General features: G+C 39.0%; 2 protein-coding genes across 2 annotated transcripts; both read left to right on the top strand.

The window, feature by feature from the left end:
• The first annotated feature begins 9,999 nt into the window (after positions 1–9,999).
• Positions 10,000–44,883, top strand: LOC311304990 (transmembrane channel-like protein 6). Its single transcript, XM_084432410.1, has 23 exons — positions 10,000–10,147; positions 16,623–16,737; positions 16,826–16,948; positions 18,935–19,078; positions 19,701–19,977; positions 21,132–21,219; positions 27,108–27,359; positions 27,546–27,709; positions 27,793–27,937; positions 31,717–31,884; positions 32,281–32,429; positions 33,284–33,368; positions 33,569–33,666; positions 33,738–33,833; positions 33,919–33,994; positions 36,626–36,759; positions 37,614–37,778; positions 37,871–37,949; positions 39,197–39,289; positions 40,932–41,018; positions 41,562–41,657; positions 43,198–43,344; positions 44,652–44,883. Exons 2-23 carry the CDS (start codon positions 16,638–16,640, stop codon positions 44,703–44,705), a joined length of 2,820 nt encoding a protein of 939 aa, XP_084288536.1. The 5' UTR covers positions 10,000–10,147; positions 16,623–16,637; the 3' UTR covers positions 44,706–44,883.
• A 1,318-nt stretch (positions 44,884–46,201) lies between these two features.
• On the top strand, positions 46,202–55,801 carry cenpx (centromere protein X). The gene is made up of 5 exons (XM_084418260.1): positions 46,202–46,356; positions 46,505–46,556; positions 49,959–50,012; positions 50,097–50,185; positions 55,643–55,801. Exons 1-5 carry the CDS (start codon positions 46,321–46,323, stop codon positions 55,655–55,657), a joined length of 246 nt encoding a protein of 81 aa, XP_084274386.1. The 5' UTR covers positions 46,202–46,320; the 3' UTR covers positions 55,658–55,801.
• Positions 55,802–69,931: the final 14,130 nt, after the last annotated feature.

Here is a 69,931-nt window from a genome sequence, read left to right as displayed (position 1 = left end):
CCATCAGAACACTGTAACTGTCTGTGACGATTCTGTGTCAAGTTCTCCCAAACAGCCTGAACTCTCAAGTCAGATACCAAGTTTAACTGGTCAGTTGAACCTCAACGCTGCACCTTTTACTCCTGATGCTAGTATGCAGCAGTTGGTTGGCATGATGGACAAAGTCTTATCTCTCTGCACTGCCTCACTGTCCTCGTCCACCCCAAACTGTCCTGTCAGAACTTCAGACCCCAAGCCCAGTCTGAGCTCAGCATGTAGAGTATGTCAATCTAAAGAGCACACTACACATACTCATTGTATGCGCCAGAGGCTTTGTCGTAACTGCTTCAAACCTGGACACTTTAAGAGCAATTGTCCTAGGACGACAGGCCTTGAGCTGCCGCCTTCAGCCATTCAGTTAAACTAAATAGCCCATGTGCGGAGGGGGATAACATGGGCAGTGGCGTATTTCCCCTAAAAGATGAGTCAGACCCACATGAGATTTTTGTAAATAGTTGCAAGTTGTTGCCACCCGACAAAACTGTGTTGTATGTGAGATCTCAGAAAATTGATGGAGCTAGTGAACTCTTTTATGCTCCTGTGACTGTCGGTGGCCAGTCCGTGCTGAACGGTATGTTAGATTCTGGCAGTATGGCTTGCACACTGAGTATGGAAAGTGAATCCAAGTTGCGTGCCGATGGAGTTCTCCCTCAACCCTCAGTGATTCCTGGTAATGTGGTCCTGGTGGGCTGCGGTGGTCTGACTACTCAGCCTAAGTGTACATATGACCTGGAAATCGAAGTCTACGGGTTCAAGTTTGTCGTGCCAACCTTAGTAGTGCCTGGACAGAAGGATGAGTTCATTATCGGCAGTAATGTAATCAAATGTGTGCTTCAGAAGATGAAAGCCGAAAAGAGATACTGGGAACTAATTTCCTGCCAAAACAGCAACTCTGAGTGTGAAGAATTTCTTGAGCTCTTGAGCGGTGTTTCTCGTTGGTCTGGTCCCCAACAGCCCGCTAAGCTCGGCACTGTTAGGCTTTGTCAGGCCGTTACCTTGCTTCCCAGGTGTGAGCACCTTGTCTGGGGAAAACTACCAGCTAACACTAATGTCTCCCCAGGAAGCTCCGTCGTCGTCGAGCCCACTACGTCACGTTCAGCGCCACGTCATGTTCTTGTTGGACGTGTAGTGACTCCTATGTGGGGTGATCGATGGGTGCCGATGAAGATCTTAAATCCCACCCAGTCTCCAATTACTCTTCGACGTAACGCTAAGCTGGCTGATGTGTCTCCTTGTTTAGCAGTGGAGGATGTTACAGTGTCACAAGATGTGTGCAAACCTCAAGTTTCTGATGCAGCTTTCCCCAAGTCTATTCCACCTGTTGACCCTGTGCGGTCACTGCATGAGTATGGTTTGGAGGACATTGATATCGAAAAGTGTGAGGTCTCAAAGTCATGGAAGGAGCAGTTGACGAGTCTTATCGTGTCCTATCAAGATGTTTTCTCCAGAGACAGACTCGATTGTGGAGAGGTGAAAGACTTTGTCCACCGAATTCATCTGAGCGATGAGCGTCCGTTTCGCCTGCCATATCGCCGAACCCCTCCTGCCCACTACCAGAAGTTGAGAGAGGTACTTTCTGAAATGGAAGAGAAAGGCATCATTAGCAAATCCGTCAGCGAGTATGCATCTCATTTGGTAATGGTATGGAAGAAGGATGGATCCCTCAGAGTCTGTACGGACTTTCGCTGGCTTAATGCAAAGACCATTAAGGATGCTCATCCTTTGCCTCATCAGGCAGACTGCCTGGCTGCTCTAGGAGGCAATCTTTTCTTCAGCTCTGTCGATTTGACGTCAGGATTTTACAACGTCCCGCTCCATGTTTCTGATCGTCATTACACAGCATTCACAACACCAATGGGCTTGTACGAATACAACCGTCTTCCCCAAGGCCTGTGTAACAGCCCAGCATCCTTTATGCGCATGATGCTCAGTGTGTTTGGAGATCTAAATTTTTCTAGCCTCCTTTGCTATCTAGATGATTTGTCGGTTTTCGAAACGCTTGGAAGTAGTGTTTTCACGGTTGAGAGCTAGTAATTTGAAGTTGGCTCCGAAAAAGTGTCACTTTCTCAGGCGCTCCATCAAATTTCTGGGCCATGTGATCAGCGGATCTGGAGTTTACGTGGATGAAGAAAAGGTAGCAGTCATTTCAGCCTTTCAAAAGAATGACCTGATGAAGGAAGATAATGTCACACCTTCGCCAAAGAAACTAAGATCATTTCTGGGCATAGTTTTATATTACCAGAGCTTCATCCCTGGCTGTACACGTGTCGCAAAACCATTGTTCAATTTGACGGCCGGTCAAAAACGTTTGGCGAAAGGCACAAGTAGCCGTAATCGATCTGGCACTTATCGGGAGTTGTCTCCCCAGGACTGGACTCCTGATTGTGATGTCGCCTTCGAGGAGTTAAAGAGAGCCCTTGTCGAGAGCGTGGTCCTGGCACACCCTGACTTTGAGCATCCATTTATTCTCTGCACTGATGCATCGTTGGACGGCCTAGGTGCAGTACGTTCTCAAGTTCCCAGTGGTGAGGACAAAGCACGTCCCATAGCCTTCGCCAGCAAGTCTTTGAGCCGCAGCCAAGCCAATTATCCTGCACACAGACTAGAATTCTTGGCCCTCAAGTGGGCAGTGTGCGACAAGTTCAGTCACTGGCTTAAAGGTCATGAGTTTACCGTGTGGACGGATAACAATCCCCTTACCTACATCTTGACAAAACCTAAACTGGATGCATGTGAGCAGCGCTGGGTTTCAAAACTTGCCCCGTACAACTTTAAGATCAAGTACGTTCCTGGAAGGTTGAATGTCGTGGCGGATGCACTCAGTCGTGACCCGTTCGTCTATCCAGTGAGTCAGCGACTTCTGTCCGAGCCTTACTCTGAACTGTTGAAGTATGTTCACAGTGTGGAAGATGATTCTGTACAGAAAACATTCCATCTCACGTGCCAGCCGCAGACACTTGAAACTGACCTCAATCTAAGCTCTGAGATAAACTCTTCCATGACTTCTGAGGATGTGTCGTCTATCTTGTCTGTCTGTGATGATTGGGATTCAGGAGCTGCATCCAGAGCAACATCCGTGGGTGATCATTTGACTTCTTTGATTCCCGACTGTCAAGACGTAATCCATGCCTTTCCATTGTCTGAACTGCAGTGTCAGCAGCACAAAGACGCAGTTATTTCGAGGGTGGCTTTCTATGTCAGCAGGAAGCGCAGACCTACCAGGCGTGAGCGTGCGAATGAGGATTTGCTAGTTTTGAGGATTTTGAGGCAGTGGGAAAAACTCTGTTTGCTTCATGGCATCCTGTATAGAGCTGTCAAAGATCCACTCTCTAAGCATAAAAAGTTTCAATTCGTCCTGCCTGCCTCTATGAAACAGCAAGCACTCTCTGGTGTTCATGATCTGGCCGGTCACCAAGGTCAGCCACGTACCCTGTCTTTAGCCCGCCAGAGGTTCTATTGGCCTGGGATGGAACGTGATGTGCGTGATTACGTCAAGACTTGTGTTCGTTGTGTCCTGAGTAAAACTCCAGAGCCAGCAGCAAGAGCGCCCTTGGAGAGCATCAAGACCACTGCCCCATTGGAGCTCATCTGTATTGATTTCTGGTCTGCTGAAGATAGGAACAATAAATCTGTGGATGTCTTGGTAATTACGGATCATTTCACCAAGTTAGCTCACGCTTTTCCTTGCCGAAACCAATGTGCTAAAAGTGTTGCTAAGAAACTGTGGGATGACTTCTTTTGTATCTGGGCAATTCCAGCGTTATGGACGTGACATTTGCAGTCAAAACTTGAAATATAAATTCTCAGAAAATGCATTTAATACCAATATATGTAAACGTCTGTTTATATATCCATACTCCCTTAATAAAGGAGTCCAGACATTAGAAAAATATCAGTCTACGCATGCGTTTTATATTTAATTTGAGGGAAATACACATGCGTTACGGACGTGACAAAAAAAATCTCTAACTTTTTGTTGCCAAAATATTTTTTAGTAATTCTGTGAATTACACTGCGCAAACCAAAAGTAATAGTACCCACCGAATGAAGAAGGGTTGGCTCTCCACAGAACATAAAATATTCATTTTATGTTATTTTTCGTTTTCGCATTTATGAGGAAAAAACAATGTTATGGACGTGACAGTTCTCCGTTACGGACGTGACCGCTCTGAAAGCGGCACTAAAATACTGCTTTAAAACGTTCACAGAGACCTCAAACAGGCATTTAAAACACCAAATATTAAGGATTGGCATTATAAGCAAAAATAATATTCGATGTTTGTTCGAAAATCGTAGCGCTCTCCCCCAACATCACCGGTAAGATGGCGTTCACTCAAATCCCGCTCCAACATTACATTTGAGTAGGCATTTAGTCTCATATTAATGTAAATAAAATAATTGTATTTTTTATTTCATATGTTGATTATATGAAAGGATAACAGCATGAGTAAGATCATAAGATGCGCAATATATCGATACAGTATATCAGTGGGCAGACATGATTTTGACCAATTCTTTAGTTTTTTTTTTTTTTTTTTTTTTTGAGAAAGCTTTTCTTTAATGTGAATTTCGTTTTGTATAAATTGTATCTTAATTTTAATCAATGTTTCATCAACAAATTGCTTGGATTTATTAAATAAGAAGCAAATAGGCTATAGCAGACAATATAATCAGGACACGGAGGCGCCGTCGCGTGAAGTGGAGCGCGCCTCATAAATGAACCGAAACTCCGCGTATAATGTAGGCTACTTGCCTCACATACCTGAGAAATATATCTATAGGACGTCTGAAATGTCTACTTTTAAACTACTTTTAAGTCGTGACTCAAAATGATTGCAATATCACTATTATTTTGTCAGCTTGATCGCGGGATTATGATGAATATTCATGTTTTAACCAAGAGGGAAAAACGCGACATCCCGAAGAAGTGTCCTATGGCTATAAGACACATGCTCTTCTTTAAGTTGTACTGTATCATATACTACCTTCTGATATTCATATTTCGTCCTGTAACTGGCAGAGGAAGAGAAGATCCGTTCATGTGCACTTTATCCGCCGCGCACTGAGGCGCAATATACAGAAATATACCACGCCGCAGGGTTTCCGTTGTTATGAATATGTAAAATATTGCAGTGAGACATTTTAATTGTCTATTAATAAACAAGTGTTTTCTGTGTCGGCTGCAAAGATGAAGTCTGACTCGCGATCTTCGCAGTAGTGAACGCGCCGGAGAGAAATACACATTTCATACGGATTACATCGTTTTATTTAGTTTTGAATGGTTCTGTTTAAAAGTAAGGATTTCTGTAGATAATAGATATATTTCTATTTTTTTTTTTTAGGTGTGTGAGGCGAGTAGGCTACCTTATACGTTAAATTTCGGTTCATGGATGATAGCTTAACATTAGCTCCAGTTCAGGCGCTGGCGCCTCCATGTCGTGATTATTTATTGTCTGCTATATTTACTTTTAAATTACTTTTATTTTATACTTTATCGAGAAAATTGGATAATGAAACACTGATTAAAATTAACATACAATTAATACAAAACGAAATTCGTTTTAAAGAAAGGCTTTGTGCTTTCTGTTTGAGGTCTCTGTGAAAGTTTTAAAGCAGTCTTTTAGTGCCGCTTTGAACGGTCGCGACGCGTCTGTAATGGAGAACTGTCACGTAAGATGGTAATATTATTATTATTATAAATAATAAATCGTGTAATAATCCCGCCCCCTTAATTAAGAGGCGATATTTGACCGGCATATCATCAAAATGTCCGGAAAACGAAACCTCTGCCGGTCACTTTGACCGGCACCATTTTTTTCTAGCGGAAACTCTGCCACGCCGTATTAAAGAGCGGTCTCTATTGTTTACATTTTGTTATAAAATAGACTGAATTTGAAAGTTGAGACATTTTTTCATATTAAAACTAACAAAGCACAAATATTATTGCGATTATTGGATATGCACTGAATATATGGTAAGCCTGAAACCGATTACAAGTGCATATGATTTGATGTGAAGCGTCCGTAACGGTCACGTCCGTAACGCATTATTATGGTTGTTCAGAGCAAAGTAGTGGAATGAAATGTCGATCCTAGTAAGCATGAACATAGTTTAGCTTTGCATATAAAGTTTCAAGTTATTTGCATTTATAATTGTTATATTATATAAACTTAATCTTTAAAACGTTACGGACGTGACAGAGCACTGAAGCGTCGAGACCTCTTTATTAAAGCCCTTATAAATTCAACAGGCAGTGCTGTTATGACCAAATTAGTAAATTTATTTCTCAGGCATGCCTCCAACTTTCAGCAAAATGCTTTATGTTCAAATTAAGTTTTTAAAAGGGGGGTCTTTGATACCTCTTTTGAAAGCATGAAATATGGCTGGTTGAAATTAAAATTTTAGCATTGTTGCTCACCTCATATGTGGTGGAAAAACAAGGCAATTTTCTTAAAATTTCTGATACAGCAAATTAATACAGTATATTACAGACCTAAATGGACAACTTAAAAGGGGTTTTGATCTTTAGGTAAAAACTTTAATTTTTCATGGTAAGGATGACCTTTGCGTGGAATTGCCCATCTATGGATTTCCCCAGCGTATCCATTCGGACCAGGGAGCAAATTTTGAGAGTGAGCTGATAGCAGAGCTTCTTGATATTGCCGGTGTTGACAAGTCACGGACTTCCCCGTACCACCCAATGGGGAATGGTGGAACTGAAAGGTTTAACAGAACGTTAGGTAACATGTTGAGATCGCTTCCACCCGGATCTAAGCAAAAGTGGCCACAGTTGGTACAAACAATGACATTCATGTATAACTGCACTGCCCATGAAACAACTGGGTTTGCCCCTTTTTACCTGATGTTCGGGAGGGTGCCGAGATTACCTGTTGACCTTATGTTTCAAAGCGTGCTTCGTGATGAGTCAATCTGTGATTACAATGACTATGTTCAATCTCTTGTCAGTGATCTAAAGTCTGCTATGGCGCTGGCCCAAAAGAACTCTACTGCAGAACAAAAACATCAGTCTGATCAGTACAATAAGAGAGTCAAAAAGGATTGCCCCTGTCAGTTGGTGATCATGTTCTCATTGCCAACAAAGGCTGCAGAGGTAAACGGAAGCTTGCCGATAAATGGGAACCCACCATGTATTCCGTTGTTGCCTTCAAACCTTCCCTGCACATTTACAAGATCCGTGACAAATCTGGTCATGAGAAAGTGGTACATCGGAATCTATTGTTGCCAGTTAACTTTTTTCCTTTGCCCTCAACTGATTTTTCTGTTGGTGAAAGTGCTAGTGGTGGTCCTTGTTCCACACCTTCTCAGTCTGTATGTGATGTGGTTGAATCAACCTTACCTGTCACTGATGATTTGTCACATGCAGAGTCCATGTCTGTCATTTCTCACATTGCTGTTTGTGATGATGATCGTACTGCTTCTTGGGTCTCATCCCATTCTTCTCAAACTGTTTCTGAAGCACAAAATGAGTTTTCTGTTGACCTTGACACTGTAGCTAGTGCCTTTTCTACTGTTCCTGTTCCTGACAGTTCACGTGATCCTTTGGTTGACCATAACTCTGACGATCGTTACACTACCAGGTTTGGTAGAGTACTTAGACCTGTTCGTAGGCTGATTGAGTCAATGGTTCAACTCGAAACCTTACTTGGTGTGGAGTCTGTATCTCCTGTTATTCTTGTATAGGTTTGTGCATAATATTACACGATCTCTGGTAATACATCGCAACCAAAATGTAATCTTCTCTATTTTGTGTATATTAATCCTGTTTATGTACCTGGTCTGAGTTTTTCAAAGTGTAATGGGCACTTTGTGTATGCCTACAAAATGTGTAGAAGTTTGGCCAACTTTCTCCATATTTGTATCCCTTTTGGTTGGGTAACTTCCTATGTGGTGTCTTCACTGTTTTTAAAGTGTGGACCATGTAATTCAAGTGACCAGTGTTTTATTTGTTATACTCTGAGAATTTTGTGTGAATTCTGGGGGGTGAGTGTAACAGGTACAGAAAGTGTTCTGTTAAAACATGTGTATTGATTGTTATAATTCTCACAAAATGGTTTTTCATATATCTGGTGTACCTGCCTGAATGAGCATCTTTCCCCTTTAATTGCTGTGATGTCATCATGAGCCTACATAATTTCCTGTTTTGCCGCCGCCTCTTCCTCTTGACATTGTTAATGCATGGAAGAGGTGGGTTATTTTTGGCTCCTGCTAATCCTCATTAATCTTTATTTTAATCATTGCTTTTATGTCTATATCTTCATTGCAAATTATGTGTATTATGTTATTTTACTTACCTGTGTGGTTATTTTTGTCATTTTGCCCAATTTAAGTTATATTTGTGTCTTTGGCCTATATGTGGAGATGAAAAGCACATGGTAATTAAATCTACGTCACATTTGTTTTGTAGAGCAAAATAAGGGTGATTGTACTCAGAGGCTGCTTTTATTTGTTTTACATCAGGTATGTTTTCTCTGTATTCGCTCTTGACATTGTTAATGCATGGAAGAGAGCAAAATAAGGGTGATTGTACTCAGAGGCTGCTTTTATTTGTTTTACATCAGATCTCAGAGAGTAAAACCCAGTGAAACCGCCGCCTGTTGTCCCGTGTCTGTCTTCACAACGCAGAAAAGTGATTTTATAACTGGTGTCGCGAGCCACCGGTTACACCTATGCCCTACTCTCTTAAAAGGGCAGACGGCAGAGCCCTTGAAGTGGGCACTCTGGAGGGAGCGGGGCACTTGTGTGCCATTATGTTGATGAAGGGAGCAACGAAAGACAACGCAATTTCCTCATTTTCACCTGGGATGTTCCCATGACAACGCAGCGCGTGTCCATCAGCTGAATAGCTGTTCTTACCAGAAATATAGTATTATTGCTGTTAACATAACGGTTGCAAATAAATATACATTTTATACAAGAAAGTTTTTAAAATATGCGTCATATCTGTGTGTGAGTGTCTCAACTTTTAAAACTTGCCGTCTCATATTTGGACCCTAGCTGCATTCTAACATTTTATATGAAACTTATTTTAACATAACATGACAAAATGTGTACAATGTAACTGATGTATAGATTAATGTCTTTCCCTCATGTTCTTTGTTCTGTATATAGTGTTGATATGGCAACTAGTAAATACACTAAGTTTCGTCAGCATGTGTGGAAGTATTTAAAACAAGGGTGTTACAAGTAGCCCTGCTCTCCTCTACCATGTGACTGAATCTAATGTAGGCTAAATCAACTTTTCAGATGAAGCATGAGTACAGGAAGTTGACAGTCTCTACGACGGTTTACAGTATAACAATTACATATGATGTTACATCTGATGCATCTCTGACAAAGTCTTTGATTGTTTCTCTAGTTTACCATGTGTTTACTAGTTTACTGTGTTCACAAATTGCAAATATTATCCGTTTCAGAAATTGCTAACCAGATTAATCTATATTTATATAGATATATTAAGATATAGTTGAATCAAGTGATAGTCTCTTTGCTAGCTACCTTAGTACACATATGGGTCTGTGCTATTGTTAGCTAGCTAGCTAATTTATAATATAAAGAATTATAAAATATAAGAAATATATTACATCATATATTTTTCTATGTACTGTATGTGTGTATATACTTTGAGGAAATACATCTGCAATATATTTATACACAAGCAGTACACCACATACACATCTACGTATATATTATGAAGTAAATTAGGCTGAATATAAAATGACTAGGCTACATTATGATATATTAGTAAATATATTTTCAATATATGAAAAGCGCCAATTCCTATTGCAATATATTATTGTAATATATTATTCTGTACCGTTAAATCATTTAATATATTGATCATTCATATATATATGGATGTATTTTTTTCTTTGCATGAGAGTATTGCTTGTTAAGACTCTTGTTTCTTCCTCCTTTAAGCTGACTGTGGTTTGTCACTTTGATGCAGTCTGTCAACTGTGAAGTGTTTCTGCTCACTCCCCGAATGTGAAACTACGAGCCGCTCATTTATTTTTATACGTATGTACTTTTTGCAGCGTACATTTTCTTGAGACTGCATTTGAAACTCCGTATAGCAGCAGCTGTTAAGGTGAGTATCATAACTGTTGATGCTTTACTGAGGACTGCATTTTAGAGGAGTGTTGTTGAATGAGCAGATAAAGTGGTTTGATGGACAAACTAAAATTAACTCGAGAGCAAAAAGTATGTATTCAATAATTTACTTTAGAATATGCGAACCAAATGTAATGTTTTCAGACACTTAACTGCATGTTAATTGCAATTAAATGAACATGTATCGTAGTTTAAATGTATATTAAATGCAGTTATTTGAACTTTAGAGCGCTTTTTGACCCACTTAAGTAACAAGATCTTTATACTTCTATTGTCTCTGAAACATGGTTAAAGTTACTGCTGAATGTACCTAAACTAAAACATACTTCATTTCGTTAGCCTCATAGCATAATTGCCTAAGTAATATTTTTTAAAAATGACTTAGGCAATTATGCTATGAGGCTAACGATTTGTAATGATGAAGTTGCAATTTAGTACATAGTAGCCTACATAATCAAGCACTTAACATGTGCTTTAGTTTGTTAGTCAACACATTAAAATAAGTGTACTTTAAAACACGACAAAAGATTCTTGAAACACAATGAGTTCAAATGTACTGTACTTTAAAGTAAAACTTTTAATTTGACATTATTACAAAGTGCACTATTTAAAAGTGCTTAAGTGTGTTAAGAAAGTGAAGTTTCTATATGTATAATTAAGTGGCCTTTTCTTTTGTTAATATTATATTATCTGCGAGCAGGGCCTGATATTAACTTCATTGTACACCAGCCACTGTGGCTAGTGGTTTTCCATTTAGCATTTTCACTGGCCACAATTTTGACACCAATACCACGGTGAAAAACTGCCATAAAGATAATTTTAATATGATCTCATAATAATTTGTCAGCAGGTTTATTAGGCTGCTGTCACTGTAAGACCTGACGCACAGATCCATTGTTCTGTTACACATGCATTTTCTTTCTCAACCGTTTACATTAACTTAAAACAACTGACTATGTTTACGTGAATACTCACCAAGACTGACATGTTGACAGTTTACTTGAGTTTATTATTGTCTTTTAAATGGATACTCCACTTTTTTTGGAAATAGGTTCATTTTACAACTCCCCCAGAGTTAAACAGTTGAGTTTTACCGCTTTCGAATCCATTCAGCCGATCTCCGGGTCTGGCGGTACCACTTTTAGCATAGCTTAGCATAGATCATTGAATCGGACAAGACCATTAGCATCTCTCTTAAAAAAATGACCAAAGAGTTTCGATATTTTTCCTATTTAAAACTTGACTATTCTGTAGTTACATCGTGTACTAAGACCGACGGAAAATGAAAAGTTACGATTTTCTAGACTGATATGGCTAGGAACTATACTCTCATTCCTGCGTAATAATCAAGAAACAAGTACCATGAGTCCAGCAGGCATAATGATATGACGCAGAGCCTGAAAATAGTCCCCAGCTCGGTAACTTCCAATGTGACCAGGACTAAGGTTGTCTAACCTATTAGACCTATTTTCAGGCCAAAGTGACTATAAGGAGTGACTTCGTTACACGCCACTACTGAAATCCACACGCATTTGGCGGGTGTTAAAGGATTAGTTCACTTAAAAATGAAAATTCTGTCATAATTTACTCACTCATTTTTCTACTATGGAAGTCAATAGGGTCCATCAACTGTCTGGTTACCTTCTTCTGAACATCTTCCTTTGTGTTTAGCAGAAGGAAGAAACTCATACAACTTGAGGGTGAGAAAATGATGACAGAATTTACATTTTTAAGTGAACTATTCGTTTAATGTCAAGCCTAGTCTGCAAGTACAGATTTTATTTATTTTTTAAAAACATTAATTTAAGTTTTATACACTAAGTGTGCCTTCAAAACAACGAAGATCAAGGGTAACCCTCTTTTTACCCTCTTTTTTAAGGGTAGTCAAACATAATGAATGCACAATTATTAAAAGTATATAGAGGAGCAGTTATTACCGGCATGTTATTGTTACGTAACGTGTAGTGGAAACGGGCACGAAGACGAAGGAGAACAATTAGAATGGTATTTAATGGAATAAACTTGGAATCAGGAACATCAGAACAGGAGACGCACACTCACACAACCTCACGAGAACGGATAAAGACTGAGGGAGAACACAGGGTCTAAATACACAGAGCAAACCAAAGGAACTTAATTAGATAGACACAGGTGAAGGAGATGACTAATTAGACAGACTGGGGGAAACTGGGTCACAGGACTAAACCAAAAACACCATGGGCCCTATTTTAACAATCTGATTTAACGCTATTCTCCCGGCGGGATAAGTGACTCTTGCGCCCGGCGCAAATCTAAAAGGGGTTGGTCTGAAGTAGCTTCATTATTCATAGGTGTGGTTTGGGCGTAACGTGGAATAAACCAATCAGAGCATCATCTCACATTCCCTTTAATATGGGGTTCCATTTGTGCCGAAATTATGCCGACATGCTATCTGTCTATGCTGTGTGTCGTCTTCCATGTCTATGTGTCTGTTCACTGTCTATGTCTATGTCTGTCTGTCTATGCTGTGTGTCGTCTTCCATGTCTATGTGTCTGTTGACTGTCTATGTCTATGTCTGTCTGTCTATGCTATGTGTCGTCTTCCATGTCTATGTGTCTGTTCACTGTCTATGTCTATGTCTGTCTGTCTATGCTATGTGTCGTCTTCCATGTCTATGTGTCTGTTCACTGTTTATGTGATTGCCCACATGACTCAACTTTTGTCTTTGTCCACTCAACTTACTCCTGTCATCTGTCCTTGTCGTTTGACTGTGTCCTTTTGCGTGTCAATGCTGCATGTGTCATGACTATGTGTTTTTTCATTCTGTCGTTGCTATGTGTCGTTGCTATGCATCGTTTCCCTCTGTCGTTACTATGTGTCGTCTTCCATGACTATGCTATGCGTCGTTACTATGCGTCGTTTCCCTCTGTCTTCTTCCATGTCTATGTGTCTATTAACTGTCTATGTGATTGCCCACATGACTCAACTTTTGTCTTTGTCAACTCAACTTACTCCTGTCATCTGTCCTTGTCGTTTGACTGTGTCGTCTTGCTGTGTCAATGGTGCAATTTGCGCCGGAACACGCCTCCTTTTTTGCGCTGAACCGCCCAGGGAGCGCAAGTTCATTCCCTAGTTTAGCGACGTGCTTCTGTGGAGGGAAAAGCGCGCTTTCTGCGGGTGCAAAATAGGAATGATACATGCGTCGGTGAACAAAGTCAATTGCGCTGGGTGCAAGATAGGGCCCCATGAGACATGGGAGATAGACCATACATGTAACAGTTATGATAGCTTGTGTATTTGATGTTGAATTTAACATAAATTAATTACACACACTTTTTGTTTATCCATGTGGTTTATTATGACCGCCGCTAGCGTAGCTAGCGAAAGCGGTCATATAGGGATTGTCAAAGTTTTTTTTTGTTTTTTTGTTGTCATCTACTGAATTTTCCGTCAACGATACCAGGGACACCGAAACACGGGGGAACATGAAATTTGGTGGGCATGTAGCCCCACTAGACTTTTACGGAAAAATTTCGTTTGGTCCCCGGGGGCCACTCCCCCCCCCGCGATGGGCCCCCCCAAACCCAAAAAATGCAGTTTTTCCTAAATAACTACCTGAACCGTGGCACCGAGGATGAAGACATTTTTATGGTATGTTGGTCTTAAGGGCCCACATCAACCTAGCCCATAATCACTCATTTGTGATTTGCGCCCCTTCCCATAAAAAATGAAAATGCAATATTATTCTGCTTTTATTTATATTTATTTATATCTTATTTTTATATTATTTATAAAATAAATTCATTTATGTGCACATTTAGTGACTGTACACTCATCGGCCTGTAGATGGTGCTGTTGAGCAAAGGGTTGCCGGTTTAGGATGATACTGTCACACACACACATATGGAGGGATTATCCTAAATGGCTAAATGATTAAATGCCCAATCCTAAATACCAAATTCCCAATCCTAAATCCCTAAATGCCCAATCCTAAATCCTAAATGGCTAAATGACCAAATACCCAATCCTAAATACAAAATGCCCAATCCTAAATACCAAATTCATTTTCGATTTAGACTTTTAGTTTTCGACTTAGACTTTTTGTTTAAAATTTAGACTTTTAGTTTTCGTTTAAGACTTTTAGTTTTAGACTTTTAGTTTTCATTCTGACCCAATAATCCCTCCATACACACATGCAGGAATACAAACAAACGCAAGCATGCACACACACTGACATCCACACGCACAGACACACACACACAAACACACACGCGCACACACATGTACGCATGAATACATACACACACAGACACACACACACACACACACACGCGCACACACATGTACGCATGCATACATACACGCACAGACACACACACACACACACACACACACACACACACACACACACACACACACACACACACACACACACACACACACACACACACACACACACACACACAGACACACACATACACATACACACACACACAGACAGACATGCACATACTACTACTTTTTTTAGGTATCAGCCATATACCCGATTTACCAATACCCAATGTGTTATGCTTGGGCAGTATACTAATGAGGTGGGTGGGACATGTTTCATGCCATGTTAGATCACATCCTGAGAGTCTACGCTTTCAGAAAATATATAGTTTATATAGCTGAATCAGTTTTCTCTTCATGGTACAGACCAAAATGTATTATGTGTACACTTTCTTCACCTAAATCCATAAAATCCCATTAATTTCAATGGGACATTTACTTAAGTGTTCTACTAGGTACAGTGGGAATGAGTTTAATTTTTTATTTTATTTTTGTTTAAAAAGCTGTTTGTTGTTACCAATGTAGCATGAAAAAGACTTGCTTGAACACAATAAGTTTTTGAAACTCATTTTTATAATACATTATGTAGGGAAAACCACTGTTATGAATGTGACATTTTCACATTATGGATGTTAAGTGTCTAAACTAATGACTTTTGATATAAAACTTAAATAGTAATAGCAAATAATTACAAAACTCTAAATTATCCATGATCCACAGGAATACTCCAGACAGTCTTTTAAAATATACAAATTATATACATAAACACGCAATACAGCCAAATTGCTCCACGCCATTTATTTTTGTGGAAAGCCAGTGCAGGCCTGAGCGGCTGTCATATTTTGTACCGCCATGCGGTACATCTAGTTTAAGTAAGAAAGGCTCTTCCCATCCCAATAAATCCCATGCAAAATTACACCTTAAAGGGATAGTTCACCCAAAAATGAAAATTAGCCCATGATTTAATCACCCTCAAGTCATCCTAGGTGTCTATGACATTCTTCTTTCAGACGAATACAATCAGAGTTATATTAAAAAATGTTCTGGCTCTTCCAAGCTTTATTATGGCAGTGAATGGCTGTTTCTGATTTGAAGTCCATAAAAGTGCATCTATCCATGATAAAAGTGCAACTATCCATCATAAAAGTGCATCTATCCATCATAAAAGTGCATCTATCCATCATAAAATCTTAAAAGTGCATCTATCCATGATAAAAGTGCATCTATCCATCATAAAAGTGCATCTATCCATGATAAAAGTGCATCTATACATCATAAAAGTGCATCTATCCATCATAAAATCATAAAAGTGCATCTATCCATGATAAAAGTGCATCTATTCATCATAAAAGTGCATCTATCCATGATAAAAGTGCATCTATCCTTGATAAAAGTGCATCTATCCATCATAAAATCATAAAAGTGCATCTATCCATGATAAAAGTGCATCTATTCATCATAAAAGTGCATCTATCCATGATAAAAGTGCATCTATCCATGTTAAAAGTGCATCTATACATCATAAAAGTGCATCTATCCATGATAAAAGTGCATCTATCATCATAAAAGTGCATCTATCCATAATAAAAGTGCATCTATCCATGATAAAAGTGCATCTATACATCATAAAAGTGCATCTATCCATCATAAAAGTGCATCTATCCATAATAAAAGTGCATCTATCCATGATAAAAGTGCATCTATCCATCATAAAAGTGCATCTATCCATGATAAAAGTGCATCCATCCATCATAAAATCATAAAAGTGCATCTATCCATCATAAAAGTGCATCTATCCATGATAAAAGTGCATCTATCCATCATAAAATCATAAAAGTGCATCTATCCATCATAAAAGTGCATCTATCCATGATAAAAGTGCATCTATCCATCATAAAAGTGCATCTATCCATCATAAAAGTGCATCTATCCATGATAGTCTTCTGAAGTAAAGCGTTGTGTTTGTGTAAAACAAAAAAATCCATATTTAAAACTTTATCGACTAAAATAACTAGCTTCCGGCAGACTGAAAGAAGAATGTCATACACACCTAGGATGACTTAATTTTCGTTGTGAACTATCCCTTTAATAAGGAAGTTGATTCCTGATAATGATACAGTTTCTGCTCTGATGCACACAGCTCTAGACTGTCTGGATGGCTGCATCCCTGATCACGGAGATGATTCCCGATGGATTTGAAGATGAAGACCTGATTGAGCTGGAAGCTGTTGGGAGCTCACACAGAGCAGTGAGATGTGGGCACACACCATACAGACAGGCTGGTGTAAATCCCATTAATAAAAGATCGGAGGGAAGTAATAACTTCTTGTTTTTGTCTTGTAGTTGATCTGCCTCACGGGGATCGAGAAGACCTAGAAGCACAGCATTACCATGAGCCCAAACAGAGGAATAGCTGGTCCTCTTCAACACAGAGGGTCCTGTCTTCCATGCCCAGTCGCTCTATCAGTGAGAGAATGTTTCGATGCGGTTTCCCAAGGAACTTTAATTTATATTAAACTTACTACTTAATAGTATTTGCAAACAAACCCTTGTGAATAGGCAGATTTAGATAAACTTATTAAATTCAAAGGCCCGTCGTCAATAACTTTTTATGTAATTCATATTAAATTACAATTTAAGTAGTGTAAGTACACTTCACACTCAGTTAAATGCACATGGAATGATTCTGTAAATTTCCTCTGAACGGACTTTTGGGATTTATTTTAATCAGCTTGTGATTTCTAATGCATGTGTGCGGTCAGTTTTCCCGAAGTTCACTCAGGTGTCCTAGCAGAGTAACACAGATGTAGAGAATCACATTCGCTATTCCTTTTGCTAGTCTTTTTTTTAAATAAATTTTAATTTTCCTATCAAATGCAATGCCATTTATACATTAATTTACTTGTAGTTACTTGTAACAGAGCTACTGTACGTTGAGGTTCAAAACAGGATAGTTTTCTCCACTTTATAGCAATGTGTTCATTAACTCTTGTTTCCACTGTTAAATATGGAAGCTTGTTTCCGCCACAGAATGAAAAATAAAAAAGTGTGATTGCGTGATATAACGTCGCAATTGTGTTATAAAGTCAGAATTGCGTGATATAAAGTCGCAATTGTGTTATAAAGTTAGAATTGCGTGATATAAAGTCGCAATTGCGAGTTATAAAGTCAGAATTGCGTGATATAAAGTCGCAATTGTGTTATAAAGTCAGAATTGCGTGATATAAAGTCGCAGTTGCGAGTTATAAAGTCAGAATTGCGTGATATAAAGTCGCAGTTGCGAGTTATAAAGTCAGAATTGCGTGATATAAAGTCGCAATTGTGTTATAAAGTCAGAATTGCATGATATAGTCGCAATTGTGTTATAAAGTCAGAATTGCAGTCAGAATTGCGTGATATAAAGTCGCAATTGTGTTATAAAGTTAGAATTGTGTGATATAAAGTCGCAAATGTGTTATAAAGTCAGAATTGCTTGATATAAAGTCGCAATTGCGAGTTATAAAGTCAGAATTGCGTGATATAAAGTCGCAATTGTGTTATAAAGTCAGAATTGCGTGATATAAAGTCGCAATTGCGAGTTATAAAGTCAGTATTGCGTGATATAAAGTCGCAGTTGCGAGTTATAAAGTCAGAATTGCGTGATATAAAGTCGCAATTGTGTTATAAAGTCAGAATTGCATGATATAAAGTCGCAATTGTGTTATAAAGTCAGAATTGCGTGATATAAAGTCGCAATTGCGAGTTATAAAGTCAGAATTCCGTGATATAAAGTCGCAATTGTGTTATAAAGTCAGAATTCCGTGATATAAAGTTGCAATTGTGTTATAAAGTCAGAATTGCATGATATAAAGTCGCAGTTGCGAGTTATAAAGTCAGAATTGCGTGATATAAAGTCGCAGTTGCGAGTTATAAAGTCAGAATTGCGTGATATAAAGTCGCAATTGTGTTATAAAGTCAGAATTGCGTGATATAAAGTCGCAATTGTGTTATAAAGTCAGAATTGCGTGATATAAAGTCGCAATTGCGAGTTATAAAGTCAGAATTGCGTGATATAAAGTCGCAATTGTGTTATAAAGTCAGAATTGCGTGATATAAAGTCGCAATTGCGAGTTATAAAGTCAGAATTGCGTGATATAAAGTCGCAATTGTGTTATAAAGTTAGAATTGCGTGATATAAAGTCGCAATTGTGTTATAAAGTCAGAATTGTGTGATATAAAGTCAGAATTGTGTGATATAAAGTCGCAATTGCGAGAACAAAAGGCAGAATTGCAAGTGTATTTCCCACAATTCTGACTTTATTACACACAATTGCGACTTTATATCGCGCAATTCTGAGAAATAAAGTAAAAATTGCGAGATGTTTACTCGCAATTGTGAGATAAAAGGTCACAATGTTTTATTCTGTGTCGGAAACAAGCTTCCATAGTTAAGTGTACAGTGTCTTTTCTCAGGATGGAATCAGACGGCTGTGCTCTCCCAGAACCAGAGCCGATCCAACAAAACGCGAAGACGACGAGCGCCTAACCCTGTCTCCACCACTTCCAGCGCTGCAAACCGGGATGTGTTTAGAGAGCGGGAGAACTGCGCTGATGATGGTTTGCAGCAGTAAAACACTCACAATGCCAATCGTTTCAATCAAACAGGGCTCATATCATGAGGAATCACTTTTCCTTGATCTTTTAAGATAAAATAATTTGATGTGGCGCGAAACACCGTAACTTTCCGAAGTTCCTCCACAGTGAGAAAGTTTAATGAAGCTGAACTGCAAAGACGACTCGTTCTAAACTTCTGCAATTTAATGACACTCTTATATATAAAAGTCTTAAAGGCAGTTATATCATGACAACTCTCTCAATGTTTGGCATGGTAATGTACAATATAACATGCATGAATTACCAGTAGTGGATCTAGACAGGTGGAGCTGGGGAAGGTGGAGGGTTTCTGAAAGCATGCTGCACTACTACAGCAAATGCTGACCAACTGAGCTCATTGGCTCAAATACAGCAGTTACCAATCAGCTGTGCCCTATAGAGAATGATGTGATTGCAAGCAGATTGAGTTGAGGAGCGACCAGCCTGCGCCATCTAGAGTTTCATCACAGAACTTTGTATGGCAACAAGAAAGAGAGAGGAAAATGTGCAAATGTTTAAACTTTATTCACATTAAAGTGGACCTCAGTAAACTGACACTGACTTTGTTTCTGTGTCCTGGTCCTAGTTACCCAAGATGAGGAGCTGCTGAATAAACTACAAGATTTGCCTGCTGGAGAAAGTGTACGTCTGTTGCGTGAAATGCCTCTTAGTGTCTCTAAAGCCTGTTTTATGCTTCTGCGTCGAATCGACGGCGTACCCCCGCAGACCCCTCTGCGTCGCCGCGAACCCCTCTCCAACCCCTCCGCCGTAGCTCGACGTGCACCTCCAAAAAATTGTAACTACGCGTCGAGGCGACGCAGACCGCAAGGGCTTCGATTGGTGTATGAGAGCAGAGAGCAAGACTGAACATTTGCATCCTCGTGATTCAGTGCACTTTTGTAAATAGTTCATTTTCTTAGATAATGTTTTATATTACGGTTAACTTATATTGTGTTTCAGTTTTATATTGTGTGTTTCTTGTACCTATTACTCTTATTTTTTTTTTTTTTTATTGTATACTTAAACCTTTGCCCTTTGTTCTTGGCGTGCTTTTTTACTCATTGCACATTAATAGATCAATGGTTGTTTTGAAAAAAAGTTTATTTACATTTGTTGTTCAACGTCGATTAGCTCCAGCTGCAACAACCATAGACGGGCAACAACACTCTCTCTCTTTCGCTCGCGCGGAACCAGCGCACGGAACCAAAACAAACTAGCAAAGAGATTCGCGAACCACACCCCACCTAGCGTTCTGGCGGTGAAATGCACCGCGATGCAATGCAACCCGACGCAGAACCATAAAACAGCCACGACGCCGTAGGAGTGACGACGTAGCTACGCCGTGGAGTTGACGCAGAAGCATAATGAGGCCTTAAGAAGCGTGAGATCAGGTACAGAATTCATTACAGTACTGACTTTTACATAACATTAAAGCTTCTTAAAGGGATACTTCAGGATTTAGCATTAAGCTTTGTATTAGTAGAAAACCTGTAGTATTTTCGAATTACCGTGCTTTCCACCCTCATATCCCCCTGAGACGAGAGATTTATGTATTTTTTGTCTGGAAAAAAACCTCAGATGACGCAAAAATCGTCATTTTGGGCGATCTCGAAATCCCGGGCAGACTCGTCACCACGGAGACTCACTAGTTGCCTAGCCTTGTTTTTTACTGCGCCCTCTTACTGGTAGGCGTGGCTTGGGAGTGGCCTCCTAGGGCTGCGAAGCAAGTGCATTCTGGGAGTTGTTGTCTTTCATCCACAAACCAAAAATACATTTTCTGGCTTTTCTCAGTCTAGAAAGCTCCAAATTCAAAAATAATTTCAAATTTCTTCATACATAAATGACTGTACCTTCTACATAAATGACCCATTTTAAATACACATTCATCTTTCCAGAGGTGAAGTATCCCTTTAAAAAAATGTATTTAGGAAATTATAATTAATTTTTTCTTTGTGTGAAAATTGTTCATTTCTTTGTACAAGTCTTTGTTTAACCTTATCTAAATGTGTCTTTTTAGAGCTTTGTGCTTGTCCTGGGAGCTTGAACAGCCTCTGTCTGAAAGCAGAGCCCTGTGCAGCCATCGGTTTCAAGCTTGCTTCCTGAAGGTGACTTTTTGCACCGTAACTTTCAGATTAACATTAATACGTATTTATTTATATATTTATTACATCTGGTAATTTCCGTGAATAGTGTTTAAATGAACTTGATTTGAAACTTGCTGATGACGTGTGATCGTACACGGAGGCATGGAAATACATTGCATTCGGACCGATACCGTTACTATCTCTGTGTTAACTACAAAAACATGAATTTGTGAAAACGGTGATGTCATGCACATGCGTATTACGTGTTCAGTCTACAGACGCATAGTGTTTATTTACAAAGTGACATCACCAACTACTGGCCTGGCACGAAAAATACAGTGTTTTAGTCGTTTCCACGGATCAGTGTGAACGGGGATCGTTTTTGATGACTTTGAAAAACGTTTTTAGTGCATTTCATGTAAAAGTACCATAAGGAAACTTACTAGGACATGCTAAACTGAAAGGATATACTAAAGACAAAGACAAGTAATGGTTAGTAAATATATATATATATATATATATATATATATATATATATATATATATATATAACTAATTCATTTAATATCAAATCAATACATTTTAACAACAAGGCGAAGTCACTCTTCAGTTGTTTCTCAACACATTATTTGTCTGTTTAATAAGCGAGAAAGTCATTCTACCAAGCTATTAAGATGCATCATTTACTATTTACTATTTATATATATATATATATATATATATGTATATATATATGTTACAACACAGAAGGGGCAGACACACGGATGAAGTAATGAGAGTTTATTGTAAACAACCAGATGAGTGAACGGAGTGCAGATGAAGGTGAGTAGATCTGAATACAGTCCTGATGATGATGACTTGGATGATTAAGGATGTCTTTCTTGTAGATGGAGAGCGGAGAGGGATTACCGGAACTGGAGGAGACACTGGGGAACACAGGAGACGAAGACCCACGAGGTGAACAGGGAGACTGGGAGAGGAAGCCACAGAACAGGTAAGTAGAGTGAGGAGTCCTGGAGGTAAGCATTCAGCGAAGCGTCTATATGCAAACGATACCGGACAATGAGTGAGAGTGAGAACGGGGTTTAAATGCTGAAGGAGATTGATGAATAGATGACGTGCAGGTGTGTGTGATCAGTATTCAGGAGAGGAGGTGCGTTGTGATTGGGTGAAGGTGGAGTCTGGCGTGATTGTAACATTACCCCCCCCTCCACGGCCCGCTTCTGACCTGGTTGGTATGAAGGGGCGTCAGAGCGACGAAGGTCGGCTGTCATCCTACGTCTGCGCAATGCCTGTTGCAGATGGTGGTGAGCTGAGTCCCAAACCCTCTCGCTCTCTCGGAACCAGTAGTCGACTGCAGGAACATCCGATGGTTCCCCAGTCCAGGGAAACAGTGGGGGTTGGTAACCGAGTACACACTGGAAGGGAGTGAGTCCAGTGGTAGGTTGTCGTAGAGAGTTCTGTGCGTACTCGGCCCAACCCAGGAACTGGTTCCAAGAGTCCTGGTGGCCATGACAGAAGGTACGGAGGAAACGTCCGATCTCTTGAATCTTCCGCTCTGTCTGCCCGTTCGACTGCGGATGGTAACCAGAAGAAAGGCTAATGGTCACACCTAGGAGTGAGAAGAATGCCTTCCATACCCTGGAGATGAACTGAGGTCCCCTATCAGACACAATGTCTTCTGGAATTCCATAAACTCTGAAGATGTGGTTGAACATCAGCTCGGCAGTCTGTATGGCAGTGGGGAGTCCTTTCAGGGGAATTAGACGACAAGACTTGGAAAATCTGTCGATGATTACTAGAATGCAGGTACAGTCATCTGAAACAGGTAAGTCTGTTATGAAATCAACTCCTAGGTGTGACCAGGGTCTGTTGGGAACGGGCAGAGGATGTAGCTTGCCAGAGGGAAGATGACGAGGGCTCTTCGAGATGGCGCACTCCTTGCAACCTCTCACGTACCTTCTGACATCCGCTGCCATGTTAGGCCACCAGAAGCGTTCTTTTAGCAGCGAGAGGGTCTCATTGACCCCCGGGTGGCCAGTGCCCAGGGACGTGTGAGAAGTGTGGATGAGAGGGATGCGTCGTGTCCGGGTGATGTAAATCAATCCTGGTGGGCAACCCGGCGGAGTGTTGGTGGAGACATTGGAGGAGGGCAGGGTTTCCTCAGACCAGGTGATGGGACTTACAAACAGTTTCTCAGGCAGGATATGTTCAGATTCTTCTGTACTCTCTTCAGGACTATGGAGACGGGATAAAGCATCCGCTTTGATATTCTTGGAACCAGGGATGTAAGAGATGGTAAAGTTGAACCGGGTAAAGAACAAAGCCCATCTTGCTTGTCGTGGATTTAATCTCTTGGCGTCTCTGAGATACTGTAGATTCTTATGATCCGTCAACACCACGAATGGATGTTGTGCGCCCTCCAACCAATGTCTCCACTCCTCAAGTGCCAGCTTGACAGCTAACAGCTCCCTGTTGCCGATGTCGTAATTGACCTCCGCCGGGTTGAGTTTGCGGGAGAAGAAGGCGCATGGATGAAGTCTACTTGGGTTCCCCTGCTGCTGTGACAATACCGCTCCCACTCCGGTGGTTGAGGCATCAACTTCCACGACGAAGGGCTTTTCAGGATCTGGATGAATCAGGAGGGGAGCGGAGATGAAGGCTTCCTTGAGGGACTCGAAGGCTTGAGTGGCAGTGGGTGTTCAGGACAGAGACTTGGGCTTGTTGCGTAGGAGGTGAGTTAGTGGACTGGAGATGGTACTGTAGTTCTGGATGAAACGGCGGTAGAAATTGGAGAATCCGAGGAATCGTTGGAGCTCTTTAATGGTGGTGGGTATGGGCCAGCTGCGGATGGCTTCCACCTTCCCCTCGTCCATCCGGATGCCACTGCTGTCGATGTTATATCCAAGGAACTGCACTGAGGGTTGATGGAAAGAGCACTTTTCGACCTTCAAGAAAAGCTGGAAATCCCTCAGGCGTTTCAGGACCTCCGCAACGTGGTGACGATGTTCTTCCATACTCCGGGAGTAAATCAGGCAGCTTGGAGGCTCGCTGGGGACAGAAGACATCACTGAAGTGGGCATAACAAGTAGGAATATCCACGGAACGCTTTTCCACAGGACTTTCGATGGAAGTAGAGCAAAGGTGTAATTCTTTGGAACGTGGAATTGGAAGTGCAGGAAAACAGTTCGGGAAACAGTCACTGCCCCACTTCAGGATCTCTCCTGTCCTCCAGGAGATGATGGGGTTGTGCTGCTCCAACCAAGGGCGCCCTAAGATCACATCAGCGGTGGATTCCTCCAGAACCAGTAGATGTTGTTGTTCCACGTGTAATGCTCCCACTTGAAGTTGAACGGGTCCAGCACTGACACTCACCCGTCTCCGACTGAGAGGTTTGCCAGTTACCGAGTTGATCTGGTAGATGGATTTCGTGGCAGTGGATTTGAGCTTGAGCTGACGGCAGAGGGCGCCGGAGATGAAGTTGCCAGCGGAGCCTGAGTCGAGTAGAGCGCAGACTGGAATGACAAGATCGGCAGTAATCAGTTCTTCAAAAGTGGTGAGAGGCTTCATTTTTTCAATAGAGGGAACTATTGCACTGATGGACTCAGGTCGGCGGAGGGATGGAAAAGTGAACGACTGGTCTGGGTGCTCCTGGAGACACGACTGCATACGAGTGGCGAAGCGTGTAGAGAGTTGGATGAAGTGTTCAAGCCCGATGGAATCCTCGTATGCAGCGAGATGCAACCGCACTCGAGGATTTAACCCTTGACGATATGTGGTGATCAGGGCTTGTTCATTCCACCCACTGGCAGCAGCTAATGTACGGAATTGTAGGGCATAATCACTCACAGACATATTATTCTGCTTCAACTGATACAGTTGTTCTCCTATCGATGAATCACGGGTGGGCGTTCCAAAAACTTCTCGAAAGTGAGTGAAGAAACTGGAGATCGACTGAACAACGTCACTCTTCTGTGACCAGAGTGAGTCGGCCCAACGAAGCACTTTGCCATTCATTTGTGAAATTACAAATGCTACCTTTGAGAGGTCAGTCGGGTATAAATGCGGTTGCATCTCCCAGACCAGCGAACATTGCAGAATGAATCCGTTGCAATCCTCCGCCGATCCTGAGAAGGGCGCCGGTCGGGCCATGGGACTGGCGATTACCGGTGGTGAAGAAGTGACGATGTTTACGGAAGTGGTTGCAAGTGGAGATGCTGGTGGAACTGGGGGAAGTGCCTGACGAAGATCATCCACGATGTCGACGAAGGGATCAGAAGTGCTCATGCTGGCGTGCGTTGTTATGGTCCGGTATTCTGTTACAACACAGAAGGGGCAGACACACGGATGAAGTAATGAGAGTTTATTGTAAACAACCAGATGAGTGAACGGAGTGCAGATGAAGGTGAGTAGATCTGAATACAGTCCTGATGATGATGACTTGGATGATTAAGGATGTCTTTCTTGTAGATGGAGAGCGGAGAGGGATTACCGGAACTGGAGGAGACACTGGGGAACACAGGAGACGAAGACCCACGAGGTGAACAGGGAGACTGGGAGAGGAAGCCACGGAACAGGTAAGTAGAGTGAGGAGTCCTGGAGGTAAGCATTCAGCGAAGCGTCTATATGCAAACGATACCGGACAATGAGTGAGAGTGAGAACGGGGTTTAAATGCTGAAGGAGATTGATGAATAGATGACGTGCAGGTGTGTGTGATCAGTATTCAGGAGAGGAGGTGCGTTGTGATTGGGTGAAGGTGGAGTCTGGCGTGATTGTAACAATATATATGGCAATGAAAATTACCTATGAATTGTCATTTAAGTGAAATTACTGACCTTAAATATACAAGCTTGATAAAAATTATCATTAAAGAAGAAATTTTCAGATGACATTAGAGGCTTTTGCATCTGAACTCTTCATACATACATATACATATATATATATATATGTATGTGTGTGTGTGTGTGTGTGTGTGTGTTATTAAATTATATATAACAAATTAATTTAATATCAAATCAATAAATTTTAACAACAAGGCGAAGTCACTCTTCAGTTGTTTCTCAACACATTATTTGTCTGTTTAATTAGCGAGAAAGTCATTCTACCAAGCCGTTTAGATGCATCATTTACTATATACAATTTAATCTTACAGCATTTTCCACATAAGCAGTAATGTTTGTTTTGAAATTGTGTAAAAAAATAAAATAAAAAAAAACTCACATGTCAAATGGTAAAACCCCAAAAGTCAGAATTATGCTTATGTTTGTTTTAGTTTGTGGACTTTAGTTTGTATTTCCTCAGTTCCTGTTTTCCTTTGTTAGTTTTCCCGCTCCTCTTTTGTTACCATGGTTACCGTCATTATGAGTTTGTTTGGTTCAGCTGTGTGTATATATATATATATCACTCTTCAGTTGTCTCTCAAGAAGACTGGTTTTATGTCTTCGTTGCTTTAAAGGGATAGTTCACCCAAAAATGAAAATTCTATCATCGTTTACTCACCCTCAGGTTGTTCCAAACCTGTATGAGTTTCTTTGTTCTGCTGAACACAAAGGAAGATATTTGGAAGAATGTTTGTAATCAACAGATCTCGGTCCCCATTGACTTCCATAGTTCCTACTATGGAAGTCAATGGGGACCGAGATCTGTTGATTACAAACATTCTTCCAAATATCTTCCTTTGTGTTCAGCAGAACAAAGAAACTCATACAGGTTTGGAACAACTTGAGGGTGAGTAAATGATGACAGAATTTTCATTTTTGGGTGAACTATCCCTTTAACAATGTAAGCGGGACACCAATTTGCACTCAATTTGTATATAAATCACTGTTGAAAATGACATTTTTAAAAATGTTAAATTTAGATTTCTGGATGTTAATATTGAAATCCTGCCCGCACTTCTTTTTGATAGGTTTTGTGTGGTTGCTGGTTAGGTGGACTCTCACAGAAGAAATCCATACAGCTCTGGCAGAAAGTGCTTAAAAACATCAGTGCTCGCTTTGGCACCGGGATCCTGTCCTATTTCATCTTCCTCAGAAGACTGTTACTCTACAACATCCTCTTCTTCCTCATCAACGGCCTTTTCCTGCTCCTGCCACAAATCTCAAATCCACCTCCACCTTCAGAAGATGAACACACTGACCTCTGGATGCTTACTGGCATGGTAAGGATAAGGATGTATATTTTAAAAAGCAAGTCCTTTATATTAGGGTCATTGTGTTTTGTGGATTCTCTATGGTATAGATGATTCATTGGGCAAGGGGAAAGGACATCCCATTCCCTGTGAATTTAAGTAAATGCCCTGCTTTATATTACTTACCGAATGCTATCGTTCTTTGTTCCTCAACAGGGTTTTCTCACAGACTCTGTGATGTTTTATGGCCACTATACCAACTACACAAGTGGAAATTGCCAAGCTAAAACTAAAATGTGTTCTCATTACAACATACCCCTGGCATATATTTTTACGATTGGAACGGGCATGTTTGTTACATGCGTAATGCTTGTTTACAGGTTCGTCTATTTTCCGTACTCATTGTTTTAATTAATTTTCACATCATTAGCTTGATTAAATCAGATTTTCTTTTTCCTTCCAGGATGTCAAAATCATTCGAAAAGAGTTTCTGCACATTCAAGGCTACTGGTAACCTAGCTTTAAAGGTTTTCTGCTCTTGGGATTTTAAAGTCTGCAGGAAAAGGTCTGTTAAACTGCAGGCGGTGAACATCTGCACTCAGCTGAAGGTTTGTGGAAATATGACTTCATTCATGTTAAAACTACTTTATCCTCCACAGCACTAATAATTAAATTACAGTATGTCATACACAAATGTTGCATATTAGTTCCTTAGAATAGTTAATATGTAGCCTTAAAGAGTCAGTTCACCCAAAAAAAAAAATTCTGTCATCATTTACGTCGTTCCTAACCCGTAAAACTTTTTTTAATCTCCGGAACACAGATCAATATATTTTTTATTAAATCTGAAATATATCTGTCCATTGACAGTCCACGCAACTAGAAATTTGACTCTTCAACAAGTTCAAAAAGAAATTGTGAAATTAATCCACATGAATCGAGTAGTTTAGTCTATGTTAATTTCTGAAGAGACTCGATTGCTTTATATGATTGACTTTTATTCACATATAAACATTTGTCATCACACAAATCCGATATGATAAACGTAAGCATGTTCACCTGACGTGTGAGAACCAATGAGGATCGTTCTTGTGTTACACAGCACGTTTGAGCCTCTACAAGAACCAATGAGGATCGTTCTCGTGTTACGCAGCACGTTTGAGCCTCTACAAGAACCAATGAGGATCGTTCTCGTGTTACGCAGCACGTTTGAGCCTCTACAAGAACCAATGAGGATCGTTCTCGTGTTACGCAGCACGTTTGAGCCTCTACAAGAACCAATGAGGATCGTTCTCGTGTTACGCAGCACGTTTGAGCCTCTACAAGAACCAATGAGGATCGTTCTCGTGTTACGCAGCACGTTTGAGCCTCTACAAGAACCAATGAGGATCGTTCTCGTGTTACACAGCACGTTTGAGCCTCTACAAGAACCAATGAGGATCGTTCTCGTGTTACGCAGCACGTTTGAGCCTCTACAAGAACCAGTGAGGATCGTTCTCGTGTTACGCAGCACGTTTGAGCCTCTACAAGAACCAATGAGGATCGTTCTCGTGTTACGCAGCACGTTTGAGCCTCTACAAGAACCAATGAGGATCGTTCTCGTGTTACGCAGCACGCTTGAGCCTCTACAAGAACCAGTGAGGATCGTTCTCGTGTTACGCAGCACGTTTGAGCCTCTACAAGAACCAATGAGGATCGTTCTCGTGTTACGCAGCACGTTTGAGCCTCTACAAGAACCAATGAGGATCGTTCTCGTGTTACGCAGCACGTTTGAGCCTCTACAAGAACCAGTGAGGATCGTTCTCGTGTTACGCAGCACGTTTGAGCCTCTACAAGAACCAATGAGGATCGTTCTCGTGTTACGCAGCACGCTTGAGCCTCTACAAGAACCAATGAGGATCGTTCTCGTGTTACGCAGCACGTTTGAGCCTCTACAAGAACCAATGAGGATCGTTCTCGTGTTACGCAGCACGCTTGAGCCTCTACAAGAACCAGTGAGGATCGTTCTCGTGTTACGCAGCACGCTTGAGCCTCTACAAGAACCAATGAGGATCGTTCTCGTGTTACGCAGCACGTTTGAGCCTCTACAAGAACCAATGAGGATCGTTCTCGTGTTACGCAGCACGCTTGAGCCTCTACAAGAACCAATGAGAATCGTTCTCGTGTTACGCAGCACGCTTGAGCCTCTACAAGAACCAATGAGGATCGTTCTCGTGTTACGCAGCACGCTTGAGCCTCTACAAGAACCAATGAGGATCGTTCTCGTGTTACGCAGCACGTTTGAGCCTCTACAAGAACCAATGAGGATCGTTCTCGTGTTACGCAGCACGCTTGAGCCTCTACAAGAACCAATGAGGATCGTTCTCGTGTTACGCAGCACGTTTGAGCCTCTACAAGAACCAATGAGGATCGTTCTCGTGTTACGCAGCACGCTTGAGCCTCTACAAGAACCAATGAGAATCGTTCTCGTGTTACGCAGCACGCTTGAGCCTCTACAAGAACCAATGAGGATCGTTCTCGTGTTACGCAGCACGCTTGAGCCTCTACAAGAACCAATGAGGATCGTTCTCGTGTTACGCAGCACGCTTGAGCCTCTACAAGAACCAATGAGGATCGTTCTCGTGTTACGCAGCACGCTTGAGCCTCTACAAGAACCAATGAGGATCGTTCTCGTGTTACGCAGCACGCTTGAGCCTCTACAAGAACCAGTGAGGATCGTTCTCGTGTTACGCAGCACGCTTGAGCCTCTACAAGAACCAATGAGGATCGTTCTCGTGTTACGCAGCACGTTTGAGCCTCTACAAGAACCAGTGAGGATCGTTCTCGTGTTACGCAGCACGTTTGAGCCTCTACAAGAACCAGTGAGGATCGTTCTCGTGTTACGCAGCACGTTTGAGCCTCTACAAGAACCAATGAGGATCGTTCTCGTGTTACGCAGCACGCTTGAGCCTCTACAAGAACCAATGAGGATCGTTCTCGTGTTACGCAGCACGTTTGAGCCTCTACAAGAACCAATGAGGATCGTTCTCGTGTTACGCAGCACGCTTGAGCCTCTACAAGAACCAGTGAGGATCGTTCTCGTGTTACGCAGCACGCTTGAGCCTCTACAAGAACCAATGAGGATCGTTCTCGTGTTACGCAGCACGTTTGAGCCTCTACAAGAACCAATGAGGATCGTTCTCGTGTTACGCAGCACGTTTGAGCCTCTACAAGAACCAATGAGGATCGTTCTCGTGTTACGCAGCACGCTTGAGCCTCTACAAGAACCAATGAGAATCGTTCTCGTGTTACGCAGCACGCTTGAGCCTCTACAAGAACCAATGAGGATCGTTCTCGTGTTACGCAGCACGCTTGAGCCTCTACAAGAACCAATGAGGATCGTTCTCGTGTTACGCAGCACGTTTGAGCCTCTACAAGAACCAATGAGGATCGTTCTCGTGTTACGCAGCACGCTTGAGCCTCTACAAGAACCAATGAGGATCGTTCTCGTGTTACGCAGCACGCTTGAGCCTCTACAAGAACCAATGAGGATCGTTCTCGTGTTACGCAGCACGCTTGAGCCTCTACAAGAACCAATGAGGATCGTTCTCGTGTTACGCAGCACGCTTGAGCCTCTACAAGAACCAATGAGGTTTTCAATGGAGTGTACCTTGAATGACTTGAGCTCTTAACAGTGCACTATACGGAGGGAAAGGTGGAGAATGAAGTGTACCCAAGCTTTTAGGGTTAGGTTTAATGTCTCCCTATGTCTCAGTTTGTAGATCCTGCCCCCTTTTAAAGCTTTGAGATCTCTAAACCCTTCTCAAGCCACACTGGCTCGTCAACCACTTTAACCAGCCAGAAACCACCTCAAATGTTCCAAAAACCACCAACAACCTTATGCTGGTTTTAGTGATGTGTGGTTTTAGTTTCCTATACATTTTTTTTTGTTTTTGATTAGCTAATAGTGAACTATGCATTCAGTAGTGCTATTACTTAATCAGGGTTTCTTGTTAGTAATCAGTGGTTGCTGGAATGTTAATATTGTGTTACTCATTTGTTCCGGTGTAGTTATTCATTAATGACGGGACCAGTATAAAGTGCTATTGTCATTTTTAATGTAAAATACTTCCTCCAAGCCCATTGCACAAGACTTTCTGACAAGTTTAAACACTGTAGCACAATCAACACAGTTTTTTTAAACAACTGACTTGGCATCATCAGCAAAACCACTGCTGGAAAGTCAGAAGCAGGACAACATGTTTGTCCAAACAATGGTAGACAGGGACAATTCTGTTTGGAGACACTAGTGGTGCATAATTTACATGCTTCAGCTTTAACAATGCATAATAATTAGTTGACTCTTACCATAGATTTGAGTCACTCTGCTGAATTTTTGTGTTTTTAGGAAATGCTGTCAGAGCTCAGCTGCAGAAAAAAGAAGAGGAACTTGTGCTCAACGTTGGGCTGGTTGAGTGTACACTTACTAGTATGGTCCATTTGCCTACTTTGCATTGGTGCCTGCATGACGGCTGTTTACTTTTTCTACCCTTACATTGAGCAGGGTATATCTACGGTAAGAGTCTGGTCATAGTGTCAAATAGACAAAACAGGAAGGCAACAGGAAACTTAATGCTTAAAAAAATCACTCAAATAATGGTGCAAAAGACCAGTCAATGCAAAAATAAGTCATAAAATAAAACTATTTAAATTGTATATGTAAATGTGCAGAATTGTCCCCATTCATCAAGTTATTATGTGTTATTTAGAAAACCTTAATGTCATTGAAATGCTCACAGATTTTTCCACTAAAATGCTATTTGCATTTCTGAATTCTCTTTTCTTTGCTGAACCCTGTTATGCTGTGACATTTAAAGCTAAAATCTTCAGTCTGATTGATCTTCATATATGATCTGGCATGTTGTTTTTGAACACTTTATCTGATATAGTGTGTGTGCATGTCTTTATCAAGTCTGTTCAGAAAAATGACCCAGTCCGTTTGCTGGCCATGCCTTTGGTCGTGTCTTGCATCAGTCATCTACTGCCTGGTTTCTTCGACGAGTTATCCAAGGGGGAAGATTACAACTCCCCAAGTGTTCACATTTACGTGTCCATTGTAAGGTCAGGGACGCAATTACTTACTTGCTTACCATACTTTCGCTAACTATTTATGCACTTCCTGTCTAATTCCGGTATGAGCATTTTCGGTTCAGTGCAGCAGGAAGCAACTTCAGCATGCTTCATTTGATTGCCTTTAGATCACTTTTATATTTGCTGCTCACTCTAGTGTGACATTTTAATGCACCGTCTTGCATGACTCTTATCTTGAAAAGTACTTTTAGACACATTATTTGTGTTCAATTAGCGAGAAAGTCATTCGACCAAGCCATTAAGATGGAAAATTAAAATTGAATCTTACAGAATTTTCCACATAATCAGTAATGTTTGTTTTTAAACTTTGTAAAAAAAAAAAACTACAAACCCCCCCCCCCCCCCCCCCCCCCCCATGTCAAATGGAAAACCCCCCAAAGTCAGAATTATGCTTATGTTTGTTTTAGTTTGTGGACTTTTAGTTTGTATTTCCTCAGTTCAGCTGTGTGTGATTAATTAGCTTGTTTGTATCTGTGCTTAAATTCCGTTTTGTTCTCTGTTCATCAGACTTACACCAAACTTAATGATAGTCATAATATGTGTAAGACATACTTGTTACCTTACAATGTTGCTAAAATATGTAATACTTTATCATTTAAATGCATGAATACAGAGAATACATGTATAAGAATCTTGCGTTTGAAACTAGATTTCTATAAAATCTCGTTTTCATTATTTTGGACATGCTTATTTGTCATTTGAATATATGTTAATAACCAAACTGATGTCAAATAACATATTTGTTCAGTTCACACAAGTTCAAGACAGGTTGTTATCATTAGAGTCAAATATCAGCAACAACCTTTCGGTTTCTTCTTTCACAGGAACCTATTGCTGAAGGGTTGCATTTTTAGTGTGTTGTGTTACTATTGGCTCAAGAAAATCAATGACGGCGAGCAAGGCCAAAAGGTGACCGAAATCATGGAGACCTCTTTTAAAAGTCCAGTAATGTTGTTATTTTGACAATTATTCAAAGCAATATTGATCAAGCAGCCAGTCCTCACAGTTCATGTGTTGATTTGTTTGTAGGGTATATATATTTTTCTATCTATGTGCTTATTAGTTGAATATGAAATAAAGCATGATTGTTTTCATTTGTGTTCTTGCAGTGCTGGGAGACATTTGTTGGTCAAGAGCTTTATCGTTTGGTTTTAATGGATCTAATAGTTGCAATGCTGCACATCATCTTAGCAGAGTTTCTGTGGGGGTAAGTTCTGGTGATCCCAGGTAATGGCAGTGATGTTTGGCTGGGTTTGTTGACTCTTTCTGCCCCTTCAGGATGTGCATTAGGAACTTCACATTTAGAAGGAGGAAACTGGAGTTTGACATTGCACGAGATGTTCTGGAGCTCATCTATGGTCAAACGCTTGTGTGGTACTGTCACCTTCTCCTGAAGAAACATTACAGTTTGTTCTGATGGCATGACACTAACAGTCTTTACTGTGTCCTCTTGTTATAGGTTTGGTGTGCTGTTTTCACCCCTGTTGCCTGCAGTACAAATTGGGAAACTGTTTCTCTTGTTCTACTTCAAAAAGGTCAAGATCTTCTTAGTATTTTTGTAGGCTTCATTTGGATGACAGTTCATTGAGAATAGATTACGTTTAATGACTTTATTGCTTTAATTGTAAACATGTAGTCCCCCCCCCCCCCAAATGCAATTCGGTCACAATTGACTTACCCCTCACGTTGTTCTTTAGTGAAACACAAAAGGAGATGAATTGAATCTGTGCATCGTTCGTTCAGTAGTTTTTTTTATTTAATATTGAAAGTAGAAAAAGAGAAAAGTTCCTTTTTCGTTAAAATTTTTTCCAAAAAAAACTGATTGATTGATTTTTCGTTCTGAGGTAGAAAAATGAATAAACAGCTTGAATATTCGATTTCTACATGTGGGCGGGAATGAAACGCCCCTTTTCTCTGATTTGTCAGCCGAAGATCTGTTTGGGCGCAGTACCAAACTTTTTCACTAGGTGACAACCAGACTCCATCACTGCCCATATAAGGGCGCCTCCATTTCCGTATGTGGTTTGAGTGATTGAACCATTTTTCATAAATTTTCATACAATTTATGAAGTAGTATTGGAAGTTTGGCAGATTTTGATATGAATTAAACCAATAAACACATAAAAGAACACGTATGTGCGTTATAGCTCACTGCCACATCACAAATGGTGAATCTATAATTTTTTTCTTTATATTTAAAACATTTTCAGACCTTTTTTTTCTTAATTTTTTTATGGATGCTATCTTTTGAAGTTTTGAATGGTTTCTACCATTCTTTCATGATCATCGCTATTTCAAAATAAAGGTCTGAACACGCCTTAGGAGTATGAAAATTCTTGTTGCAAATTTATAAATTACGGCTCCTCTGTAATTTATTGTAAGCTTTCAAGGGTGAGTGTCTCTCCTACAAATCTCCACTTCAGCAGCACTTACATACATCAGACTTTACAGTTTTATTCCTATCAATATTCTGATGTTTTTTACACAGACAAAGAAAATGGGGTACATGGGGTGCCTTGGCTTAAGGGTACATATTACTACTCTAAGGTACAAATTGTAACCTTGCTGTTTTAGAAAATGGCATGTTGGATTCAGATGCAATTTAAGGGTTTATTTAAACAGAATAACAGAGGTAAATCCAGGCGGAAAACACAAGAGTCCAGCCAAAGAACAAGATGATCCATACACTGGAACAACCGGAACTAAAACAAACACACATGATGCATCCAAGTAGGGCATCACCAGACAAGGAACATGAGAAACAATGGGGTTTAAACACACACAAAGCAGCAAGGGGCTGATGAGGGACAGGCGTAAGTGATTAGTTACTATGGGAACTAACTAGGGTAACTATGGCGACAAACAAAGCACTAAGCAAACACAGGCAGGGGTCATGACACTAATATACTAATTAGTGCTGTCAGTTAAACTGGTTATTAACGGCGTTACTGCAAACCCATTTTAACAGCGTACATTTTTTTAATCTTTTTGGCCTAGCAAACTTTGTAGTTTTTTTCACATGCTGTTGCAACAACTAGTAACGTTCGAAAAACTACAACACCACACCGGATCTAGCTAGACCGGAAACAAAACAACAGGCACACACTTGTTTGGGCTTGCGAGCTGGCCAAAGAGTAGTAGGCTAAAGGGGGTTGCACTGAGGTAAAGTGTTCAGACTGCAGACTTAGCAATGATTGTATTTAATTGTACAGTACAATCATACAGACATTATCTTAATTCAATTCAATGTCCTTAAACATAACAATATTGCAGGCCATAAACTGAGAAAGTGCACGTCCGCTGTAGTGTGCGATACCTCGAGTTGTCCTAGACGTGACGCAGCTCTGCGCTTCTCGTCCGCTGTGCGACCCCTTTAACGCTATTTGAGTGGATGGCGAGCGCGAGACGCCGAAATGGATGCCAATAAGATTCTGAATGGAAAGTTCACTTTTAAAAAGTTGCCAAATGGTTCCATTGACAAGACCAAAGTGATCTGTGTGTTTTGTCGTTGTGAACTGAGCTATCGTTGCAGCCCGTCCAGTCTGAAACACCACTTGACGGTTGACGCGAATGCAAATTCTCTGATGCGATTATTTGCTCTGAGTGTGAATGTTAGTGTGAAATTGAACACTACTACAGTATATGCCAATGTTGTTTTCAATAAAAAAACATTTGCACAAAGCAAGCCGATCCACTTTTCCATGTTGATAAGGGCATTAAAATGAAAAAATAAAATAATGGGACAAAAATAAATCAAGGGACATTTAGAATAGGTAAAAATGTGCGATTATGACATTAATACGATTAACCGCGATTAAATATTTTAATCGTTTGACAGCTCTAACACTAATATTTAGAGGTTGGTAAGGTACAAAGTTGTCCCAAATCTTGGAACATGTCAACATCCAATTTCGAAATATGGAAAAGGGTAGCTCTGACATTCTGATAAACATTTAATTTTGTGTTTCACTGAAGAAAGAAAATACAGCGGGGAACAATACAGGGTTGCAATGGCAGGAAGTCAGAAGTGTCATGTTTTGGTGACAAAATTATTCCCTTTGCTGCAATGTAGAAAAGAGCTTGTGTCTTTACCTGTGTAATATGTTTTATTGATATTATTAGGATATCCTGTCAATAAAGGGGCGTATGTGTCTCCCCCTTTTTAGACAAGTTTGATGATGAACTTCCAAGCGCCCAGGAAACACTGGAGGGCCACTCAGATGAGCACTGTCTTCGTCAGCCTCCTGTTCTTACCCTCCTTCACTGGGGCCCTTATGTGTGTCATATATACGATGTGGAGGTTTGTCTCTTCACAATATTACATTCACTTTTCACTGCAATATATATATATATATATATATATACTTTTTTTTTAATTGGCAGATTCTTTTGCAGATCCCCCCCATCTTGTATCTTGATTTGAGATTTTTTTGATATTTGGACTGGAAACAAGACAAAAATACTACGAAAATATTTTTTTGCAGTGTTTCCAGAACATGCCTAAATCTGGAAAGGACCAAATCTAGAAAAAAAAAGAAGCATTAATACACACCCACACCCATGTTGGTAAAATATAAGTCCATTTTATGATTTTAAAGGGATATTTCACTCAACACTAAAAATTCGTAGATTTTGTCTTATAGGTATTTTTTTTTTTATTGAGATTTATACATCATCTGAAAGCTGAATAAATAAGCTTTCCATTGATGTTTGTTAGGATAGGACAAAATTTGGCCGAGATGCAACTATTTGAAAATCTGAGGGTGCAAAAAAAATTAAACATTGAGAAAACCTCCTTTAAAGTTTTGCATTTCTGTTGGTGATTGTGCTGCATTCACTCACAAAAATAAATTTTTGATATATTTACGGTAGGAAATTTACAAAATATCTTCATGGAACATGATCTTTACTTAATATCCAAAGGATTTTTGGCATAAAAGAAAAATCTATCATTTTGACCCTTACAATGTATTGTTGGCTATTGCCACATATATACCCGTGCGACTTATGACTGGTTTTGTGATCCAGGGTCACATACACACGCACTCGCTTGCATAATTCATACCATATGTCCTGAACACAAAGCAAATAATTTCAATAACAAAGAGACATTGCAGTGCGAGTGTGTTTTGTTTGCTGCTTCTGTTTTCTCAGGATCAAGCCCTCCTCACACTGTGGGCCCTTCAGGAGCTTCCACAACATGCTCCTCTTAGGCAAGCAGTGGATCATGGGTCAGGAGAGTCCGGAATGGCTCAGCTGGGCGTATCTTTACTTTGTGGACAACCCTTTGTTCCTCTTCATTTTGGCAGGCCTGTTCCTGTGAGTTTCCCTTGCTCATCATGGGTCTCCTGGGTGAAGTATAGATCAGATTTGGGTCATTGTTTTAACCTGTCATCTCCATCTCTTTCCAGAACCATTATATACATTCACATGCAAGTTTTGGATGGCCAAAAGTTGATCATTGGAAGGTTACAAGAACAGATAGACCATGTGAGTATTATGACCCTTGTGGAAAAGTACATTACTTAAGGGTACTTATTACGGAAATAATATACTTAAAGGGATAGTTCGCCAAAAAATGATATTTAAGCCATGATTTACTCACCCTCAAGCCGTTCGAGATGCATACGTCAATCTTTTTTCAGACGAACACATTTTCAGTTATTTTAGAAAATGTCTTAGATCTTTCAGTGGTTATAATGTGAAGCAATGGGGTCCAGCTGCTCCAAGACCGAAAATGTGCATGCATCCTTCACAAAAGTAATCCATCCGGCTCCAGGGGGATAAACGAAGGCCTTCTGAGGGTAATCCGTGCGGTTTTGTCGTAAAAATATACATATTTAAAACTTTATAAACGAAAATAACTGGCTTCCGGTGGCGGTCGGCGCGCGTTCATGAACGAACGTGACAGCGCAGCCAGAGAGCAGAGCAAAACAAAACTCTACGTTCGTTCTTCGTCACGACGCTTCCATCTCCATGAACGCGCGCCGACCGCCACTGAAAGCCAGTTATTTTCGTTTATAAAGTTTTAAATATGTATATTTTTACGACAAAACCGCACGGATTACCTTCAGAAGGCCTTCGTTTATCCCCCTGGAGCCGGATGGATTACTTTTGTGAAGGATGCATGCACATTTTCGGTCTTGAAGCAGCTGGACCCCATAGCTTCACATTATAACCACTGAAAGATCTAAGACATTTTCTAAAATAACTGAAAATGTGTTCGTCTGAAAAAAGATTGACGTATGCATCTCGAACGGCTTGAGGGTGAGTAAATCATGGATTAAATATCATTTTTGGGCGAACTATCCCTTTAAGTGCAAACTGAATATAATGTTTTTGGGCGCTTAGTATATTTAAAATATAATGCATTTAAATGTAATATTGAATAGCATGACACTTAAATTCATAATCAAGAGTTGTGTCCCAAATGACGCACTATACACAATGAGAATAGCATTTAAACTTTTTTACAGAAATTTGTGAGTGGTGTTTGCATTGATTCTGAGTTGCTGTCAGGATGTTGCTATATGATGGCTGATTCTTAACAAAAACAACAACAACAACAACAACAACAAAAATAGTCTGATTTATTTAGAAATGTTGGAGCACACATACAAACAAACGATTTCTAAAACAAGCGGTATGGGATCTTTTAAAACTTGCGGTTTGTGGTTTGGGCTCAAATATCTAAACGGGTTCGGGTTTTCTTGCTAACATCTCTTCTGTCTTCTTAGGAGGGTGAGGATAAGAAGTTCCTCATAGCTAAACTACAGGCCCTCAATGAGGCGAGCGCGCTCAGCCGTGACGTCAGCATTTGGTCCTTCCTTTAAATCTGAGACTCTTCCTCATGTATTTAGGACGTTTGACAGATGAAGACACATTCCACAGCTTTTCTTGTGGTGGATTTCCTTCTTGTGAACAGGTGTTTCAATGACCGCGTCACCTGCTGATTACTTGTATTACCCAGGAAGGCTGGATTCTACAGAAAACTAAATTGGAAGAATACACTTTACCTTCAACAACAAACATAAATCCTGAAAAACTGGTTTGCTTATGTAGAAGTCATGTGGAAGTCAATTACCACTGCATTTTGGAGTTAGCAAATGACACTGATATCTATTAGTGCCACTGTCATGTAATCACATACAAATATTTTGAAACGCACAAGGTTCATTTTTGCTTAGGGAAATGTCAGAACTATATCTATATTTTTTGTGTGGTGTTAATAATAATGTGATGATAATTTTAGATGATGGAGAACTGTTTCAGAGAAACGGGCTATGAATACCCTATCGTGAAAATCAATATACTAAGATGTATTTGGAAATAAAAATAAATTGTGCTAAGTATAGTACAGTTACATTTACATATTCATATGCCTATTTAAAATACCCTGCAATTGTACTTTTGGTATACTAAAAGTCTGCTAAATTGGAACAACTAATACTTAGGCTAACGTAGGCTACTTCAGTTATCCGGAAATAGTGCTGAGGTGCAACTAAAAATAAACTCAAGTGTTTTTGATTGTGCTAAAGTGAAACTTTTGCAAGTGTACTTAAAATATCTTGCATTTAAAGACTGATATCATACAGAGATCATACTGTCCTTACTATAACTGATATTAAAACATATTAAGAAGTGTGCATTGTGCAATAAAGAAATACTCCAAATAAAGTATGTTTTATCACTTAAGTCTTAAGTGATATTTGTGATTTGAAGTATATTTGATGTATTTTAAGTAGATTTTGGTGTGTTGAGATTTAGTTTATTTATCTATCGGCTGTCTTTTGGAGGTTTAAGATCAATCAATAAATGCAACATATCTGTAAATGACAATTTTGTGTGAATTACTGATTTTTTTTTTTCTTGTTTATCACACAACTTTCTGAAATGCGTGTGTCTGATTGGTCAAATGTAGGCATTCCATGATGAAGTATTTTTGTTTGCATTAACTTTCCTACAAAACATAGCTATGCTATTTTCATTTCCTTTTAATCGATTCTGTGATGAAAGCTGACTCATTTATTTGTCGGTATATTTCATTTTCACGAACACTGAGGTCGTTGTTCTCGAGGACATTGTAATGTACGGTATGCGGTGATATGCAGGGGAAGTTTTGTCTAAACCTTTAAGAAATTCTGAGGAATTGTGTCACGTGCTGGCCAGAGCTTGTGGAGTTCTGTGGGAGGCGTTTCTTAAACATCTCTGACATCCACCTTATAAAAGGTAAGGTTTTTACCTTTTGGCTCCCAACACAGTTCAGGCATCTGAGGAGGGTATATGTGCAGTGTGAGTTTCTTTTCCTCTTGTAATTTAGCGTTTTCCCACTACTTTTACATTTTCTGCATCCGTTATTAATTGGTTAATTTAGCTGTTTTTTATTTTTAATTAATAGCTTGTTTTATGTTTCATCTGTTTATAAGCTCAAAAATGTTGCCTCAGTCGTTGTATTGTGTTCATTCTGTATAGATAAAGAGTGTAGTAATGGAATCCACGGTGCGTTTATACATCCGTCTTCCTGAAGAATATAAGGAATTTCTCAAATCTGGAGAGTGGGTAAGCTGACTACATGTTAAAAATGATTTTTTTTTAAGGAATTTTTTTCTCAAAAAGGAATTTTCCTTTATGAGGACATTTACCAAACTTAGCGGGACACTCAATAATATCAAATAAAATATGTCTATTAAAATAATTGTAATATTAACTCAAGGGTAGTAAACTAAATAATCCACAAAACATAACAGAATAATCCAAAACACAAACTAACAAAGCTTGAGCGTTCAAAATGATTGACAGGCAAAAAGAGCCTCAAAATGATCTAATATAAAAAAAGAACACAATCACATTTGTTTTGCAGTCGACACAGAGGCTATAGATGTGATATTTTAGGACAGCCAAATCAATGATAACTTTCAGGTTAAATGGATATTATCTGAGTGCCATTCCATAAACAATGGCGTCTTTAACTGTCATTGACTCTCAGTCTTTTTGGAGTGTAAGTTTAAGATTTTGCCTGAAATGCTGTAATAATACATACACAAGTGGTTTGTAAAATGGATGGATGAAAGTAGATGTCATCTTGTCTTCCTTTCTTCATAGGACCATGGGATTGTTGTCACAGATCTGAATCCACACGTGACCAACAGTGAGCTTCAAGCCTACTTTCAAAAGTTCGGGACAATTACAGAATCTGATGTAAGTACTTATAATTGGGCATTTCTTGAACAGGGTACAGATGAGTTACACGGCCAAATGTATGCATACACCCCCACATACTCTAAAACAACTTCTGTCTCCATTATATGTGCCCTGGACTTTTATGTTTTAGTGTGTCCCTGTTGCCATGTTTGTTGTCCTTTGTAGAACTTTGTGTTGATGTCTTCATTGTTCCCAGCTGTGTGTCCGACAAGTGACGTATTACATCATCTAGCGACATTTAGAGACTTGTTGAGCATAAAAATAGTTGGCAACACTGTTACCATCATCATGAATCTCATTAAAGTCACCCTGCATTTAGATCTGCCTCTCCCTGGTTTCTGAGTCTGTGTTTATAGTTACAGACAATCGGTAGAATGGTTCTTGTTGCTTTAGATAAAAAACAGGCCAAATTAATTGACATTTTCCTCAGCAAATAGTTCAAACTAGCTGAGTTTTATAGTCGAGGTTAAACAAACCCCAGCTGAGCTCAGAATGTTGGGTCAAACATTCGACCCATCCAGCTGGGTCAAAAACAACCTAGTGTAGCGTGTATGTTCAGTTTTGGTTTCGTTTCACTGTGTTCTGTTCCTGTTTTGCGTGCCTGAGTTCGTAGTTAGTTTCCTTGATTGTTAATTAGTCCATCACACCTGTCTCTGTTTACTTTGATTACTCTCCCATTGCATCTAGTCAATCATTTTATCCCTGAAATATCATCTTTGATCACCAAAATGACACATTTAAACGTTTTCTTCTTCATTTAATCATGTCTCCATGCCTTAAAATAGCTTGTATGTAAACTGGACACCCTTGCTTCATTTAGTATACGTGGTTCTATGAATATGCTAATGAGCTCCGCCTCCACTCACTCACTCAGCTCAGAGATCCACTCGTTGACGATCACGCATTGATCTGATTGGTTACAAGGTAGTTTGTGACGTCAGAAACACCAGCAATTTCAAACCGTGTTTTTGAGACTGTCTTTGGGTCACTGCAGTTTTAAGGAGAAAATACTCAGCATTGGTGTCGACTTATGAATGTACACATGGTTTGTCTTAAAGCATATTCAAAACCGCACATAGACATATAAACAACATTAAAAGTTTGATTTTCACCACAGGGGGACTTTAAGCCCTGAGTTTCCTAGTTTATTTCTAGAAATTACCCAACGATTTAAAAAATGACCCAATATTTTTGGAAAATAACCCAACATATTGACCCAATATGTGTGACCCAACGGTTGGGTTAAATAAAAATAACCCAACGTTTTTTACTGTGTACTGTAGTTCTGTGTCCGGTATCATCTCTGGTTTATGGTTGTGTTCTCCTAAATATTATTAAATTCAGTATATTTCACAGAATCTCCTGCATCGTGTGCTTCATTACAGTAGTGCCGGACCTTGTCTGTTTTTGACCCAGTGCTGGGTTGCCACAAAATTGGGTTGTTTTTAACCCAGCATACTTTGCCACCCTTCTCTTCATTATCTTGTATCTTTGATGATCTTTATTGTAATGTTTAAATGTTTTTTTCAATGAACAGATCACGATTGACAAGTCGTCAGGATGGCCGAAGGGTGTGGGCTTTGTGAGATATTCGTCTTCAGAGGAAGCTGAAGCAGCCAAAGCGGATGAGCCACACATACTTGGAGGTTTTCCAATATGGATCAACAAAATTGTTACGCCAAAAGTGAGTCAAAATACTGTTTGTCGCAAAGAGGCCTAAACTACTTGCTTAGTCGTCCATTCTGGTGCAGACTGGCTTACTGTGTGTTGGTTTGAGGTTGACCAGCATAGCCATATCCGTCACCAGCCAAAAATGGTTTTCCTGATAAATCTGGTTGACAAAGAGAAGCCTGCTAATTAAGCTAGCTAAGCATGTAGGCACACCAGCATCCCAATCCAATAACATCCATTCATCTCAATGGCAGCTGCCCACCATCATTGCTCATGAGCACAGTTTTTTTTTTTGAGCCAGTCATATGTGAACCTGGACTACAAAACCAGTCACATGGGTCAATTTTATGAAATTGAGATGTATAGATCATCTGAAAGCTGAATAAATAAGCTTTCCATTGATGTATGGTTTGTTAGATATTGTTGAGATACAACTATTATGAAGATCTGGAATCTGACGGTGCAAAAAAATCGAAACATTGAGAAAATCTCCTTTAAAGTTGTTCATTTATATTGGCGATTGTGCTGCATTCACTCACAAAAATACATGTTTTATGTATTTACGGTAGGAAATTAATCAAATATCTTCATGGAACATGATCTTTACTTAATAATATCCTATTTGACATAAAAGAAAAATCTTAGATAAAAGATAATTTTGACCTGTACAATGTATTGTTGGCTATTGCCACAACTATACTCGTGCGACTTGTGACTGGTTTTGTGGTCCAGGGTCACATATGAGCTGTAAAAGTAAGGGGTTTGGGACTGTTTGCGTTTATACTTGTGGTGCGATCAGTCAATCATGCAGTGGCATCACAATGGTCCCCTGTACAGTTTTTACATTGGGAACCCTCAGAAGAAATTATGGTATGGGGTAGAAAATTGGTGGAAATTGCGGGGGCCTACAGGAGAGATTGTTATGGGCCTCTTTACACAGTTACCACAGCTAGCCACGCCCCTGGTCACATGGCATTTTATGTTCAGGTGATTGGCTCAAATCAACCTGGCAGCAGAATTTGTACATCTCTGAATAGCCATGAGCAGATTTCATAGCACATATTTCTGCACCAGCCGGGCAACTGCCCTTGAGATGAAAGGAGAAAACTGAAGGATTGCTGTTATTTCCAAGTATTAGAGACCACTGTAAAAAAAAAAAAGATAAGTTTTATTTTATTGTAAATAAAACAAGAAATCAAGAAAATACTATTAAGTCTTTACTTTAAAGTTTCTCATTTAATTCAATGTGTTACTTGCTGTGTAATTATTTGTGAAATTGACTAGCCAAGAATCAAGTTACTTATTTATCTGTTTGTCCAGAACCGGTCTGATACTCAACACCGATCCTTTCAGCCGAATCTGTGTGTGAACTGAAGTGGAATATAAGGACCGCGGCCGTTTGGAGGGATTTGCACTAAACCTCATCCTACCCTTTTACTGGATGAAATGTGAACTAAATGTTGCTGTAAATGTAATGTTCAATGTAAATTGTTTCATTTTATACGTTCATTATTACATTCAAATCCTGTTTGATTTAATGTCTATGAAATGCCCTATACTGTGAAGGATCACTTTTTTATGTATGCCTGAGATGTTGAATAAATTTATCCTCAGAACAGTTCTTGGTGTCTTTTTGTTGAGAGATATATTCATACCTATTATATTGAGTTAGTGGAGTGGAGTGACTATGGAGTGAGATTTTAATTAGAGTTTGAATGTGATAATAATGGGAACTATAATAATTATATATATATATATATATGAGTGCTTCTGTGAAAAGTGCTTCAATAAAATAAAATAAAAATCTGCATTTTGTTTCGGTTTCTATTATTAAAGTATCCCCTTCAGATTTTTTTCAGTTTTTTTTTTATGCCCAAATAAATAAGTCTTGAAGAGCTTGTTAAAATGTCCATCACATTGCTTAGCCCAGTTATCATTTGCTCATGGAAACAAAGATGTTTTCATATTTGGTTGGTAAAGTATTTTGCACTTGCAAATTTACCCTAAAAACAAAAACAAAAACAAAGACACACTAAGTGCGTTTATAGGTTCAGAATGGCAGAAAAAAAAAAAGTTGTAGGCGGAAATGACATGGGTATTTTGTATTGCTTGTTCTGGGGAAAAATGATTTTGCTTCTATCACCCTTAGGGTTACTGAGTTAGGAATCAAATGCGAATTGTCATAGTATAGCGCCACCTAGTGTCGGATGGGTGAACGCACTGAGTAACTGTGTACAGTTGGTGCAAAACCATGATCCTGCCAATTTTAGGGTCTCTACGATTATGGTCTCTGACACCCATAAGAAAGAAGGAAGGAAGAAGAAAAATAAGGAAGAAGAAGCAAATCGATAGCTTCAAACACAATGGGTTTCTCAGGACCTAATACTCTATTAGCAGCAGTACAATTCTGACCATTTTATAATGCAACAAATTATTTTATTTTTTTTACCTCTGTTGAATAAGACATGCATTTTGAATGAGAAAAATCTGCTCCATCTTAAACACTCAATGACATTCCTGTCAAAACACAAACAAAGCATTTCCATAGCCTGTGTCAATTTTGAACCACACAAGTAAAACAAATAAAAAACGGGTGAAAAACTGTTTGTTGACAACAGTTCTTCAAACCCTAATTGATGGAGTGTGTAGCTTTTCATTTCTTAAACAAATCATGGCCATTCCCAGGATGACAATGTCAAGATTCATTAGGCTTACAAATGCAGCAGCAAAGTTGGATGGCATTTGATTTTAAGTAAGCTGATATTTCAACCAAGGAGCTCTAAAATAGATGTACAAGATGTCTGGTAATTATCATTTTCCCCATCAAAAATGTGTATATCCATAAACGTTTGAAGGCCACGTGTGATTTCGTCCTGTGTTCGTGCGCTAGAGGGCAACAGCCTCATATCCAATACACCATCCAGCAAACGAGGAAGAAGTCGATTCACCAGTGACATTTCTCGAGCCTTTATGACGACAGCGGGAAAGAATGGCAAACGCGGGAAATGAAATCGCGTTTAAAAAGGTATATTTCAACACGTTTAACTATTTACGTCTTCGGGTCTTTAACATGCATCTCATAATGCCATAGCAAGTCGAACACATTCAGGTCATGAGCGTTTTTCACGATGCCACGGCGTTGCATTGATTTCTATGTCTCCCTCTGTTTTTAGGAGACTGTTGCCAAACTGTTGACACGCTCTTTTAAGGAGGACAAAACCAAAGGTGAGAAACAGTCAGACACACGCAGGGTTCACCTTCACCTGGCAATGTGGTAAAGTGAGAGAAGCTGTTGGTTATGGAAACTATTATGCATTTAAATCGTTCCTGCGTGGCAAAATTTTTTAAATAAATAAATAAATAATTTCTTTCTTTCTCGTCGTCTTTTGATTAGGCCACCTGTCATAATGTCAAAACGCATCATAATTTTGTTCTTCATTTTTCTTTGTGGCCGGGAGTGCTACTTATACATAATACGAAAATGAAACGAAAACCAAACCTTTAGTATTCCCAGCTAAACATCTGATAGCACACATACATCTGAGACGTATATTTGATGTGTGTTTACATCGCGAAGACGTTTTTTTTTAGACGTTTTTTTTTTCCCTCATCTGTCTCTAGGACGTTTCCTGTCAGATGTCAAATAGACGTTTAGAAAATGTCTTTAAGATGATTATGATTCAGAATGTATGTAAAACTGACATCTTAAAGACGCTGATGCTTTCCAAATGAAGTGATCTTTAACAGACATCTTGCAGACGTACGTGTGCTCTTCGTACTTGGGTTTCTGGATTTTACTGTTGATGATTTGACATGATCCCGGATTGTTTGGTTGTTCGAAGCTCATCCCGGATTTGCTTTCATAGCAACAGGTCCGTAAACTCAAAGTGCTTTGTGGTAGATTTTTTCTTCTTCTTCTTTCGCACCTGACTTAAAGGTGAACTAAGTAACTTTTTTACCTTAACTGAACAGCTTCGGAGTTATTGGAATGGTTATATTACTTATTTCGGGTTGAATGGTGGTCGTTTCGCACCCCCCTGGTGCCCATGAGCGGAAAATTCGCACTTGCAACTTTGAGGTGGCGGGCCGCCGGCCGCCGCATCAGGAAGTCTCGCGTGATATCAAGTCTCGCGATGTAAACAATTGCTTTACGGCCAAAAGAAATCTGCTAAAATGCTGTCATTATTGCGCTGCCTCACGCTGTTTGAACCCGAATGAAGAAGACGTTTTAAAGAATGTCCCATCTGCTTTGATGTCGTTGATCTACTAGCCTCTGGTGTCCGAGAATCACCAACGAGTTTTTACAACAGTGTTGTCAAATATCTATTCCGAAGCTGTGGGGGGAGCTCTAGAGAGAAACCTGCGAGCAAAAAGCGAGAATACAGCGAAGAAATCCCGAAGTTACTGAGCCCCGCTTTAAGTCTATCTGGGTCTCATCTACAATCGACGTCCCCGTTCAATAATATTTATACTCTAGCGCGTCTCCTCATCGACGTCGGCTGAGTCCCCTAACCCTAACTTGCTGCGCAGCAATAACTAAACATACTTCAGACAAGCCTTCAAATATGCTTTAATCACGGCCGGAGGAACAGAGAGAATCCCACCAGAAAAAAGAATACAACAGTTTTTATTGAATAGGAGCATGGCGAAAATGACATGATCCATTAAATAATTTCTAGGGATGCACCGATATGAAAATTTTGGCCGATACCGATAATTCTTCATATTTGAAAGCCGATAACCGATATATTGGCAGATAAATATAAACCCAAATTTTTATATCATTTTTGAGAGCCTGATTACAAAAACAAAAGTCACCATTAAAATCACGTCCCAAGCACACAATTATAATGAGAAAATCTCATTATAATTTTATGTAGCCGATATGACAGACTTGTTGCACATGTTGCACTGAACCGTATTTTCCTTTTTTGAAGAGATTCCAATCATATTTCAAGCAATTCAAATCCATCATGTTGAACAGTGCGCATCTGAAGAGTCTCAGCTGAAGGAATTAATACATTATTTATCGGCTTTAATATATCGGCCAAATTTTCTTATCAGGTCGATAACGATAACAGTAAAAATGAACATATATCGGCCAATACCGATATGGTGGCAGATATATCGTGCATCCCTAATAATTTCCCTACAATTTGATTGGTTCTTCATGTGCAAACCCTTCTGTTACTAGGTAGAAGCAAACTCTGTTTTCTTGATTACTTCATTGTAAATCACAAGTTTTCAAGTTTTTTTTTTTTTTTTAGACATCTGTCTAGTTTCATTTCCCTCGATTTGTTATTTATACACTCACACACTCAAAGTCACGAGGTTTCGACCAAAGGGTTTGGAAACATTTAAGATTCAAATGTGGTGATGCTGTCCCAGCCACTGCTACTTTCTTACAAGAGTACACTTTTGAACCAGGAACAATAATATATCATTTAAAAAAATACATTTGCAAATAATATTAGCCTATAATGTTGCTTCACGTGTAAAAATTAAATGAATTGCTAAATACAACATTGAATTAAAAATGTAAAGCCTGTAGAAATACTAGAAATCGTGAAATAATTGGGAATCATGTACCTAACAGTGCATTTCATTTATCTATTATAACTTTTGAGTTGTTTTGGTCGCTTGGCTGTTTCATTATAAAGGTACAGACATTCTTGACTCTTGCATTGTCAATACAAGATGTTGACCAAAAATTGATGCACCTCTTAACTAAAATCCCTCGCTTGTCTGGCGTATGCTACTCTTAGCCATGTCTGAAACTTTGTACTTGACTCGTTTGCTGTATTCCTCATTTTTAAGTCGCTTTGGATAAAGGCGTCTGCTAAATGTAAATGTAAAATCACAACATTTATTTCCATCAAGAGGTGCATGAGCTTTTGGTGAAGATCTTGTATTGACAATGAAAGAGTCCAGCCAATCGCTGATCATGGTTTCGAGTATCGATATATCTGGCCTTTCCAATGAACACAAGATCGCGCAGTAATCTTAGTCAACTTAATCCAGATATTTTAAGCAAATCCTTTCGAAGAAGCACATTATCCATAGATCAGTGATCACGATTCGAAGATCTGGCATCTGTCAAATCATCTCAGATGCATTAATCGCGAAATAAAGAAGTGGCAAATTTTGTTTTGAGGTAAAAAACTTTTCAATTTAGAACAAAATGTGTAGCTAATTGATTCTCTCACATCATATAAAAAAAAAAAAAAACTTCTCTGCAAGACCGAATTGAGAGTTATAACTTGCAATTCTGACCTTTTTTCTTAGGATTTTGAGATATAAATTCGCAATTTGCTTTTTTATTATTATTTTTTAATTCTGTGTTGGAATCAGGCTTTTATATAAACGGACTCTCAATTCTCAGTTCAAGTGTTCTGAGTACAGTTTTCCCTCTCTGGTCGTTTCGGTCTGATGTATTTGTGAAATCTCCCCTCACATTTGAACACCAAACGCAACATGATCACTTGCAGCCGGTTCTCGTTCCAGTTCACTTCTCCTGAACTAGTTTTTGGTGCAGTATTGTAGCTTTGCACATGTGAGGAGTCGTCGGATAAAGGCACATTACAGTTACTCATATCAGCGTTCAGTCATGAAGTTTTTCTTCTGCAGTCAGCAGTGATGCTGTCGTCCTCATGACGGAGATGCTGAAAGTGTTTGTTGAAGGTAAGACAGACTTTACCTGTCACGGTCTGATACAGTAGTGCAGTTTCTCTCAGTATTGATGTGAGGATGGTCTGTCTGCCACAGAGGCGACGCGCAGAGCTGTTAAACAGGCCAGCAGTGAAGACTGTGACACCGTCGATATTGAGCACTTTGAGAAGATTCTGCCACAATTGGTGAGTTTTGTCTGTTTTTTTGCTTGTGTTCGAGATGTCTATTGTTATTTTTAATATGATGCTTTTTCATGTTTTGTTTAAGTGTGTGTAATGTATCGGTTTGTACCTGATTTAGTCAAACCAAACTTTATTCAGACACCTTCAACATTTCTCACATTATCACAGTTTATTCGCTATAGTTTAGAAAATGGTAATAAAATATGACTAGAACTCAGAGTTATCAGATCAGTTGATATTTCTGTCCTTCTGTTAGACTGTCTCACAGATGAATTATGTTGAATATCTGTCAGCTGTTAAATTTAACTACACAATTAGATAATACCAGTTTAGATCAACCAGTTACCAAGCGATGCTTAATTGTGTTCAGTCTTTGTGTAAAAAGGTTGCATTAGCAATTAAAGAAAAAACCCTTCAGCAAAACATGGTCAAGTCAAAGTGTCTGAGTCATTTTTGTCCCAAATTTTTATAAATGTTATTGGTTGGCACTGTATGAAGAATGTTAATGTTACTTAAGTTACTTTATTTTGCTCTCCTCACCTACATAAATTAAAGGGGTGGTATAATGCCCTTTTCACAAGATGTAAAATAAGTCTTTAATGTCCCCAGTGTATGTGTGTGAAGTTTTAGCTCAAAATACCCTACATATATTTTTTTTATAGCATGTTAAAGTTGTCACTTTTTGATAGGGCTGGGCGATTTAAATCGTGAGATTGTTATGCGCATCTCGTCAGTAAAGCCGGTTCCTTGATTAGTAGTAAATCGCCATCAGCTGCTTTCAGATGAAGCGGCATTTACTACAAAGAGCCGTAGTTAACTGACAAGCTGAGCCATATCGCATTAATTATCACTGGCGATTAGGGATGCGCGGTATACCGATACTGTTAAAATACCGGTATGTATTATATTTCAAACGGTACAATATCATAATTTTGCTCAATTCGGTATTTGATGCGCTGCTGTTTCGAAGTTCACCGCTAGGCGGCAGTGCGCTACCCAAACTGACGCGGGTCACGCAAAACCGGCAAACGGTGACAACGGAGGAACACGATGGATCAAACCGATGAAGCTCATTCTACACGCCCGAAATTAATAAATAAAGAGAGCAATAGGAGTAAAAAATATGGCATTACTTTGCCTACAAAAGTAACGAGGAAGGTAAAGCAACAGACCTCAATGCACCACTGTACAAACGCTGCTTTAAATTAGCCACGGGAGGCAACACATCAAATCTGGCTAACGTTAAGCACTTGTCACTTGATCATCCTGACTTGTTCAAAGAGTTCAGAGATCGACAGGTGAGTCCATCATTCAACTGATTTAATTTAGACTTTTATTCACAGCGCACATACATAAGAGCTTATCAATTAAATATGACATGGTAAACACGAAAGCTCAAATGTGCTTGCATGACACGCTAGAACCAATGTTTAAGTTCTCATAATTTTTGCACTTTCAAACAATCATATATTAATTGAATTTGAATGAATAGAGATTAGTGATATTAATTTTAGTATTAGTGATAGTGAAATGAATGGCATATCACTGCTGCTGTGGCGACCGACTGAGGAATCAGCCGAGAGAGAGAGAGTAATAGTAGTAATATGGATATAATATGAATGTTAGAGTAACACTTTACATTTAAGCTACATTTGTCAACATTCATTAACCTGACCTAACAGTATTATAGCATTTATTAATCTAGATCAATCAGTAATTATTATTTAAATATACTAATACATGTTTAGCATGTTAACATTACTTTATGCAATGCATTAAACTAATATGAACCCAAACCAAACAGTAATCAAACCAAGATGAATAAATGCTATAAATGTTGATAATTCTCTGTTGATGCATGACAGCTAATGGTTTACATGTCATTTCATTATTCTATTATTATTCTATATTAATCAATTATTATAGATATTAACCTATTTTAATTGTATCATTTCAGGTGTCTTTTTTCTTTTCTTTTTTTTTCAAAATCAAAATTTAACCTACTGTAAGTTCCCTGACTGTTTTTTATTTATTTTAATTTTTTTAAAACATTTTGATAACTTTTTGTTTGCACATTCGGTGCAGCAGAGTTTCAAGCAGTGTTTTTTAATAAAATTGTTTCAATTCACTTAAATTTTGAGGCTGGTTATTTGTCACCTGTGGTATCGATTTAGTATCGATACTGAGATATTAGGTTCTGGTATCGTACCGAAACCAAAATTGTGGTATCGAGCCATCCCTACTGGCGATACGTCCGCGATTTTAATGCGATATGGCTCAGCTTGTCAGTTAACTACGGCTCTTTGTAGTAAATGCCGCTCCATCTGAAAGCAGGTGATGGCGATTTACTACTAATCAAGGAACCGGCTTTACTGACGAGATGCGCATAACAATCTCATGATTTAAATCGCCCAGCCCTACTTTTTGAGGGTGAGCAAAAAGCACAGTTTTTGTGTCTGTCCCTTTAAATGCAAATGAGCTGCTGCTCCCGGCACAAGGGGCGGAGCTTCAACAGCTTGCACTCACACAGACATGCGCTAAAAATGTAAAAAAAACTTTTTGCCTTTTATGCTCAAACCAGAGTCAGACAATGATGGAGAGACTCAAGAAGTGACAACATGTAAAAGCAACAGGACATTTCTGAATGTTTAGTTGATGAAATTATGTAGCTTGTCATGATTATCTATAAATCACCTTCCTGGGGGCGGGGTTTATGTAAATGATAGGGGTTTGTGATGTCACTAACCCGGGAGGAAGCTCGTGTAGTCTCTACCAGCCGTATATTGTAGTCCTTAAACTATTTCTGTAAAAGCAAATATCTCCCTTTGCTTTGAACTTTGAGCGTTGTAACTTTGCAGATGTTGTTTACGCTCAAACAGCAACATTACACACTAACTAATTTTAGAAAAGTGAAATCATAATCAACCACCCCTTTAACTATAGTGTCCTGCACCCACTAGTAAAAAAATATCAAAAATTATATCTGGTGTCTGAACAATTTTTGGTTTGACTGTATTTTAACCAAGAACACTGATCCAGACCACCAATGTGAAATATTAACATAATGCCATCCAAAGGCATACGCTAAGACTGAAGGCAAGGCTTCAGTGAATTGAAGTGTTGTCGCCATGTATCGATGTTTGGATGCAAAAGGATATTAGGAATCGATGGTTAAAATGTATTTATAAACCTTTCCTGAGCAGCACTTTTTACAGAGGACAGGTTTCTGAACCTGAGAGAGTACAACACCAGTTATACACAAAGACTACTTGTGAATGTGAAATGTTCTGTTTAATCCGATCGATCTGCGTGATCATCTGTATTTTCAGGATCTGACTCGAGTCCGAACTGATATGGTAAAACGTTATTATTATCTATAATTATTATCTTTACAAATGCTTTAGAAACCTTGGAAGCTGAAGCTTTGCATTTGCAAGTTACATTTGCAACACACACTTGAGGTGTTTGGCCAATCACAGCGCACTGGGTCAGCTGGCCAATCAGAGCACTCTGAGCTTTTCTGAAGGAACGAGGGCCTATGTAGAAATCAGCTCGTTTCAGACAGACTGGGAATAGAGGTGCTGCAAAAATGTGAAAATCTGTTTTTTAACATTAAAACATGTTAACCTATTCTGTTACACCAAGTAAAGAAAATAATGAACTTTTAAAATAGCATCATATGACCCCTTTAATATTTTTGTTGTAAGTTTGACTGTTATAAGTAAGTAAAGTTTATATGCATAGCACCTTTCACAGACAAGGAAGGGTCACAAAGTGCTGCACAGTAATAAAAATAAACATTAAAATAAAATAACAACTGTACAAGTACAAACCTAGTACAACTCCACAACTGTGCTACCATCAGATTCCATAAAAATTCAATAACATGAAACAAAAAGCTTGTCCAAAAAGACAAATAACAGTAAACTATGATCATGTTATCTGGCCCTTTGTTGTTAAGGATTAATGTGGTTCATCAGTACATATTTCAGCATTAGCTAAACTTGACTATATATTCATAAGCAGTGTTTACACTAGACAGTTGTGGTCAGAATTAATGGCAGCCCTGGTAAATATGATAAAAAATAAAAGGGGTGCCAATATTTGTGGCCAACGTGTTTTGGAGAAAAATATTTATTTCATAATGTGATTTCCCCAGCACTTTCAATTATTTTACTTCAATGAAAGGTTAGATTTTTGCACATTTTTTTGAATGAAAGATCAAATGGATAAACAATGCAGATTTATTTTTGTACAGCCATTTTTATCATATTTAACAGGGGTGCCATTAATTCTGACCACAACTGTATATTCAAATTTTTGGAAACATTAACACTTTTTTTTTATGTTTTTGAAAGAGTCTCTTCTGCTCATCAAGCCTACATTTATTTGATTAAAAGAAATGCATTAAGATTTAAAACCGTAATATTGCGAAATATTATTATCTGTTAAAATAACTGTTTTCTATTTGGATATATTGTGAAGTGTAATTTATTCCTGTGATCAAAGCTGAATTTTCAGCATCATTACTCCAGTCTTCAGTGTCACATGATCCTTCAGAAATCACTCTAATATGATGATTTGATGCTCAAGAAACATTTATGAGTATCATCAATGTTGAAAACAGTTGTGCTGCTTCATATTTTGGTGGAAATTGTGATACTTTTATCAGGATTTTTTTAATAGAAAGTTCAATGAACAGCATATATATTTTTTTTATTACATTTATTAAAGCATTTATTAAATAGAAATATTTTGTAACTTTATAAATGGCCTCACTGTCACTTTTGATCAATGTAATGCATCCTTGAAGAATAAAAGTATTAAATTCTCTTTTTTTTTAAATCTTGCCACAAATGTTTGAATGGTATCATTGTTGCTACATAATTGTTAAGCTATAAAAAACATATTTCAACTGATAATAATGATAAATGTTTCTTGATCATAATATAACAATGATTTCTCAAGGATCATGTGACACTGAAGCCTGGAGTAATGATGCTGAAAATTCAGCTTTGATCACAGGAATAAATTACATTTTTAACATATTCACTTTTTTTTTTTCTTTTTTTTTTTTAAATTGTAATATTTCATTATTACTTTTTCACTGGAGTTTTGATTAAAAAAAGTGTTCTTTCAAAAACTTTTTTTTTTTTTTATGTTTCCAGAACTGGTGCTGTATATTATTATTATTATTATTATTATAATTATTAATATTGAATTATTGAACAAACAATGGACTCAAAAAAAAAAAAAAAGATCACAAAAGAGTTGTTTTTCTAAAAGCTGACTTTCTTCATTTTGGATTTTGAAAACCGTTACAGTTCTGTACAGTTAGCCGTGTTTCTGTGCTTTTACTGAACCTTAAAAGACTCTCGATCTGTCAGACTGCATCGTTTTGTGTGTTGCATACTAGCAAAACCATCATAATTTCTTACAATGTCTCCTTTCCCTTTGCAGCTTCTTGACTTCTAGAGATACCAGCAGATGGCGACGCAACCTAGTTCTGCTGAAACGCCAACATCCTGGACTTCACTTTTGCATATTTACAAAATGTAGCAAACTTTATTTTGACTGTGTGCATGTATTAAATGTATGACTAATAAAATTATAATTTTACTGGTGATCCTGTGCTCAATCTGTTAAACGTTGGTATTGTTTAGTGGTTTATTTATGGGCATAAATCACTGGGTAACAGCGCTTTTATTATGGTCTGGAGTCTCTGTGGGCCACCTGTGCTCTGCTCAGCGGCAGGTGCTCCCAGCATGCTCTGCTCCGGCCCCCATCAAAGCCTCTCCAAGCAGTTGGAATTGATTAAAGTAATAAGGGAGGCTGCAAAGACCCTTAGATGATGACAAGTGGCAGGAAAAAGAAGCACCCCCTCCGGCCACTTTGAAGTTCCCCTTCTTCCCCTCGCTGTCCTGCAAAGTGCTGCGGTTAAAGGTGTCACGGGGGTGAGAGGGCAACAGGGCGGAATGTGTGTGTGTGTGTGTGGAGAGAGAGTGTCAGCCTGTTAAAATTATGGCGACCACACGCATAGTTGTTCAGTTTTAGTGGAAGCATAACAAAACAAATTGGGACCGAGGAACATGACACAGGAAGAGAGAGGGGTGTAATTTTGAGGGTAAATAAACAAGACGTCGGGTTGCTCAAGGGGGCTCCCGGTCTTTCATCATTTTGCTCTGATAATTGCGCTAACCTGCCGCCAGAGAGTTTCCAGTAGTGAATGATGTTGGTTAAGGGGTTTGCTTTGCATGGGTTTGTTGTTGGGTAAGCAGAGCACAAGGAAAGATCAACATGTTGGATTTGGTTAGATCCTGTAGTTAAGGGCAACAGCAAGAAAAATACTGCTTTTATGTTGGATACAAGCCTATTTGCTTAAACTGGGGTTTGTACGTTAATGGAAAGCCTGAAAATACTGGGATATTTTATAATTGTGGTTTACAGGTGTGGACAATTAATTTCTGTAGTGAATATACTTTTTTTCTAGTTATGTTCGGCTATACAAGTAACACTGTTATCATGAATACAGCACTAGGCTCGAGGATCTTATTGCTTTTATAAAACGGTTACGACACAATACAAATATTAAAGCCAAAAAATGTGTATCAATTTAACTTTCATGACGTAAAATTATTAAAAGCCTTCCTTCCTTCTGCTGGAAAAATAATAATAATCCCTGACCGTGAACAGTAACATAAGTTACATTATTGTTACATTATTTCTCCATTAGATGGCGGTAAATACTGTCTTTATGAGTCAGTCAGCAGAGAAGACTTTTATATTGAAAGGATCGAAACTTGTGAACACGGAAAAGCTAGATGCAACTGACAAATGTCAGGGCACGGAAAACCCCTTAACTGTTAAAAGGACGCAGCGGACATTCAAACTGATTTTTTATTACAAATATTGAACTGACCTGAAGGAAAATGCCATATCTACTGTAAATGCAGTTACACTCACTTAGCCTACTTGATCTCTCAAAAAACTGTAGTCCTCTATCCACAACTTTCCCGAACTCTGACCTTTCCCGTGATCGCTATGGCAACGTAGAACAAGCCGGTAACGAACTTCCGGTTTACGTTAGCCTGAAGATACTGCTGTCAGAGAGCCTCAACAAGCCCACATAACTTGCTTGGGTAATGACGAGTAGAGCTTAGATCGGGCCCAAAAAAATCAAGCCCGACCCTACCTGAGTCCGTTGTGTCCGAGCCCGGCCCGACACATTAACTGTAATTATGAGCCCGAGCCCAATTTAGACCCAACCATTTTTAATACTGGGCCGTTATAACCGGGGCGGCGCCAGATAATTTTTTTTTTTTTTCATGTGCTGAGGGGGTGCTAGATATATATAAATACTTTTAATAAATGAGCAAAAATTGGCCACTTAATATTTAATATTCAATTATAATATTCAATTATTAAATTGAACAAGCACAACATTCGGCATTCAATCAAATATAATTAAAGATTTATTATTATTAATAATGTTATCTCAACACAATATCTTGTTATTTCGACATCATATGTGTGCCGAGTGTGCGTGCAACAAGCAGGATGTGCATTTGTAAATCCGGTGACACGCGTGCATTGATTTTTATTAATAAACTAGTGTTTTCTGTCAGTGTCTGCTGCAAATATGAAGTTGACGATCGCCATCTCCGTATAGAACGCGCCTATAGCCTGGAGAGAAATCCACATCTTGGATTACATAATCAGAGAGTAGCCTATTTCTTTTCATTTTGAATTGTTTCGTTTTAAAGACATTTAAAGCTTTCTTTAGATAGGCTATATTTCTCATGTCTGAGTTTCGGTTCATTTATGATGAGATGCGCTCCTGATAACGTGCAATGCAAGTGACCGCGGCGCGCCGGCGCCTCCGTGTCATGATTTATATTGTCTGCTATATTTATATTATTAAATCCAGGCAAAAATTTATTAAAATTAAGATACAATTTATACAAAACGTAATTCACTTTAAAGAAAGGTTTTCTACAAAACAAAACTTAATGAAGAAAATGAAGTTTAATCATGTCTGACCCACTCCATGTCTCCCGATGCATCCTATCATGGTGTTCACTTTTCATAATCAACATAGATGGAAAAAATAACATTATAATATTTGAACAAATATGAAAATGCTCTTATTTAATGGCTACAACAAATATAGTAGGCCTACATACTCTCTATTTGTACAAATTGCTGCACATTCAAGTTAATTCTCGAATTAATTTTCAAATGATTGAAAACAATAAACATACCACTTAAAAATATATATACAGTTGTACTGCAGTTTTTTCTAAGTACAAGAAAAACTCTTTCTGCGTAGAGGGTCCGTTTATGTTGGAAACAGCTCCCATTCATAAAATCCTTAAGTTTTCGCATGTTGTTTGTGCACCCCACAACGGTACACGTTGAGCCACAAGGAGCCATTGCTTATTTGTCAGCATTACTACTTGTCAGAAATCAGTTTCACCCGTTTGTACCGCGACGCGAGTATCCCTTGTGTGCTAGCTTCATTAAGCGTTAGGCTAAACCGGAACTGAGATACCGGCAACAGGAAGTATCGAGTGTCATGGCGACGCCCACTAAGACTCGCAGGAAAGTTGTGGATAGACCTTATGTAGCCCCGCCCCTTTTCAGCGCTGCACTCGTTGTCTTTTGACTTCCGGTCTGTATTTTCACAGCAATTTTGCGTGTTTATTAATGAACGACTCGTTTTAAAATCTTGCCGGTCGACTTACATTTGTTAAGTCATCTGCTTTAAACATTACAGTCCTCATGATAACTTTCGTTAACTTTACATTAAGTAAATCCACTTAAAAACCTAGGCCTAATTACTCCTGGACAGCAATGCCATAGGAATATACAGAGCGACCACAAAAACGGAAGTTAAAAGACAATATTCTAAAGACACCCTCGTTTCTCTGGCGCATAAGGTCTATAAGCTTCAATGAACAATATCAATGATTGAGAACAAACATATGTTTACGTTGCTAAGAGTGGTTGCTAGGGGTGTTGTGATACATAGAACCCGAGTGAAGCGGTCATAGCCGCTACTGACCAATCAGAATCAAGGACTGGAACTAACAGGTTTATGTTTTAACGATGTTATAGTTTAGAAATTGTGTCAAAATGTGGGAATCCCAATCACATACTAAAAACCAAAAAGATGGAGACTTCTGATTGGTGGACTGTTAGTTCATAAGAAACTTTGTTTGTTTGAGATCTGTTTAACTCCCAGAAGAAGGCATGTAGCCGAAACGCGTTGGAGTTTTTTAGAAGGTTAATTTGACCAAGCCATAATAATAAAGGCTTTTAAACTTTTTCAATTGAGAGTGCCTTGGAGTTCTTTTTGATTTTTGGCATTTAGTTTCCCATCCAAAGAGCACCTCTATCTTAAAGGGATAGTTCACTTTGAAATTAAATTTTGGTATGTTTTAGCTTACCTCAAGGGCATCCAAGATGTAGGTGTCTTTTTTTCCGCAGTAGTTTCAATTTTGATATTTTTAGGTCAAACCGTTCTTGTCTGTCAGTCATATAATGCAGGTCTATGGTCACTGTCTCAAAGAGCATGCACAAGTCCAAATTAAAACAATTCCCCACCATCCAAATTAAACAATTCCCCATCGTAAGTACACTTTGATGGCCTAAGACACGAAACGAGCGGTTTGTGTGAGAAAACGAACCGTATTTATATAGTTTTTGCCTCTTGAACAAAGCCGCGTCCAACTGATCTGACGGCGCGGGCGGGTATAGATATATACACTGATGTCGCCTTGGCTAATGAACTGCAATAGCGAAGGCGACTTCTAGTGTTTCTATATCTATATCCGCCCGCGTGCGGGTATAGAAACACTAGCACTAGATGTCGCCTTCGCTATTGCAGTTCATTAGCCAAGGCGACATCAGTGTATATATCTATACCCGCCCGCGCCGTCAGATCAGTTGGACGCGGCTTTGTTCAAGAGGCAAAAACTATATAAATACGGTTCGTTTTCTCACACAAACCGCTCGTTTCGTGTCTTAGGCCATCAAAGTGTACTTACGATGGGGAATTGTTTAATTTGGATGGTGGGGAATTGTTTTAATTTGGACTTGTGCATGCTGTTTTGAGACAGTGACCGCAGACCTGCATTATATGACTGACAGACAAGAACGGTTTGACCTAAAATATCAAAATTGAAACTACTGAGGAAAAAAAGACACCTACATCTTGGATGCCCTTCAGGTAAGCTAAAACTAAATTTAATTTCAAAGTGAACTATCCCTTTAACCAAACTTTGGAGTCCAGGAAGCGCTCCTCTACCCCTCCTTTTTTCATCCCAATCACATACTATTGTGCTTAATGAACATAGACTGTAACAAAATATCAATGAACATAACTGCTCTCTAAAATCATCTTTACAGTACATTACAAACTTTATAATTAATCTAGTAGGTAAATGATAAATGTTAGGCCTACCATAATTATTTTTTTTTAAACACAATTTTTGTATTTGAATGATTTCTCACTAAGAGCATAACTGCCCTTATTTGATCTATCTTGCATTCATTATTCCCGTGAACATAGAAGAATTTGGTTTGTCCAAACGTGTCAGAGAAAGAGACAGCTTTTTACCTCGGATGAAAAATACATACGGTGGAAATCATTAAAGAGATCCATCAGTGGATCATGCGTATATGGCTTATTTACCATTTGTGGGGGAAAAAAAGCTCCATTTAATAGCAAAAACATCTTAGTTTAATTACCTTGGGTGGTTCTGTCTTTCAAGAACAGCTTTGCTTACTTATGAGTCATTGGGAGTCATTTCAAACAACTGATTATTCTAAAAGACTGTTAATTATGCAGGATTAAAAACAAATTTCTGATTCCGTTACAGATTTTTGTTCAGTACCACTCATCTGCAGCCATTTCATGTAGTCTTAGTAATGAGGCACCAAATTCATTTAAATTGATCACTTTCTACATCTTCATGGTATGTGTCTATTGAGAGAACGAAGTTGCAGCCTGTCCATTTTAGTGGCATATACTGTATGATCATTGCAACTCTTTGTGCATCTTAGTGGAACAAATTACCCCTGAAGGCAGCGTTATTAAACATTTGAAAGTAGTTAAGACAAGAATGGAGGGGTGGGTTGAAAAGAGTAATGACTTTTCTTGATCCTACATTAAAGACTGGGAGTGTCAACAGCCATTCCAGACTCTTTGGAGAAGCTCTGGAGCGCTGAGCGAGACAGAGACTGATCCGTCTCCAATTCGGCAGTAGAGCTTGGATGGGTCTACACATAAGTCAGTATTCAGGTCTGTGGTTTGTGAGCAGTGAATTAGATATGATGTTATGGATGCAGGAGTTACAGCGGCGTGGCGTTCTGACTAGTCAGGAGATCAATCTTCTACAGTAGCTCCATGGGATTTCACCTGAAAGTTTCCCTTGGATTCGTAAATCTCATTTAAAACATAACACAGAGTACATCTTGATCAGTCTGTCACTTCTGGCAAAGACATTATCTACTGGAATAGTTTGAGGGATGCAGGTTCAAGTTAAGCTGTACTTGACAGCATTTGTTGACTACTAAAAAAACTCCTTAAAGCAAGAACTTACTTCTATTGTAACTGCATTACTGTAAATTAAGTTGTAGTTGAGAAAAACATCAAGCTTTCTGACTTGAATGACTTACCTTGCTTACCTGCTTCACATGATCACATAATTGAAGCTGAAAGATTAGATATAATGTTGCACATTCGATAAGTTGTCTGCATATGTGCACAGTAAATGTTCTCAAACAAAATAACTATATTTTTACAACCGATGCATGAATCCGTTCTTGCCCTTGTTCTAAAATCGTTGAATCTAGATTATTACTAAAGTTCTGAAAACCATGCTGTTACAGTGAATTGTTACTGAAGTATAATATGGTCCATCCTCGACTCATCTAAATTTAGTTAATTTTTATTTGCTTTCATTTTAAACTACTTTGATGCCATGAAAAAATAATTTCCCCAAGTTTTCTGAAGCCATACCATAGTTTTGTTTGAGGAACATACTGAAATGATAATGTGACCCTGGACCACAAAACCAGTCACATGGGTCAATTTTTTTAAATTGAGATTTATACATCATCTGCAAGCTGAATAAATAAGCTTTCCATTGATGTATGGTTTGTTATGATAGAACAATGTTTGGCCGATATACAACTGTTGGAAAATCTGGAATCTGAGGGTGCAAAAAAATCTAAACATGGAGAAAATCTCCTTTAAAGTTGTCCATTTATATTCGCGATTGTGCTGCATTCACTCACAAAAATAAATGTTTTATATATTTACGGAAGGAAATTTACAAAATTTCTTCATGGAACATAATCTTTATTTAATATCCTCATGATTTTTGGCATAAAAGAAAAATTTATAATTTTGACCCATACAATGTATTGTTGGGTATTGCCACAAATATAACCGTGCGACATGTGACTGGTTTTGTGATCCAGGGTCACATATAAGCCATTTTTCACTGATGTTCTTCCCCTCTGGAAAGCTGTTTGAGGTAAGAGAACTGGACAAAATGGTTTTGTACACAAAACAATAACAACAAAACAAGAAATTCATTGAAAAGATCTGACGAGTCTTTCACAAATCAGACATCAGGACTTCTGAAATTCAGAATATCCTTTAATTCAGAATATGCATGTGCACGTGAATTGATTGTGATTGTCTGGTCTACAAATGCAATTGTATCATTACTAACATTATAATAATTATATAATTGTATAATTATATAATATGCATGCACGCTATATTGTTCAGCGGCTGCATGTCATGAAAGTATTGGCAGTAGCAAGTCCTGTACTTGCTCTGCAGCAGCAGCGTTGCAGATCTATTCCTCCAAGACCAAACATATCAACATTGTCATATCCATTACCATGCCAAATACTCCACGAGTTGTCATGACAGAAGTACAAATGGCTTTAAAATGTTTCACTAGATACACTGACTGTAGGTACACTGTTTTTAAATTTACGCATTTAGCAGATGCTTTTATCCAAAGCGACTTACAAAACAGTAAGTCTTTACAGGACAGTAAATTTATGCTTACAGGAACAGAAGCAATTAATCGAAGAGCCAACAATATTCGAATGATGACAGTTTTAATTTTTGAACTGTTGTTTTAATTTTAGCATTGACCATTCCTCTCAGCACTAATGGCAGTGTTGTAGTTTTGGAGATGGGACTCAGTCTTGAGTCTGTGTAGAGTCCAAGACCATATTTTCATGAACTCTCGTGCATTTGGTCTCAGTCTTGACCTGGACTCAGTGTTCAGTCTCAAGTTTGACAACACTGTGGATACGTTTTGTGGTCCGCGGCGACTTGTGCATATGATTCGCTCTGTGCTGTCGTATCTATGGGCCTGTGCGCAGTGTGTGTGCGCTGTGGAGGTTCATGTAACACTGATGTGAAACTAGGCTTCATTCACGCCAAAGGAAAGCTTATTTAAACTTTCTGAATCATTCAGACCCTCTTCAGGTCTCTGTCTTGACTCAACCTACTCGGGTCACGGCCTAAACTCGGACTTCAATAAGCTGGTCTCGATTACAACACTGACTACAACACTGAACTTCTCATAAGACCGTCTTATTGTCTTATGCCTCTTGTTTTGAAAGAAAATATGCTGAAGATAGAAACAAGAAAACAGTGTACAAGACATTTTGGATTGCAGAACTCTGTATATGTGTTGTACATAATGATATGTCTAAATATGGTGTAAGTATGGACTCTAACTTTGTAAAAAGCTGTACTGTGTGCTTTGTTGCTGGGTGATGTCATTCTGAAACAGTTGGGTTTGCATCAGACCAGTTTCTTTTCTATTCCAAGCTCTACGTTATTAGGCATCTTGTCTAAATCATGAAATAAATGCTCATGTGCTCAGTTTAACATAATTTAGGGTGTGTTCACACTTGGCAGGTTTGGTTGGATTAAAACAAACTGGTGCGATTGCTCTGTTAGTGTGGTTCGTTTGAATAAGTGTGTACGCTGACATCTGAACCCTGGTGTGGATGGAGACCCCTGAAAATATGGGTCACAGTCCGCTTCCAAACAAACTCTGGTGCGGTTCAACTGAAATGTGAACACAACGCGGACCAACGACATCTAAATGAACCAAAAACAGGATATAATGTCACAAGATGTGACCCTAAAAAGGACAGAATCTCAAGCATACCTGAAATACCTGTGTGACGGAGGGATTCCTGCCCCTGTTTTGACTCCTTTACACATTTTATAAGTTCTTCAAGAGTTGTCAGCTCCATCATATACCATCATATGTACAAGCATATGATAATATGGGCATTTTTTTAAATGATCGACAAGTTCCATCACAAAATATACGTCATAAAAGCAGTTCTTTAGGTTCAATGTTAAAAATTAAAGTGTTAAGCGATCCAGGACTAAGGCTGCGTCCGAAATCGCATACTCTCTTGAGTAGGAGCTTATTTTGAATAAGTAATTACTTCACGACCGCAAAAAAAAAAAAAAAAGTATGTTCTATATAGTATGAATGTAATCTGGACATATTACATCCACCATGTTGTCACAAGACCTACCAGCGTCAGTTGCGTCGCTTCACAAATCCTTTCCTGTGGCCTCATGGGATAGTAAAGTGTCCATCATATGCACACTTCAGAGTCTCAGCAGAAGTAGGTCATCTGGGTAGTTTTTGTCTACTCTTTTATGAGTACTGTGAATTCAGACATACTACTTTTGTCACATACTGTTTTTCGCCTACTTTATAGTAGGGAAGTATGCGATTTCGGTTGTAGCCTAAATGTTTTATTTTCTGTTTTGGTCCGGACCAAAAGAACCAAGACAACCGAACTAAAAGTGTGAACGCACCCTTAAAAGAGAATGTGAAACTAGTCAATTTCCAGTGGTTGTAGAATTAGCCAGTTGAACTGATTCAGAGTGTAGAACACAGTATGACCAAAGATGAGAAAATCTCATGAATTTGGAAAGACCTACATAAAATGTTCTGCAGTAATGCCTGGAGAGAAGCTCACTGTTTGCCTTTGTGACCTGACCTGGGGCAACAAGCAAGCCTGTATGACCTGGCCTCTGAGGGGCCTTCCTCCCAAAGACTGGCTCGGCTTCAATGGGGAGCCTCTGGCTCTGTGTTTGTGCTAATAAGAACATACCTGGCAGCTTCTGACAGTAGGGCATTTTGCTGGGATCACTGCTAAGTGCTTTTGGCGCTTGGCTGTTTGTCTGGGGCTGAGGTCGGACCTCTGCTGTGCTCTACCTATTGGCTGGTGCTCTTGGAGCCATGGGGGGCGGAAAAGACTCTTCCGGAACAAGCGAGGTGGATGATGGGGTCACCGACCTTGGCTTGCAGCTGAGGAGGGGAAAAAGCGCACAAGAGATGAACAATTAGGCTGTAGACTGGGCTATTTCTGGAGGCACTCTGCCCTTTCCTTTGCTCGTAACCACTGAGCAAGTCCCAATAGACGCCTGAGGCGCATGCAGTAACAAGGTAATCCCCTTACATAACACCAGCCTGTAAGTGCCCGTCTTTCAATTAGTTTTGCGAAGGCCTCTAAAAATAAAGAGCTGCATTGACTTGAGTGACGTCAGAAGGTTAGGAGTGACTGGGGCGACGGGTAACCCAAATTAGAAGTGATTTGACTGGAGGTTAGCAGAGCGCTCTATTTTTAGGCCCTTCAAAGGTTGAAAACACCACTGCAGAGGCCCTGTATGTACTTGTCCAAAGCTTAGTAGACCTAGTGCATCATAATGTCATGTGCTCCAGATCCAGATGAAAGGGCGACGGCCTGGTGATATTTGAAAAGGAGCAACTAATGACTGAAATCTCTTTAGGAGCCCGCAGGGAGCTTGTGGTGAACACAGTATGGCGTTACACCATAGTTAGACCTCATCCGTTAGAGCAAAGGTTACCGCAGCATTGTTTGAGAAAGTGTTGGATTGTAACTGTTTCCTGCATTCATATTATTTCACAGGTGATGCATCACAGTTATGGTAAATGAGGAATTCTGGAGGAAAAGTTCACCCAGATATGAAAGTTGTCACCATTTACACTCTCAAGTCATCTCAAACCACGATGCCTCACTATGACCAACATTTAAGCCTTAATTCCCTAGGGATGGGAATCAACAATTTGAGTTGTTGATTCTGGTACTGATCCCAAGTCTCAGTAAACTCTCCAACTGATTCAGAAATGTTTTTTATTCACGCGTAAAACAAGTACATAAGAGTTAATCGGATTTACTCTGCATCTTTCACTGCTGAAGCTCTGAAATGGACTACAAAATGATAGAGTCAAATGCCATTGGTTCTTGTCATCAAACGTCACAATTTGATTTGAGAATTGCAACAAAGGAGAAGATTTTCAGTGAATACATTTTCTTTTTGATCTGTTCATTACACAAAGACTTGAAATATAGCATTTTTATACACTTTTTATGGTGCTTTATACATTTAGATTGACATGACCTGTCCTTGGTCTTCCTGAAGGAGGCCAGTGCAAACTTTTTACTCCGTTTAGACTATACCATGATCATACACACGAGACACCAACTGAGGATGGGTTTAGCTGTTTTTACTGGACCACTCACAGGTGTTTTATATGAAGCAGAGATTTTCCTTGCGACAAGTTTATCTGCCTGCTTAGCTGAAAACACACTCCCGCCAAATGGCTTTGTATATCAAATGGTGACCATAAACTTATTTTACAAAAATCTGAGAAATACTGGGCATGTGAATACTCTACATTAATATTAGTAACCTTTTTTTTTTGCCATATTGTGGTTAGTACGTACACCTGTTGTGTAATTTAAATTGTATGGATATAAAGATTTTTATTATTATAGAAAGACATAAAACCTCAAAAGAATCAAAATGTTGAGTTAAGAAGGAAAAATGTAGGTACTTAAAAGCAAGGCCTCTTTTTTTGTTCATGGCAAGAGACCAAGGAGACGCTATTCAAACCTCTTTTACGTCTCTGTGGCAGGAAATCTAATAAAACAAAGAGTGAGCGGCAGGGGTGATTTACCAACCTGTCTTGACATCAGAGCTGAAATAAAGCAGAGCTGTTGGAAATAGGTTGGTTTGAGGGAGTAGGAGGGTAGAACTGTTACTCACATGGCACATCTGACAGGTTCACCGAGTAGTTTAACACATGACCATCCATGAAGATATTTACCACGCGACGGCAGAAATAATGTGCCAACCGCAAAGATGAATCTGCAGATCAGTAGGCAGGACTGCTTTACAGACTGGAAATTAACTTATTAAGGGGCACAATTATTATACTGTACACTGTAAAAAGTACTATATTATTACATTTATGCAAAAAAAAAAAAAAAAAAACTGTGGTTGCCCGAAATTCACTGTAAAAAAATACTGAGATAATGTTTACTGGATGGCATATTGGTGCCTGCATATTTCACAGCTTGTAACAACTGATGTCCGGTTTGCAAACGAATTGTTCTTTTGAACCAGTTCTTGTAAACTCAGACTTGAAATGAGCCAATATCCATCCTATGATGCCGATTTTGCAAACTCAGGCGCTCCAAATAGTCAGAGACTACACTGAACTGAGAACAGTATGAACAGGTTCAACACACTGAGACCTGTCTGCCGAAGGGTGCAAAATGTGTTTCTGATGTCTTTGAAGTATGAAGTATAAAGTATAACAGATAAAACAATTCAGAAGTATAGTGGTGATCCCATGGCAATAGTTCTCAAGTCAATAGCAGTAGCCACCTTTAATTTTATAGTGCTTTATACAATCTATATATACAGTATATTAAATGATGACCATAAGTACACACTGATAGCAGTTCGCTCTCAAGTCAACAGTCAGATAATGGTTTCAACAGTTCTGTGGAAACACTCTGACACGACGATCTTATCCATAAAAAATGGACAATACCTGTTTGTATGTGCACAGGGTCATACACCTGAAGACAAAACACCATCAGGATAGCAGACAACACTAAAATAATGATAATGCATTATTATTTAAAACTAAATAACATAATGCATAACACAAAACACCCTTATTTTGTACATATTAACTTACCTTTGCCATCACTTTGTACATATTAACAAAAATATCAAAGAAATAAAACTATTTAAACAAAGTACAACCATATGTGATATCACGCAGGGACTTCTGGGAATATCCTTATACTGTTTTTCCACTGTAAATGAAATAGAAATTCATCGTTTTCTTCCAGAAACCATAAAATTGACCGTATTTTAAAGTAAAATTCATTGTTAAACCTTTTCCAATCAAAATTTAGAGTCACAAATATGTCCTTAATAATATAAGTTTTACTGTTTTGAGTCTACTGTTTTCACATACGTATTGCATAATGTGACCATACTCTTATCTGTTTTTTCAATGATGCCAGACTGCATCAGAAAAGTTTCAAATAGTTAGATATCTTAATGAGACAAAGTGCATTTAGGTGTTTTATTAACTGGACTACCTAACAGTAGTCATACCAGGTTTTTTGTTTTCTAATTCATTTGGATTTCAAGTGATAACTTATATTATAATACAGTAAAATATGATTACTCATACTATGATAAAAGATTGTAGATTGTACTCCCCACCCATAATTATATTAGCACAGGTATAATGACGCTATAGTGTAATTATATGGATATATAACCCGATGAGGCAAGTCTATGTGAAAGGAAATAGTTAAATGCAGCAATAACCTCTGTATACAGGCCCCGTCCTCCCTCATACTCAGCGTCCTCCTTGATCTGACTGTTCTACTCCTTCCCAGACATGAAAATTAAACCCACTCCAAAAACAGCACCAGTGCAGATCCAATCTCAATGAGCTGTAATTTAAAAAACGGCCCGCTGGAAAAACAGCAATAAATTTGCAAAGCCTTCAAAGGAGCCGCCTGTGCGTTCACCTTTTTGTACATAAAACAAAAAGACTTTAGCTATTGGCTATGAAAAACATCTCACAACATGCTGGGACAGAGAGCAGGACATGAATTGGCATAATGGGGGAGGGAGGGTGGTGTTGTCTGGGGAGCTGTCAAGCGCACAGCCAGATGTTATTCAGGCATGCATCCATGAATGCTGCTGAGAAATTGAGAGGTACCCAACAGCTATCTCTGCCGAAGCTAACTGAAACTGTAGCGTTCCAAACTACTCGTAATTTTAAAAAGCAGATCAGCTTGAAGCCCGAAGTATACATTTACAGTTTTGACTCCTAAAATCTATTCTTACTCTTTTTAACTAGTTGCGGGTATCTCTAACTCCAACACAAACTCTTGTCAAAACGGCCATCTATTGCCTTACCATAGTGTGATGATGTTGTTCTGTCTCTACAGTTTATTTCGTGCCAGTGAAACTACGGTCCAGGCCAGTATTGCCACCTTGTGGACCAGCTAATTAAGGCACATGTGCGAGCTGAGCGTACAGAGTTCGCACGGTTAGAAAAGTCAACTGTATGCGCAATGCTATGCTGATGATGAAATATATGTCAAGCACGCTGTACACATTCCCTAGCATTCATGTGAAAACCAAACTTTGGGCTTAAGTCAGGGCCATCCGATTCACTACAATGAACAGAATGGCAAAACATTAGAAATGAGAGTGAACTATTAAAGGATTTGTTCACTTCAGAATAAAAATTTCCTGGTAATTTACTCACCCCCACATCATCCGAGATGTTCATGTCTTTCTTTCCCAGCCGATGAATAAGGGTCTTA

The sequence above is a fragment of the Rutilus rutilus genome (genome assembly GCF_951802725.1).
Source record: "Rutilus rutilus genome assembly, chromosome: 1".
In the NCBI taxonomy this organism is placed as follows: domain Eukaryota; kingdom Metazoa; phylum Chordata; class Actinopteri; order Cypriniformes; family Leuciscidae; genus Rutilus; species Rutilus rutilus.
Note: the sequence above shows the minus strand (reverse complement) of the source record. Positions and strands in the feature narration are given on the sequence as shown.

Excerpts from the sequence above, each read along its gene's own strand:
- cenpx (XM_084418260.1), top strand. The coding sequence starts at position 46,321 with ATGGCAAACGCGGGAAATGAAATCGCGTTTAAAAAG. Across the intron at positions 46,557-49,958 it reads TAAGGAGGACAAAACCAAAG|TCAGCAGTGATGCTGTCGTC; the intron begins GTGAGAAACAGT and ends TTTCTTCTGCAG. Across the intron at positions 50,013-50,096 it reads GCTGAAAGTGTTTGTTGAAG|AGGCGACGCGCAGAGCTGTT; the intron begins GTAAGACAGACT and ends TGTCTGCCACAG.
- LOC311304990 (XM_084432410.1), top strand. The coding sequence starts at position 16,638 with ATGGCTGCATCCCTGATCACGGAGATGATTCCCGATGGATTTGAAGAT. Across the intron at positions 33,667-33,737 it reads TTAGCAGAGTTTCTGTGGGG|GATGTGCATTAGGAACTTCA; the intron begins GTAAGTTCTGGT and ends CTGCCCCTTCAG. Across the intron at positions 33,834-33,918 it reads TATGGTCAAACGCTTGTGTG|GTTTGGTGTGCTGTTTTCAC; the intron begins GTACTGTCACCT and ends CTCTTGTTATAG.